Consider the following 56,212-nt stretch of genomic DNA (forward strand, 5'->3'; position numbering starts at 1 on the left):
GATGGAACACAAAATATTTGAATGGCAAAATAAAACAGCGAACTGAAACAAGGCCACCAGATTATTGTGGGAAAAGGAAGGTTTTGAGACCTTTCTTGAAACTTGGCAGAGAAACAGCAGTACGGAGTTCAGATGGAAGTGAGTTCCAGAGTGCAGGTGCGGTGAGAGAAAACTCTTGTCGAAAGCTGATTGCAGGCCTTTAGGGTTGAATTTTGGTACAGAGAGACGTGTAGTGTCTGTTGCAGAACGCAAGCCGAGACGAGTTTGGTTGTACAATGAAATTGATTCAATGAGATAATTTGGTCCATATCCATGCAGACATTTGAACACATAGAGCATGATCTTATATAAAAATTGTCTGCTTCACAGGGAGCCAATGAAGTGTTTTATACAATGTTTACTGTATAACATGACCAAATGGAATATGTATGCAAATTTTCAAGTAGCTACCTTTAACAAAACATAAGTTATGACCCAACAGGTAGAACTTTTTGAATGACCCTCGTATAATACTCCCTGTACCTGCATTTTTTCGCGCACAATAAAAAATTTGTATTGGAAGTACACGACTTGAAATGATAGCGATAAAATGATCTGCAAAGAGAGTAAAGTAATCTATTTACGAGCGTTCCAACCCCGAGGTTCAGACTTATGTCATTAAGTTATTATTTGACCTTACTGATCTCCAACTAGTTCATGTATTAATACATCTATTCTTTTTCCCCAATAAGTTACAAGTGCGTTTGTCCAAACATTATTTCACTCTGTACCAGCTCTTGCAACTTCTCTTTGAAGTGCTTTTTGTGATCAAACTCCAGTTCAGTCTGCACTAGCTCCCGCAACTTCTCAATGGTGACAAGTTTCTTCCTTGTGTTGCCTCCAGGTGCCTTTGCATACCTAAAAGAAAAGTATAAAATTTGCATCTTTAGTCTATTTTTCAATATTCAATTGTCCTCACACTTTTTGACGCTTTTAACAAGGTTGTTTTTTTCATCAGTCTGATCCACGACGCAAATACGTTCAACGGATACCATGGATACAGTCAAAATAAAATTTAGAGGGCGCCGTCAAAGGTCAATAGTAGTTCAAGCTCAGAGTTCAAGACGGAAACAGGACTCCGCAAGCGATGGACGCCATATCATTAATCAATGATGGCAACGCCACGCCCGTCGTTTGATAGCATGTAAAACTATATACGTCATTTTAAAGAAATAGTGAACACTGATGACGCTATTTTATCTTAAATCGTGCTTTCATCTTTACAAGGTGTAGACACTGGTATAGTGGCATTAAAACCAGAAAAAGAATAACAAATAGCAAGGAAATTTTCAAAAACAATTGTATCATGAAAAGTAAGGAATTGCTATATTTTTTCGTTAATTTTAAATAATGTAAATAGCGCCCTCAATTTGAATACAAAATATACAGTTTATAAAAATAACCACAAAAAAGCAGTAAAAGATGAATAAGTTGATAAAGAAACAAAGGTCTATGTTAAATGTAGCTAAAAATATTTGTATATATTAGTGTGATAGCTGTTGGTATTGTCCAGGTCTAGAATTGAACATTATTATAAAGTTTTGTTAGAAAATGTAATACATGATCACATCAAACAACCGTGTGCGAAGGCGCATAATTGGGCAGACAACTGACAAAAGATGAGCCAGTTACGTACCTGTTGGAGGTGCTTTTACGTAATTATTTTTGTTGTGGATCATACTGTTCATAGGGTAAATCCATAAAATTAAATGTTTTACACACCTCTTAGGAGTAAATGGTAACATATTGGCACGATCCCTGGGATCGATCTTTCCTGATTTGGATTTCGGCAATAATTTATTGATCCGCTGCAACTGTGTTTGTGATAATTCAGGATTTTGCATATGCCACAAAGCCTCGTGAGGCTGTAGATACCATATCAGATCCTCATCACCAACATCTTCCAGAAATTCATCGTCAGATGGGATTTTCATCATCTGCGTACAGAAAAAGGCTTTCAAATTATTAGTCAAATCAAATTTCAAACAAGCTCGGTATAAAAAGTGGCCAGTCCATATATTATTGTTACCATCCCTACTATTTAAAGAAGATAACTCGATTAAAAATATATTGGCACCAAATTTTACCAAATGTTGTTATTTTACATGGTCAGATGGTTGTATAATTATGTGGTAATTATATGATGTAAATAAAAAAAAAAAGTGTGATTTTCTGTCAAGTAAGAAGATGAACTGTATAATAGGTGCAAATTATTCCCAGATTGGCGTAAAGTAATGTAAGCCACTACTTCAGGTGCGTGCATTACAAATTGTCTAAGTTCACTTAGTTTGGTTTATGGTTTCCATAACAGTTTAATCTGGTGTTTATTTCGACTCAAAATATTTGAATACGAGGAATATCCTTCTGAATTCAAATAAATTTGATTTTTTGAAATTCGCGATTGAATATACATTTTTATTGCAAATTAACAAAAATGGGTATTTTATTTATTATAAAATTTTCAAACAAACTAGATTAGCATTTCTTTGCCATAAAATGTTAGCTTTTACTGTCAGATATATCCCCTTTTAATTTGGAGCCGAACAACTACGGCAAAGCAAAGAAAATTGGAATTTAATACCAGCGCACATGTCGCCAATACGTACCACTCCTTCGGTCATGTTGTGGTACGACCCTTTGTTGTGTATATCACCGTCCCGCACGCCGTACGTTCTGTGTGTTATGAACATCGTGTATGCGTTCGACTAATAATTCCATCGTAATAATAAAGTGCGGATTCCGGCGTTTTATTCAAAATCTCGGATTTTGACAAAACTACAACACCTTGAGTCTTGATTTTTGCAGGGTATATTGGTTTAATAAAGTACAATATAAAAATGAAAAAAAAGAAATTTTAAAAAAATTCAGTGAGGGCGTCTTCCTCAGCAAATGTTATAATATGGCTTTAAATGTCCGAAGTAATTTATATAAATCTAATGATAGGCCGGTGTACTAAAGTGTATGTAGCTGGAATGAAAGGCCGTCCATCATATGTAAAATATCAAAATACCAAAAATATAAAATTTTAATAATTTGCCATAAAATTTGTATTATATCTCAATTTTTCCACATGAACGTAATAGACACCACCAGGGTTCGAACCCGCAAATCATGGGCATATGCAGTAAAGATCTGTTTCTTCTATGTTAACGTACCTTCGCATGTTTCCAAGACAACTCATAAATATCAATAGCCCTCTTCAAATGTTCCTGTATGATGAAGGTTAAAAAGTGAGTAAATGATTTAAATTCATGATTATTTTATTTGAACCAGCGGGCGGTGGTTGCGACAAATAAAAATAGATGAATGAAGGAAACAAAGACGAAGAAGAACCGTGAAATTTGGTTCATTTGAATGTTATCATGAAACGTTTCAAACCATTCTATTCTATTCAATTTATATTCATTTCTGTTCTATTCTATTCTATTCTATTCTATTCTATTCTATTCTATTCTATTTAGAGAATAAAGGTATTGTTTTTAGCCCCTGGATGGAGTGCATCTATCGTCTCATATCTTCGCCTCGTTGTTTTACGCCAAAAATAATGATGTCGCCCGTGTTATATGAGACGATAGATGCACGACAGCGGCTACTAACAATGTCTTTATTCTCATTCTTAAACACTTCAATTCAAATTAAAAATATCATACAAATTTTAATCAAATTAAATCCTACATTTTGCAAGGAATTACCTAGGGCTTAAAATCGATCAGTCCCGTTGTTGCTGTGCGCCTCCGATTGGTCCAAATAGCGGGTACGCGTATCGCATCGACGCACACGCCCTGACCCGTGTGATATCGTGTCATATCACACGGGTAAAGCTGGGTAAGAACCAATAAGATTGCAGGAACGTTCTCAAGTGTTTAAGAATCTCTATTCTATTATATTCTATTCTATTTTATTCTATTCTATTCTATACTATTCTATATTCTATTCTATTCTATTCTATTCTATTCTATTCTATTCTATTCATTCTACTCTTTTCATGTGTCTTTATTTAAGCTTTCGTTTCACAATAATTACCACTAAAATGCTTAATACCCTTATAATTATAGCATTATACCATAATCTGCTTTTCGTGATAATTAAGAGTACAAAGACACAGAGGAAAGCTCCTGCCTCTTTTACGTTTTGTAGCGTTGTTTGAAGACTAGTCTTTTTAATTCGGTCTTCAATTATACCATGAAGCTTTTTATTCAATGCACATGGTTTGTTCATCTTATTACGTTACATGACCCTTAAAGTTTAAGATAATTCTTCTTGACAGCTAGTTTGCAAGGGACATTTTACCCTGTCCCTGAAAATACCAGTTTCAGTTTACCATGTCACATAGCCAAACACGGCAATCGTTATTATTACATGACCCAGGTGGGAATCAGTTACATCAGATGACACTGTTCAGTCCAGCTTTCCAGGAAGTGACCTATACCATAGGCAATAATATGTTGTCTAATCTCTTTGATTAATCGCTCACCTTCAGATCACTTGCTGTCCTTGGGATACTTTCCTCGGTGAAAGGGCGTTTAGGAGTAATAAATACGCCATTGAAAAAGTGACACTTGGAAATATTTTCCGATATTCCTGTCACCTTTCCAGGTATTTGTTCCTTCGCCGAGACGTGGATCCATTCTCCAGTTTGGGTATTAGTGTGGAACTAGAAAAAATAAGCAAAAACGATTAAAAAAATTAATTCTGGTGATCGTTATCATGGTTGTCGTCGTCCACTTCCTCCATTCTCTTATTCTTCGTCCCTTTTCCTTCTGCTTTACCTCACCACGTAGACTACTACTTTTTCACAATATCTGGGTAACTCAATGGTGTACCAGCTAAAATTCCCGATGGGAACAGAATTGCAAAATCATCCCGCTGACCCAACTCCAATGATTACTCAATTACGGAGATACAAACGGAGGGCGCAAGATGTGGGAATTATAATGGGCTAAAATGAAGCTCATTGTGAAATAATCTAAAGACCAAATTTGGCCTGATATTCCGAGACAGGAGGGGATGTACCCTCCTGGTTAGTATGCAACTGGGCTTTGTTTAATACTGATTATTTCCACTAAATATTGTTTTATAGTTGATATTTCGTAACTTGCTTTGCTACTAGAAATATAAAATATAAAGGATAATGTATTTTTATAGATTTGTTTCATCTGTTTTAAGGTTATTTGTCAATTGAATGTAGAAGTTCGGCAATACGTAAAATAGAGAGGATGCGATGCGACTTACGGTGGGACTCGCGGATGTATTATGAACGACATCTGCATTGGTCATAATCCCGCCGTAACTCGCATAGCATAAGGCAATTATAAACAAATTAGTTCGTTCTTTGGATCGACCATCGATGCTTTGTCGATCTTTATTATTTATGAAATCAATTAGGGGTACTACACCCCTGTGGTAAATTCGTGACTATTTTTTGCATTTTCTCAAAAATAATAACACACTGGTAACAAGAGTTATGTACATTATTGGGGCAAGGAATCCAATTACTACACTGAAATTTCAGTGACTCAAGACAAGCGGTTCAGTATATATGATAGGAAATGAGGTACATTCTAGCGGTACCTCTTTACTTATCATAAAAAATGAACCGCTTGTCCTGGGTCACTGAAATTCCAGTGTAGTAATTGGATTCCTTGCCCCTATAATATATATATAACTTTTGTTACCATTGTGTTATTATTTTTGGAAAAAATGCAAAAATAGGAACAAATTTATCGAGGGGTGTAGTACCCCCTTAATTGACTATTGTTAATTGTGATAACATATGAATCTTGGCTGTATTGATATTGACCAAAATTCTGATTAATTAGATGTTCATTAATAACAAGCATCGAAGCAGCAGCGACGGTCGATCCAAAGATCGAACAAATTTGTTTCTGGTGCCTAAGGAACATCGCAACCTGTATTATTATGCATTGAAGATCTAATTTAATTGACGAATATTGTTCTCTCATTATTGTGCTCGTCAGTGTGTAAATATCATTAAAGGAAGGAAAATATTATAAAAATTGAATTCTTTAAAACTTATAACATAAAATGTCGTCCCTTTCAAACATTCATGTAAAAAGAACACGTAAATATTCCTTGTAAATGTGATTAATTCCTTATGGAATTACTGATATTTATACAGCGTGATATTGGTAGTCTATAGTGTTTTTATTAATGATAATCATCATGATCATGTAATATATCGATATCAAATGAGAGATATCTCATTAACTCTCATGAGATGAAAGATATCTCATTAACCTATTGAAATTAAGAGTTCCAAATCGGCGTATTTCCGAAGATATCATCAAAAAACTGTTGTATTAGTCTCAAACGTGATTCGAGATTAATTCAACATTTTTTTGATGATTTGTCCGGAAATATACTGAGCTGGAACGGCTAATTTCAATATGTTAATGAGAAAAATATGAGCTTTCACCCAATACCAAAATCTGCATTTTGATGGGGGTAAAGTGAGGGGATGAGGCTGTCAATCAGGTTACACCCGGGGATTACCAACCTTGAAAAAAATTATAGGTTTATCGGCATCTGACTAACATTTAACTTATTTGGCATTACCTGTGGCAAAAGCTTCCATCCGTGTATAGCAATGTTATCAACAGCTTCTAATATGTAATCAATGACGTCATCACTAAAGAAGAATGGCAAATTCAGTCTACAAAATCCTGGTCTGGAATGGTAACATATCAACGCAAAAATACGTCAACAATCATTTGTGAATAAAAGTCTCCACTTAAGTATAGTTAAGTCATATTTTATGGCTTCTTAAAATTGTTTAATGTCGTTTCTGAGAAACATTTTACAAGAAAGAGGCAGAAGATCATAAACGTATTGTCTTACATCTGTACCACAATTAATTTAATCTTCATAGCCTACGTTTATTTTAACAACAATTTTTATAAATACCTACTTCAATATTTGAAGAGGAGATTCTCTCTTCGTCAAATGCTTCTCATCTAATGACGAGAATGGTGTCTTCGTCCCACATATGTTGCACCCATCAGGCTGGAGACAATGATGGCAATCTCTGTAAAAATATGTCAAATCAGGTTAAGGGTGTTTGAATAAAGACATCGGTACAGGGCAATAAGTGTCTTGACTCTTGGAAAAGCCAGGTGAGTAACCAGTAGACGGAACGAATAAATAAATAAATAAATAAATAAATAAATAAATAAATAAATAAATAAATAAATAAATAAATAAATAAATAAATAAATGAATAAATGTTGGTATTTATTCAGCGCCTTTCACATGTGCACATGTACCAAAGCTCTTTACATTTATTCTGCTGTCGTTAGAATATGTCAGCTGCCATACAATACCTAAGGCGTGCTCATACCTTTGGATGGCGCTCAATGGACAATATTCATACCAGCTCCCCATTTCACCCCTTGGTAGAGAGAGGCAAGTAATGTAAAGCGCCTTGCCCAAGAGCACAACACGATGGCACAGCCGGGGCTCGAACTCGCAATCCACCGATTACAAGGCAGAGCCCGTACCGCTGCGCCACCGTGCCCTACAAGAATATTGTTACTAAAGTCAACTTGCATTTAAAACTGAAGCTCTTTTTATTGATTTACAACACTCATGCCTTTCACATGAAGATCATACATCGTACATTTGAGATTTTCCCATGCTCACATTCATATCACATAATTTTAATAACAGGAAATTGTTACACCAGCCAAATTAAGAGATTTGTTTAGAAGCACAAGAGAATTACGTATTTTCTACATAACATTTTTATGGCATGCTTATACCTTGGAAAAGAAAAAGAATAAAAAGCACTCCTGTGTGTTTATTACCACGCGTCTAATATACTGTTATACCGACCCTCACGGTGCTTTCCATGTTGCACTGTCATAGATGTGCTAGCATAATCTGCTATTGGTTTCAGCTGAAAGCCGCGTATTAACGACAATAGAAGACATTTTACACAAATCTGTCATTTCTCTACAGAAGTAGAGAAATTAGAAACATGTATTTGAATGGGGCTTCAACCTTGTCAATACTGCTGTTTCTTTGTTTGCCTAATGTTTCATTTCAAAAATACCTAATGACAATTTTAATGACTTATTCTTCACTTTTTAATCACGTTGGGATCACTGAATGCGCCTTTAACCCGCCGATGTAACATTGCCTCTGATTGGTCGATTACATAATATCTTCACTTTCCAATGTTACCGATTGGTACAATTGATAATGAAAACTTCTTTTTGGCCAATCGGCAGGTAGTTCTCAACGCTAAAGAAAGTGGCCAAACGCTTCTATGTAATGTAAGACTATCCTTTGCGCTCATGTTAAGGTTGGTCTTAACCCTGGAATTATTGAAACTTTTAGGCCTCATAACTGCTAAATTGTTGGTCTAAAGTATATAAAAGTATACATATTCAGAATGACAAAGAGTTGATAAATTTATTTGTGAGGTCAAATTTGGGCCAAAATGAGCTGCCCAAAATCCCCCCAAAACAGGTTTTTTTGGCCCACTTCTTTTTCATTCAACGTAACAAAAAAATTATTGGGCCAAAATTTGTTTCTTATTAATTTTTAAAAACTAGATAAAAATATCTAGGAACATTTTTTTTTATAATTTTGACCAACTTTGAGAAATTTGCACCAAAAATGGTCCAAAAATTGTCAATTTTTGCCCAAATTTCAAATATGTTTGAAGTTGGTCAAAATTCAAAAAAATGAAAAAACGGTTCCAAGATATTTTTATCTAGTTTTAAAAATTAATAAGAAAAAATAAATACAACTCTACATTACCCTGGTGTATGTATGCTATCAAAGATGAGTGAAAGCTGTAAAAGCGATCGAGTATAAATTCTTTTCCCACTATTATGAATTAATTTTGCAGATAAAAATTGAAAATATAGGGAATACCTTTGCATGCGTCGGCTTAATTGAAAACATAGATATCTCCGTACACTAAAAACACTTTCAGGTCAAGTAAAACAAAATAAGTATACTAACAACTCTCGATTAAATTTCCCTCTCACGGCCAAGAAATGTGTAAATCTCTTCGCAAGAGTTTCATCAATTCCAAGTAAATCCTGAAGTGGAAAAGTAAAAACAATATCCCAGCTCTTTAAATGTATATTCTAAACGTTATTGAAAATTAATTTGGGCAAACATTTTTATGCAAAATATTATGTCAACAGTTTAATAACATTCTGTTAGAATATTTTGCACCACGTTTGCAAAAATGTTTAATGAATGTATGTTATTCAAACGTATTTGAAAATCAAGTGAGCAGGATGTTTCTGTTACCACACCTTGAGTGATTGTTTAATCTAGTGATCCATCAAACTTGCAATTTCAAACACAATGTTAATTTCCATTTAATACCATGATTATCATCAGCATACAGGGTTGCGGTCATTCTTAGTGGAATATGTGTGTGATGGTGCAGAGGAGGGGGACTTAGGGTTTGAGGAGCCAAGCAAGAGATTTAAGCTGGTACTACACGCCCTGATAAATTTTCTGACTAATTTTGCATTTTTCTCAAAAAATAACTACACACTGGTAACAAAAGTTATGTATTATTATAGTGGCAAGGAATCCAATTACTTCACTGAAATTTCAGTGATTCAAGACAAGTAGTTCATTATAATGTTAAGAAATGAGGTACATTATAGGGATACCTCTTTTCTTATCATAAATAACGTACCGCTTGTCTTTGTCTTAGTGCACTGAAATTCCAGTGTATTAACTGAATTCCTTGCCCCTATAATATACATAACCTTTGTTACCAGTGTGTTATTATTTTTTAAGAAAGTTGCAAAAATAGTCACAAATTTATCAAGGGGTGTAGTACCACCTTCAATACAATTTTCATCAGAGATCCTATCATTCTTTCACTATGTTCACTGCAAAATGTTCATCTCAAATAATTATTGGATAATTGGATAGGTGAGTCAAGATCACAAATAGTCAAGCAAAAAAGCGTCATGATATTACCTGAGAATATGGCCCAGCACAAGCACAACCACTTCTCGCTTGAATCCCATACAGGTCATTGAGAAGAACCGCTACCACATTATGATGTAACACTTTACCAGAATGTGGATGTACAATCATGAACGAAAATATTGGTAGACGTTGAACAGATGTACTTCCGAGGATGATCAAGTTAGGGTTTGACTTCCATCTTCGAAGCGCGCGTCTGTGGTGAGCAATATTGAGTACGTTAAGTTAGTCATATCGTGCTATTGATGCCCCCATAGCTACCGATCGATGAATCGTCGGTGCCAATCGAGGCACCGAGACACTTTGGTCCGCACAAAACATGTTAGACCAGCTCTAACATTAGACCTGGTCTAACTATGGAGATTAGAATTAGGGAGGGATCCCTTTATTCTCTTCCTTTCCTCCTTTATTCCTAGAAGGTCCAAGAATTATACTGCAAGCATATAATATTAAGCTACATGTATTTGTTCTTAACATGATCTACAGTAATAGAGATTAAGATAATGTAAATACCAATAAGTTCCTTCTCTGTAGGACTACATGGTTAGACCAGGTCTTAAGGTAGACCCGGTCTAACTTGTTTTGTGCATAATGGACCCATAGGACCAAACTAAATGTGGTGTCTAAGACATTGATTAATATAATTATTTGTGCTGAGATGTTTCTTCTCATGTTGCTTTGTTATTTTATAATTTTGTTTCCAAAATGACTGCAAATACAGCTCATGAAAGGAAGTCAAATTAGTAACATTTTGCTTTAAATAAGATTATAGCAACAAGTTGTGTCACTTTGTTGGACGTTTCACATCGACCTTCAACATAAAATAAATCTTTTTAAATGTGATTCTCGGTAAAAAAAAACTACTCACATTGCCAGTTGTTTTTCTCGTCGTTCAATTAAGTCTGTACCCACCAGCTATCGAATGGAATGAAATGAAATACAAATAAAGTTTAACATGATTCCTGCTTAAAGGGGTACTACACCCCTGTCCAATTTTGTGCCTATTTTTGCATTTTTCTCAAAAATCATAGTGCATTGGTGACAAGTAAGATATGAGAATTTCATCACATCAAGATCAGTGAAAACTTTCTGGACGTTTTTTCAACCGTCGGTTGACTTCATCAGCAATGTTGCTGTTTTGAAGTGCTGTGTGATTTTGATCCGGTAACCTGCAGAGTTTGAGTGTCAAAGTTCCTGTGTAACACAAGATCGTATAGATGTGAAAGTTGTTTTGGCCCCATCATCTCTGTTTAGAAGATTGACACATGAAAGACGTAGAGAAAGTAGAGCGACGCACCCACAAATATGCAAAAGTATACAAAAAGTCCCCCCAAAAAAAGTAAACGGACCTGGTTATCAGATCAATATCACACAGCATTTCAAAACAACAACACTGCTAATGAAGTCAACCGATGGTTGATGAAACGTCCAGAAACGTACGTTTTGACTGGTCTTGATATGAGGAAATTCTCAATGTTATGGAAAAACTAAAGACGTGATGAATTTGTTCAATAATTCATACTTGTTTTACTTCTATTAGCTTTTGAACCATACTCTCATGCGTGAAACAACATAACACCATTAAAATTATGGTTTGTATTCATACCTCTTTGACGTGAAATGTGATCCCTGCACGAATCGATTCCACGATAGCAGGGGTTCCACCCTCTTCTCGTTCTTGTATGTCCTGTACATACAGGTGACTTTCTCTCGTTACCTAAAACAGCGAGGGAAAAACATGCAAATGTGAAATTATGTTTGTAAACTGATCACTTATGTTCAAACGGTCTACTAAGATCACTAATTGATATGTTATTTATAAAATGTTTTAAAACCTAAAAGGTTCAACTCGGTTCTTATAAAAATGGATACTTTTCTCTATTGCACTTTTTTTGACTCACCCTGTATAATGAACCACTTGTCTTGCAATACTTACATATGTAACTGTTCCGCCACCAGGAAGATCTGGTACAAAGTTGATAAACAGTCGTTTTCTAGCTATTAGCACTCCTTTACACAAAGAAAAAGGGGAAAGCTCTTCTGTCGATATTCTTAGGATATGAGGCAGGGCATACTAATTATGTTTCAACGCAAAAAGTGAGGTGAATGTCACTTACCATAGTTGACTTTATAGTTAATACACAGATCAAAATGTAATTAGTCAAAAAGGATCTAGTTCGACTAATTAAAATTAGTCATACAAGACTAATTAAATGACTTATTATTAATCGAAAATAAGATTTTCTATTAATAATTAGTCATTTAATTAGTCATTCAATTAGTAATGCATGTAGATGACTAATAAGATAACGATAAATCACGAAGCCATCAATCTTATTCTTTACCAATTGAATATCATTTCATGTAAAGTCATGAAAATATGTTGAAATAATGCAAATTAATTCTTTTAGCATTACAGATACATCCTTTCAGCATTAATGTTTCTTGAATAACAAAATTAAATTTTGTATGAATAATTTTAATCAGTCGAATCAGACCCATTTTAACTAATTTCAGTTTAACAGTAGTATATACACCAGGCACAAAAAGAAACTCGTCAGTTATATTCATCAGTATTGGTCAATTCTTGTTCATTTTTCACGAACAGGATGTCAAATGAGAAAGCAAAGTCCAATTAACAAAATGTATATTTCAGAATAATCCAAAATTATAAAGTTATTGAACAGAAAGGATGAATAGAACTGACGAGTTTCTTTTTGTGCCTGGTGTAGTTTACCAACCCCGTAACACATATTTTCCCGGTTCACTGAAACGTTGAAAATAATCGCCCAAATGACTTGACCTAATTTGGTACTCTCCCTAGCGCTCATTTTGTAGCGGGAAACAATATTGACATTCCACCTTTACCGATAAAACTTCGCGGATAGTGGGGTTGGGTGAGGCACACGTATATTTATTTTTCCTTTTACACAATATTTTAAGTAACAAAAAGTGTCATATTTGTACGATTTTTAACCAAACATCACTTTTTCCACCCTACCCCGTTAGCAGAGTGTGTAAAAAAAATACATTAATAAGACAATACGTTCCAACGGAACTGTATTAAAGCTGTAGTTTACGATCTTTTAAAATGAGTTTGGTCAACTTATTTCAAACCTGGCATTTTGGCGTAATGTTTACACATTTCCCTACTTACACCTTAGTGGATTCAGCCAAATTCATTGTGTTATGACTTTAAATCCCCATAGTCAAGTGCCCAAGAGAATACGTGAGTTTTCTTTCATCATGTTCACTGTACCTCATTAGTTTGGCTTAAAATAGCCAGACAACGTTCCTGACCGTTGTTACTAATAAAAAATTATAATATTTGGTAAAGAATAACCAAGTTAAAAGTTGACCGAAAATGTATATTAAGTGTTTAGGGGAGAGAACTTAAGGAAGATGCTACCGCTCCAGAATTTTACTGGCGCCGTAAAACACTGAAGCAAACCGCCAAATGGCTCCATGTACTTGTAAAAAGACTAGTTTGCGTCTGACGTCAGGGCAAAGGCGCGGTGTGATTGGTTGCTGACCTGCGCAGTACGTCATTTTTGGTCTGGTTGACAGGACGTCATACACAAACTAGTCTTTTTAATTCGGTCTTCAATTATACCCCATACCTTAGACGTGGAAAACTACCCCATTTAGACGATGGTTGAATATGTGTCTAAAATGATTTAAAATCTAATAATTTATGTTGTTTTTCGATTATAGATATCCGTTCTTACCTGGAGTACCTACACCTCCTACAAACTTGTGTGGAGACAAGTAAATTGCGTCTTTACTTGGGTCAGTTCCTCGGCTAAACAAAATGAGATCACATTGATGGTTACAAATATTACATTTTCACCCAAATATTTTTGTTTTTGTTTATTGTTTTCATGTTTTCATACACATACTTATTACAAGATGTTCTAGATCAATTCCAATATCGATTTGTTTGTTTTGTATTTGTTGTTTGTTTGTTTGGATTTGTTTTGTTTTGTTGTTTTGTTTTGTTGTTTTGTTATGTTTTTCAAAACCTTCCTTTTTCGACATTCAAAAATCCGTCGAGAACTAAAATACAACAAACTAAAGTCGCTTAAAACTGGTTTATAAATCGGGGAATACCCTTAAAGCATTAAAATATAAAAAAACTGAAAGGTTGATCCTGTTCCCTATTAAACGCCTTGCCGTAAAGAACTAAGATCGGCCTCTATTGATAGAATAAATAGAATAAAAAATGTCATCCGTGGGGAATAGTGTAGTTTGAGATTGGCGAATCTTTAAATGTCCATTTCAGTAACAAAAAAGTAAGTTTTGAAATGAAGGTGGTGGAGTAAGCACCAAATTAATTTATTGCCATTCACATTGAATCAGTATTTCAGCAATATTGCAGAGCACTAGTATTAATGTGGATTTCTCTAATGGAGGAAAAGGGCTTGTTGATCACGCTACACTTTTAACTTCATATATGGCAACGATGAAAATATGCTCCAACAAAATCGGGTCATTTATCTCTTTTCTTTTATTGGTATTTACCTGTCAAATATTTACACAAAGCTAATTAAGCTTTTAATTATCGTCTTCTCTTTCTCTCACTCTTTATTATCTATGGCATGCAAACACGTAACAAATCATATTTTGCAGGATATTTAACGACTTACGTTTTGGAGCTTGGTGTGACGTTAATGTGCACATATGGTCCTGAAGCGAAGAATGAAAAAGATTATTATGAATTAGCCCCCTGGGCACTACTGGTCATCTAACAGCATTTCTGATTGGTTGATAACCTGAAATGCTCATTTCAATTACCAATGAGTAGGCTTTAAACTGTTTTTGGTCAAACCTGCAGATGATCTTATTAACACCATCCTTGATTGGTTTAAAATTGGACACAATATTCATTTTGGCCAATCGGCAGGTAGTTCTCATGGGGTTAACCCATTATTCCTCACATGTTTTCGTCTCTGTTCATTAAAAAAATCTGTACCTGCTGTTGCGTAATCCCAAAATGCCAATGCGCCATATTTATGCAGCATAACTGAAATAGCGTAGGTGTCTGACATGATCCCAGTAACATTAGACGCAGCAGAAAAACAGCCAATCAACAATCGATCAGTTCCCGCATATCGCTGAAATCAACATTAAACAAATAAGATTTTTATGTATTTTTAGCCCATATAAAATTATTGTTAACTGTTATTGTTCAGGTTAAATAAAGAATTATTAAGAAAATCAAAACATTATCCACGGCTAATATTAAAATGCATTGACCAAACAGTTTATTCAAGGTGTGTCAAATTTCAGGAATGTGTACAATTAATCTTTGTCAAGTAATTACCTTCAGAGAGCTTTCTAGGACCGCCATATCAACCAGTCCCAATTTGTCTTCAGTGATTCGGATAACCTTACGAAATAAGAAAACAGAAAAGTTTAAATCAAGTTTCACTACTAGTACTAGCAACAACAACATCACCATCACCACCACTACCACCACCGCCCCACCACCACACCACTCCCACCATCAACAACATTAACAACTGCAACAACAACAACAACAACAACAACAACAACAACAACAACAACAACAACATCTTTGTGTGATGCTTTGCTCTTACCTTCGCACCACATTCTTTCCAAGGCAAAATGTTTGAATGATGCTCATACGGTCCTATTAAAATAACCTATATATACAACACATACACGATTAAAGCAATAACTATCCTGCTCATATATCGATATAGTTCAAATTGTATTACTTCTATAGTCTTCTATTACGTGTACTACAACACTACTATTATCTATGCCCGTGCTAAAAATGCTAAAATTTTGTCCAAAGTGTATCGTCATTGATACCAAAATGTGGCAAATTTCATGAGCAACAGCTAATAGGTGATTTGTTTTTTTCACTGGACGCTTCTGTTTTGAGTTATATGCAAATTAGCTAATTAGCATAAAACTGCTCAAATGTTATCCAAAGTGTATCGACGTTGGGTTAAGGGTGTTATGCTGCGTTAGGGGATATCACGGCGGATTTGGGATGTCATGGTGGGTAAAGAGGTATCCGGGTAGGTTTAGGTGGTGAAGGGGTGCTAGGGTGGGCTATAGTGTGTCATGGTGAGTTAAGGTTGTTGGGGTGGAGACACGGGCATAGATATTCGTGTTTGCTCAAACACAGCTGTGCCATCTAGTACTCTACTACTTTTACTTTTAGAACCAATGCTTCTTCAAGTTCAACCAATAATATTTCTACATAGAGAAATAGAGAAATTCGGATAACTTGATATACATTAAGCCAAATAAGAAATTTTTCACAAGGTCATATCTTAAAATTCTGTGCATCAAAGTGAACCAAAATTACACACAGAATTACTTCAATACTGCGTATAAAATCCTTACACAGATGACAATTTCCAAAGAGTAACTGGAATAGTGTGGAACGGGCTGATTTCTGCTTTTCACGCACTTTCTTCAAGAAACAGGTCTTCTTCTACACTATTTTATTTAGTCACAGATTTATTGTGCTGTGTGCCATTTATTGGGCTGTGAGTGTGGTCCATGAAGGTGTTTCATGTCAGTGCATTTTGCTGTTATGTCAGTTGGGCAACTGCTTGGTTACTGACTTGTGTTTGGAGTATAGTATTGAGTTAATCCTGTGTGTTTTTGTTTTTTTCATTTAGATGCACAGGATTTTAAGACAAGACCTTGTCAAAAATTATAAGTTTCTTTTTTGACTTAGTAAACATGTCAAAAATATTTGATTAATAAAAATGTCAATTACACGTTTAAAGTTCAAAAATGATATGGAATTTTGTGTTGTGTAATCTTCAAGAGAATGTCGATAAACTAAACTTGTTTTAGGTTGTGGATATGAAATGATTAGAAAACGGAGCACTAGGACCCCCGAAACAAATATCACATTCTTATAACGAGTCCAAAAAGGGTCCCTGTTTTGGGGTTCTCGTTTTTGACGTCCCCTTGTTTACACACCCATTATATTACCGTGTTCGTAGCCTTTTTAAGCCGCATACAATGAACTAGTTTATTGACAGCAGATGTTGTGCCACTCCCAGTAAATATCAACACATATTCATCGCTGGCATTCACGGCCTTCTTGATTATTTGTCTATACAAATAATGACAATAATAATAATAATAATAATAATAATAATAATAATAATAATAATAATAATAATAATAATAATAATAATAATAATAACAACAACAACGAAACAATAATGTTTAATGTGTTTTGGTTTGGTAAAAGGTTTTAGTAATATTTAAATGCCGGGTTATATAAAGGTCATCAACACACGTTTTATATGAAAAAAATATAAAATAACATTTTAAGATATGTTATCAAAATGCCATTTTAAAATATTTGCGAGCAAACAATTTGCCAATATTTTGTTAAGACTTAAATAACATTATGTTAGAATGTTTTATATCAAGTTTTCAAAAATGTTTTATACCCTTCATATAACATGTATAACCGGTCAGTTAAATGTTTTCTGTCAAACGTTTTGTGTTTGCTGGGATCCTCCGTGTCTGTCTGTAACGGTTTGGGTTCTCTGTACAGTACACGGGATCGACGGCTTAAATACCCCTCCGAATTACCGGGTACTCACATGGTTTGTTAAGATACTAAATTAACCATGTGGAAGAGCGGAGGTGCGAGACTACAAGATGTTGTCAATTAACTTAAGATTTTGTGTATTAAATTAAATGTTGTGCTGCTATATCATTAATACACTATGCCCAAACGTCCTAACCTGCTTTCAATTATGTTAATGTTTGTAATTCCTTTCATCCATATCAGTGGCGTAACTAGGGTTGGTAGCGCCCGGGGCAAAAAACTAAATTGGCGCCCCTACACCCCCCCCCCCTCCACCCGAGAATATCTTAGACGCGGGCAGTGACGTAGCTAGGGGTTGTGGCGCCCAGGGCTAAGGATACATAATGCCCCAACCCCAAATTCTTGAAACAATTGTGCGCGGTGTTTTGGACAATAAGGTCTACCACTATTTAATTTTGGTTACTAGAAGTTGAATATATTTAGCATGTTTAATGGCTGAATCTCCTTACCTGGCTTCTTCACGTAGCATGGAGGTCTGGCGAGCCATGATGCCTGTGTCAGTATGGGTGTTAGCATATATAGGATATACATGCTTAGTGATGAAGTCTTCGATGAATTTAAGCGGCCTAAAATCACAGGGGAGAATATAATTCCATTTGTGACAGTGTCCTACAAAACTTCCTTTAACATGTTTAAGTTATACTTTTTATTATTTACTGTAAATTAGAGCAGCAAGTAATTGAAGAAAACAGAATTATAGTTTCATCAGTTATAGTTCATAGGCGGGAACTATTAGGCTCTTACCACTACGCCGAAAAATAGACCCAGGCTAAAGAGTGCTTTTAGTTGAGCTGTCTGGTCTATATTTCGTGTGTTAAAGAAAGTAGACAAAGTATAGGACTTGAATTACTAATTCGTGATGCTCTGGCGAGGTGTCACAAGACAATTCTCAAAATAAAGTATTTTGATATTAATCCGCGATGTTATAAGGCCCGCCGATTACGAGCTGATCAAAGTATAAGTCTGATCTTGGAGATGAACTATTCTATGTTTTGATTGCATAACTGATAACATAATTCTCTGTCATTACCTTTCAAGGTTATGATAAACAAATTAAAATAAACAAATTGAAGATTGTCATAGAAGCAGAAAAAATACATTGAGACATAACATTTGTTTGTTAATTCTGAATATCACTTTTTATCGCAATGACGACCAAACCAAACCACAGTGAAACCAAACTAGACAGAAACAGTGGCAAATTTAAAAGTTCATCTTACACACAAAGAATCTGTTATATCCTTACTTTCTTAATATAATTACAAATTATGTGTAGTGTGGTTTCTCTTTTTACGGCTGTTGCATAGCCGTGATGATATTTTGAGTAAAACAAAGACCTTTTATACAGCTATAACATGTATAATATCTAGAATGTGTCAAAGGCGTTTCCTAGAAGCAGAATGTCTGCTTAAGTTACAGGTGGACGAGTGTCTAAGACACCCCAACTTAAATCCGCATAATATGGATTTACATCTTGCCAAGTTAAGTTACATAGAGATGTATTTATAGGCAAGTAAAACTAAAACCTAGTGAATATGATATTTGATAATAATCTGGTATGCCAATCGCCGTCAAAGAATAAATGAAAACTACGTAGAATTAAGGCTTTAGTTTATTTGTTTGTTTCTTGTTGCTGCTGTTGTTTATTGTTTTACTTGTTTGTTTGCTGTTAACTTTTTTTAAATCATATGTCAATATTTACAAACCACTAAAGCCAATACAAAAAATAATACTTACCTCCCCGAAGCGGTATAGTCACAGTAAATAGCTGAAACAACAAACATTAAAATTTAAAGCAATATTATAACTTATATTGATCAAAATGGAACTATTATATGCCACTAATTGATGTTTTTCGGCATGTATCCTGTGAGGTTTGCTGTCCATTTGAAGGCGAAATATAATGTGGTAAAATAAACGAAAATCCACTTAATATTTTGGTCGCTTAACTGTGGAGCTGGGGGGGGGGGGTGTTGTATGACGTCAAAATTTAAAATCTCTATAGTTAAAGTTAAATCCTTCCCAAGCCTTTCGGCCCATTGGGCGGTGCCTATCTCCGTTTCATAACCCTAGGCCACATGTCTGCAAGCAGAAAAGCTACAGTAGGGGGTTAGTCCACTGGTAGCCATGTGTTTAACTTTCCTTACTCCATTCTTTCAATGCCGAACGCCTGGCAAGAAGGCAGTAGGTACCATTTTAAAGCCTTTGGTATGGCCCGGCCGGGGTTAGAACCCGCGACCTCCCGATCGTGAGGCAGACGCTCTAACCACTAGGCCACCACGCCGGTATCTCTATGTTGTCCACAAACAATTGGCTGGTTTCTATTAACATACATAGTGTAAGTAGGGACGTGTGGAAATATAACAGATATGTAAAAACGCGGGCTTAAAAAATCATTACAAAATCTGGTTACTCCTTCATGTAATTATACACGAAATTAGGGTTAGGATAGGGTTAGTTTAGGGTTAGGATTAGGGTTAGGGTTAGGATTAGGGTTAGGATTAGCTTAAACGAAATAATTACCCAAAATCTACATACAAGAGTGATTGCTTTACTTGTAAAATGACTGAAATATGATAGCACAGAAATAAAAATGACGTAAAGCACTCCTTTTAGCACAGGTGTTCAGTGAGAAAGTGTGAATGGCCTATACAGACTGACTTATTTTGATATCACCTGTATTAGGGCATACCATAATTACTTATTTTCAAAATGTGAAAAATATATTCTGCTTTAACAAAGGTGAACAAATACAGTTTTATAAAAGTCACAAATTCTATTTAATATTAGGCCGAAAATGTGTCAGTCAGTGTCACTGCGGAACAAAATGTACCATGCGGCTTGCTCCCTTATATAAAATTGGTTTGTGTTATTTCTCCGTTTTTAGGTAAGATAGAAAATAAATTTCTGCATCAGTAATTATCAATTTTATTTCAAGCAAGTGTTTGGATTGAATTCTGAAATATCCTTGGATGCCGGAACGTAGCAAGCGGGAGGGCAGGGTGGACGACGTCCATGGGCAGCCCATGATGGGCCCCGAGGAATCAGGGGGCCCCCGAGCAAAAGCAAAAATGAAATAAGAGCTGCTAAAGGAGATGTTTAAAGGGCCCCAAACTGCTCCTTGTCCATGGACCCGATGCTTTTGCTACGCCCCTGCTTGGATGCAACATGTTATTGAAAAATGATCACTTTCTAATTGCTCTGAAACTTTGTGGTGTTTTCACCAAAACAGATAGATTTCAACTGATATTAAGGTGAAATAAGACGACTGTTTAGTGTTTAACAAATAGCAATATCGCACACAATATCGCGTATCTTCTCTATTGGATACAAACATCGCTATATTGTGTTTTATTTGCATCTGATGGGAGTGAAAATTAATAGATATTCACTTAATAAACAACGACTAATTAAAATTGGACAGACATGTCTATTTACATAAGTTTCAGTTTAAGAGCTAATGGAAATTGAAATTTCAATATAGTATTGGCTTCTAGAAAATTCCTTCACTTGTTTGCAGGTCATGAAAGTTTAACTTCAAATATTCAATATAAGTACTTTGTAATAATGCACTGTATTATCTTTGAATATTTTAATTTCCAAAATCAGGAGAAAAGAAAGAAGACTATAAAGAAGGTGATGAAGTTGAAGACGAAAAAAAAAAAGAAGATGATGATGATGATGAAGAAGAAGTAGAAGAAGTAGAAGCAGAAGAAGAAGAAGAAGAAGAAGAAGAAGCAGAAGAAGAAGAAGAAGAAGAAGAAGAAGAAGAAGAAGAAGAAGAAGAAGAAGAAGAAGAAGAAGAAGAAGAAGAAGAAGAAGAAGAAGAAGAAGAAGAAGAAGAAGAAGAAGAAGAAGAAAAGAAGAAGCAGAAGAAGAAGAAGAAAAGAAAAGAACAAAAGAAGATGGAAAAAAGATGGAAAGCCTAAGAATAAGAAGAGACGGAGGAAGAAGGAGAAAAAGAAGAAGAAGAAGAAGTAAGAAATGGAAATTTGACAAAATGTCCATTCTCAAATTTCCATTTTGCACAATATGTATTTGATCTAAAATGCACACACATATTTGACTTATTTAATATACAACGATTGATTCATTTCAAAAAGAGTTAAGACAAAAATAATCCCGGCTGTTCTACTTTCATACCGCTAAAAAAATCACATACACGTAAAAATCTGGTTCGGTTGGGCCTGTAGAACCCAGTGTAGAAAATGTTTTGTTTTTCGTTTGCAATATGATTTTGATTTAGCATGTAAACTGCATGTGAACTTTTTTCTTTTAACATAGAAACTTACCTCTGTTTTTCCCGAATGGTCCAGTGAAAGTCAGGCTGTATCCCAAAACATTTTTTTCAATAGTTTGAAGAAGCTGGTGTTCAGCGTTTTCAGTGTTTTTAGAATTCATACTTTTTAATGGTAAATAACATTTTGTGTTGTTCCAAATCATGCATATTTTTGTACCTCAAACCTTAGATGCAATATATCTGTAAATGATCGTTTGAAGTGTTGTCTAGTAGTAAAATCACGTGATTAAGTGACTAAAATAATGAGTATCGCGTAATGGTGACGTCAGACTAATATACAAAATACAGAGTAGCCAGATCATGCAATTGGGTAAAAAAGTTTTAATTAAAAGTAATTAAAAATATATTTATCATTATGGAAGGGTGTGGCTATGAAGGACTTGGATCAATAGATATTTGTTACTGTAGGTTGCAATCACCTGCAGGATTTCAATTGGCTAAATCTGGACCAATTGGACCAGTATGCAAAGGACGGAGTTGTACCAGGGGTTTCTTATTAGAAAGGTTGGTATAGTGACGTGTGGATGACTAGGTTTCGATAGCGGTCTAATATACCTATGCGACATGTATTGAACTAAAATCATTTTCATAGTCGCAGACTGGTATGTTTTGTAAATCTGATATTTTGATGTTTTCAGATTCCGAATTGCGCATCTCCACCTCAAAGAGCCCCCGGGATTCCAATGTGAAAAGTAAATACAATATTGGTCCAATGGCTATTCTGACACGTAGTCCACAGACCAACATAGCATACAAGTGATACAGCACTATATGGATATCAATAGGAATCGAGACCCACCCGAAAGTATAAATTACTTCCAACTGTTACATTTTTGCGCAGATTTACTTGAACATCGTTGGATATAAGAAAGAAGAAGAGAAAGCTGTGGTAAGTGAACAACTATTTATACTTACATGACTTACTTACAGCGCGATTCGTTTATTATTACTATAATGCTGTGCGCATTTATTTATTTTTGTTTTGCATTTTTTTTAGTCCTTTTCAACTTTATTTTTATGTTTATCAGTACTAAATTTAAACTGATTTTCGGCATGCAAACTGAATTCTACTATTATATTGTGCACATTTGGCGTATCTTCGTCTACGAGGATCGTTCGATGGTTTTTCTTTAAGGCTAGTAATACTATGTTACTGCTGTAAACGATAAACACTTGCAAGTTTTCACAGTTATGGCATCGGGGTCGAATCTTAAACTAACTTTTGATACCTTTAAAAATGAGGCAGAACGAAGACAGAACTTCGTAAATCGTAACTGGTAGAAAATTTCTCCTTTATTTGAAAGCCTTAATGTACGATGTTTTTTCTGAATATATATGCCTTTATTTTTTTTTCAAAACCAATTTTTTGGCATATTTGTAGTACATGTTCCAATTTAAATCTATGAGCAAATTGTCAAATTCGCCCTATATGTAGTAAAACGGGATGATTTTCTGTTGGTCCGACATATTATCATAATTTTTCAGATTATGATAATATGTCGTAACGATGCAAATCTTAATCTCCTACGAAGCCAGTTTGGTTACGCTCCCTCCACACATGGAGGAAGCGTAATCAAACTGGCTGCGTAGGAGACTAACTCTGAGGCCTAACTCGTCGTCCTTATCCAAAAAGTGCGAGATATTTCGAGTGATAGAGGTGAAGTTTATGATATTGTTTCTTTGCAAATTTCCAATGTTTTTCGCGTCGAAATGTTTTGGGAACTTTTATAATGATTGCATATTAACTATTTTCTCATTTTGGAAGAAGAAAAGAAAAATCTAAAATGTTAAAACGATCGTACAATAAGGCTAAATGTGTATGAGTGTGGGTTTATGGTGGAGTATAATGTGGAGTTGTTGCTGTTAATATTGTTTTGTTTTCCAGGTAGTAAAAACTAGAAACGAGAGGAATGATGAATTTAGGGGTATTTTTGAGCTACATTTATCAAAGCGTTTGAGCTACATTTATCAAAGTCAAGGTCTTTCACCGTATTTTAATACCTCATTCGGCACGATACGACTTTATTCCCTACAAGCTATACGCATTTGAATGACAAAGGATGGAGTTTAGAAGTACAACATAATGGAGAGCCCAAAAAAATGTGTTAATTTAGGTTTGAAATCGGTTTTGTTTTAAGCGAACTCTTTACATTTTAAATGATAATATGAAATATTCATTTATGACCTTGTGTGAAAAATGGACGGAATCAGTAGTTACCGTTTTGTTTTTATTACACATGTGAGAGCGATATCCAAATTTAATATTTGTCCACGAGGCAAAGATGTGAGGTAGATTTGGAATAACTGCAACTTTCCTAACGTCGTTTGTACTGAAGAAAAACTGAGTTCCCAAAGTGTTATTGCCCCTGGTCTTGATTACGTAGGAGAAACATTATTTGCTGCTCTTTTCTCATTGACCAGTATGTTTCGACTATATTAATAAATACGTATTTATAAACACGCACGTGACTACATCCGCGCTGCCATAACAGCTTGTAGAAAAGGTGGTCAACAACGTGAGACTGTGTAACAAAATTGTCTAATTTTGTTCAACTTTGTGATTATATTGTAAACGTTTCCGTCGATAAATATTTTTTTCCGAAGGCAAATAGTTTAAAAATGTTGTTTTTGATAACATATTATACATATTTGAATTCCACCTATGTGTAATAACTTAACTATTCAAGTAATACTAAAATTTCAAGTGATGATATTTAATCAAACGCCAAAAAAGAAGATTTTTGGGGATGTATAATTTATCTTCAATATGAAAAGTCACAATTTTCAATTAATGGTCTGCTTTTAATCCCAGCTACACACACTTTAAGTAACTACATTTATAAAGTTAACAATTTAACAGGTATCTCACGGAAAATAACATCTTATTTAAATTTCAGTCAGGTTTTAGAGGTAAATATTCCACAGACACATGTCTTATCTATCTTCAAGATCATATCAGAAACCAAATCAGTGCTGGTCTGTTTACTGGAATGGTGCTTCTTGACATCCAGAAAGCATTCGACAGTGTTAATCACTCTATTTTATGTCAAAAGCTTACTGCTCTGGGAATGAACTCCACTAAATGGTTTGAGTCATATCTGAATTGCAGATCTCAGATTGTTAATGTTAATGGCTCAGACTCCAACTCTATGGCTTTAACATGCGGAGTTCCACAGGGGAGTATCTTGGGTCCCATTTTGTTCCTTTGTTACGTGAACGACATGCCCAACTGTGTTGATTGTATGCTCCTTCAGTATGCAGACGATAGCGCTCTTTTGGTTTCTGATAAAGATCCGTTGAAAATTGGGCAGCAGCTTAGCAAAAATCTTGAAAGCTGTAACAAATGGCTCATAGATAACAAACTTTCTCTCCACATGGGTAAAACAGAACTCATTCTTTTTGGAACAAAACGTAAATTGAAGAATTGGCAAAATTATACCATTGAGTGTGAAGGGCAAACAATTCATGCTACTCCCTCAGTCAAATACTTAGGCCTTACTATTGACCAGTGCTTGAATGGTGACGAAATGGGTCTTGCAGACAGGCAAAGTTTCTTGATCAAAATATCAAGAAAATTTTATGCTTTGCTCTTGTACTTTGTTTGTTTGATTACTCTATTTCTTCTTGGCATGCTGGCACACATAAGCAGATGAGTAAAAGCCTACAAATTGCTCAAAACAAAGTTATCAGATTTATTTTAAATAAGAATTGCATGTATCATATTACAGAAGATGATTTTAAAGATCTTAATTTCCTTAACATACAAAATAGGGCTAAACAACTCAGGTTGAACCATGTTTTTGATATTTTTAATGAAGTTGGCCCAGACTATCTTAGTTCAAATTTTACCAGAGTTTCAAACGTGCACCAATACAGTACTAGAAACAGTGCTCAAAATTTTCGTGTTCCAAAATCCACTACCATCACTTCTTTTTATTATAATGCCATTCAGGATTGGGCCAACTTACCAAGTGCAATCAAATCAATTTCTAATAAACCAAGTTTCAAAAAGTCTGTAAAAACTCATCTTTTTAACCAAATGTCGTTTCTAATGATTTTAATCATGTTTAAAGATTTTATTTTACTTTTAATATTCACTTGTATATATATTTCTTTGTATGTTTTATATGTATGTATGCCTTTTGCCCTTCTATGTATAAAGGACCCTTCGGAAATAAGCCTTTGGGCTTAAAGGGCTATCCTGTGATATCTCCTTGCCTTGTTTTTGTGTATTATATGTTATTTATCTTTATGCATTTTATATCTATTTACCTTGTATTGTTGTATGTGCAATATGGAGATACCGAATAAAATCAAATCAATCAAATCAAATCAACTTCAAGGACTGCTGAATATAAAATATCTAAAATATCAAATTTAATAAATTTGTCATAAAGTTTGTATTATATCATCAATTTCAAAAACTTAAAATTATTTGATATCAGAATCACATTCCTCGTATTCAGAATGCAATTTGATATGTCTAATGTGCTCTCAGGTCCCACAAAAATACTGCGCAAACGTTGCTATCCGATTCCTTAATCGCATGATTGGACTACCAGAAGATGAATACCTTGACCACAGTATTCACCCGCTAAACCACAGTAGGACAGTTGGAGCAGCAACACCTTTTCATCTCATATTCTTGAAGGAATCTCTGCAACTGCTGTGTCACGTCAGCTAACTCTAATAAATGCCAAACACACAAACCCCAGATGTTTAGATTTCACACCGCCAAATAGTGTTGTTGTGCGCCCTTGATGTATTTCTCAACAAAAAAACTCATAGTACGCATTAAAATAAGCAGAAATTTGCATAATGTTGACTAAATTTAGATTGATCTGATTAGTAATATCAAATCCTGCAAACCACAGATGGGAGAAATCGAGTATTTTTTAATGATTTTAAGCAACCTTTGCTATGCAGATCACTGGCATGATTTTGCATGCAAATTAGGTAATTCCCAGACATCATAGACTTTGAGGACCAGTCGTAAAAAATAATGACGGTCAACCTATTTTTCCCAGTCAGAGGGATCAGGCTAGGGCTAATTTCAACCATCATAGCTGTCGCTAAGAACTGAGTCGGTCCTGCGAAGAAAAAATGACGTTTTCTTGAGGCAAATTTAGTACATTTTTCTATGGGGATTTATTTGGTAGAGACTAATTTCATAGTTCTAATCCAATAAACTAGCACTTACTGTCAGGAGATCGTCAAACACGTGAGTTATAAGTTATAAGTATTGCCCCTCGTCTCTGTTCATGGTGGTGCCCTGTTGTCTGAAGAAACCAACTGGCAACCGCGTTGCTAAGCAACAACGAGTTGTACACAGAGGGTCGTCACAACAACATCGGTGTTGATAGAGAAATCTGACAGATTTCGAAACATCCACAGTCCTGACAGTATTAGTGCTGTTTTATTGGACTTTAACTATGCAATTCGTCTCTATTTTCAATAAAAGTCTGGTGAACATGTTCAGTAAGGATTTATTTGATGGTGTGAGATCTGCAGTTTCAACGGCCCGTAAGATACTTCCAGTTGAAATACCACCATCAAACATCAAAAAACCTCTCATCTACAGAACATAATGTGACATGCTCTCTCGGCGCATATCCCTGCTATCACATCTCCGGCCAGCTGCATAATGGAGATTAATAGCTATTATTATTTGTTTCAGGCTTTTGAGCGATACAGTAAAAAATGTATTGTATGGTTTGTGCAAAATACCCGGATGCAAGACAAAGTTCTTTTTAATATTGTACGCGTATCGCGTACGCCTCCGCGAGTTACCATGGATACATCACCTGACAGCACCAACACGCGTCACAATACAACAACACAACAATACAACCACCGTCATGACCGTACCGGCTCAAGGGAGATTTTATAAACAACTAAATACACAAACTTAATTTGCGACAATTCTAGATGATGAATAACCTTAGGAAATATAATCCACATTTACAAATAAACCTGTATATATTCCGTATTTGTCTTTGGCAAAAGAAATGGCAGAAAACAAGAAAGTCAAAGGTACGCTTACATTACAATACACATTGTTTGGGCTGGTGGCTAGGTAAGCTTAATTTTTATTTTGCCGCATAGAGAAAGCCTGATATAAATAATAATAATAATATTGAATGGCTTATTTTCGTGTGATACAAGAATATATTGCACTCGATAGAAAAATATTCTTGTATCACACTCAAAGCTTCATTCAATATTATATAAATAGTTAAATCTGGGCGCAAACCTGTCAGTAGTCTCTATAAGATGGTGCTTTGGGACAGTTATTGCCTAGATAATTCTTGTCATAAAAAAAATGTTTTTTTTTAATGGGAAGAATGGAAATGAATGTTACATTATCTTTTTTTCTAAGAGGAACAAATTCTCTCTGTCCTGAATACTATACGTAGCGAATTAATTCTATGTGTAAGGGGTAAAAGTACATAATCATGGAGGGCTCATTCTCCGATAAAGCGTTCAAGTTTGGGCTTGGTAATTGCAAAATTCCAACCACGAAAAATTCATGAAAATCATTCAGAATCGTAAATTTTAATAGTTTCAGAGCACAAAACAATGCATGGGTGATTTTTCAACAATACTTTATTTTTGAGCAATATTACTTGTACGCATTGGTGGTAACGTATCAGTGGTAACGTATCTATGAAGCCCTTTCACACTTTTGTCTTAATCGTGCAAGTGTAAAAATTTACCGACTTAATACTCATACTTGAGCAGTCATCACCCAATGTACTAAAGTCTGGTATGGTATTTGGCTTCATTTATCACATCGTTTTTTCGAGGGGAGTAGAATTTAGGTAACGTATCTGTGACGACATGAACGTAACGTCAGGATTTTTTGCCATTAATAGACCTGATTTGTTTTACTTTGAAACCATTGTGTTATGTACCACATATATAATATAACTATGGAGCCTGCTTGATCCATCACATATGAGAACATTCATATAGCTAGTTATTTTGACAGATTGCTATCCATTAGAAATATGGTAACGTATCTGTGAACAATTTTGGCGACAGAGTCTCAAATACCTGTTGGAAAAATTTAATAACCTGCGTTGTGATGTTTTATAATTTATAAATAGGGCATGATACCAGCTAATGAAAAGTACTTATAATCCATTATAATGCGCGCATGTATAGCGAACAGGGACACATTATACGGAACGCACCTTGGCTGGCGACATGGAGGAAAACAATGGATATGCATAATCAGCTTTATTGTTTTATACTTTCTAGGCATGTTACAACCTCTAGCCCCACATACTTTATAAAGCAAAGTATTAGTTATATTAATAAAAGTCATTTCTTTCTAACGAAACAAGTCTGAATACGACTTGAAACTATGGGCGACACAGATTTGGCTTTTTGAACACTTTATCGGAGAATGTGCCTGAGGATCATTAGGATATGGCAGCTTATTGTAAGTTTTTCATTGAATAACAATTTGCTGCCATGTCATATGATGAATTAACCAAACAAGGGATCACAGACCTTCAGGCCTCTTCTTGGCCTTTCCTGTGATTCCTTCACTCTCACATATGTGACCGGACACGACGAATTTTGTTTTATTTCGTGTTTAGAAATAGTATATCATTTCACGATATCCAGAAGCGGAGTTATGGTTTGTTGAACTTTGCTCCTTCAACAAAATGGTAGCCTTTTTCGTTTCTACATGTGTCTATTTTTCCACATTGCTGTTAATAACTTCAAACAGTCATAATTGGCGGTCATTTCAAATCATCCCCTAGCCAACGAGGTTCAATTGTTAATTATACATACCTAGACAAAATACAATGCTTTGTAATCAACCACTTGAACAGGATTTAGCCAAAGCACAGAAAGACCAGAGCTATTAAGAATTCTATAGACATCTAAGGTAGAAGCTTATTATCCTCTTCAACAATACGATTATTGATTGTTTTAAAAGCTGTTTGACTATTGAAATGAGATACATGTCACGCCAACTTGAGGTACCGATGAATACGACATACATGCACATTTTACACTGTAATCACACTGTGTTCCAATATCGGTGCTGTAACTCAGAATACAATTCAGGATATTTACGGCTCATTCGTGCTGTACGGTCACATATTGTATTATGATTTTTGTATAATATTCTATTATTGTTATTTGATGAATGAATGAATGAATGAATGAATGAATGAATGAATGAATGAATGAATGAATGAATGAATTAATTAATTAATTAACTAATAAATTAATTCATTCATTCATTCATTCATTCATTCATTCATTCATTGATATCCTTCGCATCTTTTCTCTCAAGTTTCAGAACACAACTTCCGAAAATTGCTCAGACTTAAACATGACAACTTTTCAACGCATCATAGTCGCTGTCGTGCTTGCAGCTATTGTTCGTGGATCATTCGCTGATGACGTCAAAAACAGTGCAAAGATGTCTGCAAAGGCTGCGTTCACGGCAACGGCAGACCATTTGAAAAGGACGATGTGAAGAATTGTGTAAAAAAATAGTATCAGCAGGTGACACCTTTACCTGCGATGATTTAGAAGGTACGCGAACAACATTCCTATTGACCAATCCTATAGACGATTCCAATTTCACGCATTCCTATACCTCAATGGCTGCCAAAGTTGGGTCCCCGTCGGCTCAATCTCACCTAAAATATGAAATAATGCGGCCTTGAAGGGTATTTTAAACTGCATTCTATCACCCGCGTTACACGTAGACAAAAGAATGATGACAGTTTACAACACAAAAGAATCTAACATCGATTTTTAAGCGGCTTTTTGGTGTTGCGGGGACCCAAAGATGGCCGACCAAATCCTGACCATGACTTGGCTCGTTGGATTCGTCTATACGCTGGCGAAGATATATAATAATCGGATTAACTACCATAGCACAAGGTTCAGTTACAAGACCTTTGGGTTTTGTTTACTATACCCATGTTGTTGGTAGAATATTACGTTATAATGATGTAAAATATCACATTTATGCTGAAGATATTCAGATATATCTTACCCCTGATCCCAGCATTCCTGGTGATGTCCAATGTGCCCTTTTGTAAACTTGCTAAGTGTGTGGCTTACATTCAGCATTGGATGATTGAGAACAAACTCAGGTTGAACCAAGTGTTACGAGTCGTACTTGACTCAAGGCCAATATAATCACTCTTAAACTATTTAGTACTTAGCCAGCATTCTTCTTCTTGGTGATCATAAAGTTCTTGCAATGTTCTGGACGACTGATGTAATATATCCCAATTTACTTGTCCTGTGAAAATCAGCGGAATCCAGTGTACACTTGAGTTTATAAATATCCTTGCGTATGAAATCCTCACACAAAAATGGCGTTGCTTTCTCCTTACGTTGCTTTCTCCTCCAAACTTAACTCCTTGCGCTGCTTGCTCCAAACTCAACTCCTTGCGCTGCTTTCTCCAAACTTGGTGCTATTTCCACCTTTCACACAATATTTTCATGAAGCAGGACTGCGATGCAGTTGTCCCCACTTATTTTGACAGTTGCGTTGAATCAAAACACCAGACTTCAGCAAGTCGACAGAAGAATATATTTCCTTTCTTGGAAGAAGTACGTTCTTTGACGTATTCTAGATCTTCTCCGACAACACTGGCAAATAGTAGTACTTTGACTACATAAAATATTTCTGGTTTGCAATTTCCTTTCTTTGAAGGAATTGGACTGTAAGCATATTAGCTAGCTAGCCCAGATCAACACTATAAACTGTGAATCATTGTTTACATTTTCTTATTATATACCAAGCAGTGGGAAAAAAACCCATTCTATTAATAGGCAATTACTTCCTTCACACTATTCTGCAGTCTGGGAAATTCCCAAGTCTTAATTATAACATTCACCTTTCACATGACATCATTTCCTGAGGGGAATCCCCTGACATCACTTCCTGAGGGGAATCCTGTGACATCATCTTAACTTTACAATCTCTAGAGGTATTCCCATATGATCCAAAATTAGAAATGATTCAATTTGTTTTGATCAAGTTGATGCAAGAAAGGGGAATCCCTAACATGTCTCATGACATAGATTTTAATTGTAAACAAAGATAAATCATCAAATTAAATTACTCAGGGCACATCACATAAGACAAGACGGAGTTTTTATCGCTTCTTCTCTGCATCATCAGAAGAGATTGGAAAACATCAGTATTCTTCTGGATGGTGTTGAGATATTTCCGTCTATGTCTGTTCGGAACCTTGGGGTTGTTTTCGATCATCATATGTGTATGTCTGATCATGTAACTCAATTATGTAAGTCTATCAACTGGCTGATAAGAAACATCTACAGAATTCGCCCATACATTGATTATGATACTTGCTATAATACTGTTAGAGCTGTTATTATATCACGTCTTGATTATTGTAATGTGTTACTTAATGGTATGTCTAAGAAAGATCTAAATCGTTTGCAGAAGTTGCAAAATAAGTGTGCACGATTATATTTCAAACCAAAATTTGAGCATGTTACCCCTCTCTTGCGCCAACTTCATTGGCTCCCTGTTAGTGAGAGGATTGTATATAAGACGCTGCTTTATGTTTTTATTTCTGAATGGACTCTCATAACTAACTGCCTCACTGTAAAAAGATCATCCCAGAGGGCAATGAAGATCCGCTCGGCAGATAGTATTTCCTTCTGTGTGCCTCGTTCTAAGAAGGGTGCTGGTGATAAAGCCTTTTCAGTGGCAGCTCCACGTTTGTGGAATACCTTACCGGTTCATATCAGAAATGCTGCTACTCTTGAATCATTCAAAACTATGCTCAAGACATATCTTTTTCCATAATATTGTTTTCTGTATTTTGATCATGTTTGCTGTTCTTTTTATTATGCTTGTTGCGCTTTGTAGCCACAGGAAAAGGCGCATTATAAATTATGTTAGTTAAGCTAATAGGTGAAAACAATTTTTGAATATACCGTGCTGCACTGGTACATTCACGCGGTACCTCTACATTGAACCATATCATACTGATCACTCGCACCTGTAAGATTAGTATCTTTGAAAAGACCGGTATTGTATTCAATCTATGATTGCAGACATACACAGGTGATGAGTGCAACCTGCTTGTAGTGCAGTGCGATACATTCAAAATTGTATTCATCTATTGCTATGGTAGTTAATCCGATTATTACGTCAATTCACCAGCGTATATTGTTATCATTAGGCAGAGTAAAAATAAAACATGTTTCTCGCCCCTCCTGCTTCCTTTTTTGAGGCCGCTTCAAATTTATTATTTATTATATTATTATTATTCAGTTATAACTTTTGAAAAAAGATGTCTAGGAAGTTGAGATATTATCTATAGCCTTGCTAATATTCTGTGATTATTAGAGGAGGCCTATCTACCAGAACAATAAAAAAGACCTAATCCTTTTTATTATTATTATTATTGGTAGTAGTAGTAGTAGTAGTAGTAGTAGTAGTAGTAGTGGTAGTAGTATTGTTATTACACAGCCGTTGACGTTAGTCACGGCTGTGTCTTTTTTCTTACAGGATCTTCTTCTTTACACAGCCGTGACATTAGTCACGGCTGTGTCTTTTTTCTTACAGGATCTTCTTTCTTCTTTCTTTCTTTCTTTCTTTCTTCTTCTTCTGCCGACCATTACATTTGCTCTAGCATTTACATGCATTCATCGATTTTGACCTAACTTGGTCACTATCATCACTGACCAGGCCCCTACATGTCATATGAATTTCGTGGGGTCAAAGGTCACGTGGGGGTCACAGGGGTCAAAAACGTGATTTCAACTCAAAATGCTACTTCTCCCACAAATTTCGTAGGACAGTAACGCCACTTGCACACATGCATTGTTATTACCCAGTGTCTATAAATCATACATAGATTTGAGGTCAAAGGTCATTAAGGGGTCACTTCCGGTATAAAACCAAATTCCTTCCAAAATTTTTATTAGCTAAGAAAAACATAGGAGAGTGACGGTATGTGCACACATGAATTATGTTAACCTAAAGTATATGTGATATTTTTTTATTTGGAGTCAAAGGTCATTAAGGGGTCACTTCCGGTTTAAAACGAAATACTTTCAAAATGCTACTTCTCCCACAAATTACATAGGACGGTGACGCAAATTGCACACATGCATTGCTATTACCAAGTGTCTATGAATCATACACAGATTTGAGGTCAAAGGTCATTAAGGGGTCACTTCCGGTATAAAACGAAATAGCTTCAAAATGCTACTTCTCCCACAAATTACGTAGGACGTTGATGCAACTTGTGCACATGCATTGCTATTACACAGTGTCTATGAATCATACACAGATTTGAGGTCAAAGGTCATTAAGGGGCACTTCCGGTATAAAAACAAATTCCTTCAAACAATTTTATAAGCAAAGAAAAACATAGGAGAGTGACGGTATGTGCACACATGAATTATGTTTACCTAATGTATGTAGTATTTTTTTATTTGGGGTAAAAGGTCATTAAGGGGTCACTTCCGGTTTAAAACGAAATACTTTCAAAATGCTACTTCTCCCACAAATTACATAGGACGGTGACGCAAATTGCACACATGCATTGCTATTACCAAGTGTCTATGAATCATACACAGATTTGAGGTCAAAGGTCATTAAGGGGTCACTTCCGGTATAAAACGAAATAGCTTCAAAATGCTACTTCTCCCACAAATTACGTAGGACGTTGATGCAACTTGCGCACATGCATTGCTATTACACAGTGTCTATGAATCATACACAGATTTGAGGTCAAAGGTCATTAAGGGGCACTTCCGGTATAAAAACAAATTTCTTCAAACAATTTTATAAGCAAAGAAAAACATAGGAGAGTGACGGTATGTGCACACATGCATTATGTTTACCTAATGTATGTGGTATTTTTTTATTTGGGGTAAAAGGTCATTAAGGGGTCACTTCCGGTCCAAAACGAAAAACATTCAAAATGTCCCTTCTGTCACAAATAACATGGCAGAGTGATACTATGTGCACACATGCATTAACATAAACCAAAACCTTCCAAACGTTTTATTTGATAAGAAAAACAGGACAGTAACGGTATGTTTACACATGAATTGTGGTTACCCAATTCATACGTGGTATTTTTTTATTTAAGGTCAAATGTCATTAAGGGGCCACTTCCGGTCTGAGACGAAAAACCTTCTGCCACAAGTAACATAGCAAAGTGGTGCCACGTGCACCCATGCATTGACATTAGCCAATGTCTATGGGCGTTTTCATATATTTTGGGGTCAAAGGTCATTAGGGGTCACAACACGGCTGTGTTCTTGGGTTAGACCACAGCTAAGTCTAGTGTTTTGTTTTGTTTGTTAGTCTCTTATACATGATCCTGTGTCATATACTGGGGTACCCAAAAGGTGGTTTTGTTACATTTTAATGTGCAGCTTGGATTTCAAAACACTGTCCTCTTGAGTATTCCTTCACTTAGAAGATTCAAATAGGTCTTAAATTAAAGCTAATTTATTCTATATTACCCATGTTTTTATCCTGTTTTAAAGTAAATTTTAATTATTTTCTGATGAAATGTGCCAAGGGAGGTTGAGGATTAGGGGGAGGTAGATTAGGGGGAGGGATTCATGTCGTAAATTTTATCTAAAACCCCCATTAAAAATTTGAATCTCATCCACTGTCGGAGTTGATGCGCCCGGGCGCAGTCTTTTATATGTAACGGTGGATCATTGCTGCGCTCGGGCGCAGAACATCCACTGTTGGAGTAACTGCGCTCGGAGGCAATTTAATACATTTTCTTATCATAATACTGGTGGATCATTTCTGCGCTCGGAGGGGGGGGGGCGCAGAACATCCACTGTCAGAGTTGATGCGCTCGGAAGCAAAATAATACATTTTCTTATTAGGCCTATATTAATAAATATAGATGCGTATAATAACTAGTATGCGCTCGAGCGCAGCAATGATCCACCGTTATTTTAATAAGAAAATCCATTATTTTGCTTCCGAGCGCATCAACTCCGACAGTGGATGTTCTGCGCCCGAGCGCAGAAATGATCCACTGTTATTTTAATATGAAAATCCATTATTTTGCTTCCGAGCGCACCTACTCCGACAGTGGATGTTCTGCGCCCGAGCGCAGAAATGATCCACTGTTATTATAATAAGAAAATCTATTATTTTGCTTCCGAGCGCAGCAACTCCGACAGTGGATGTTCTGCGCTCGAGCGCAGAAATGATCCACCGTTATTATAATAAGAAAATCTATTATTTTGCTTCCGAGCGCAGCAACTCCGACAGTGCATGTTCTGCGCCCGAGCGCCCAAATGATCCACCGTTATTATAATAAGAAAATCTATTATTTTGCTTCCGAGCGCAGCAACTCCGACAGTGGATGCTCTGCGCTCGAGCGCAGAAATGATCCACCGTTATTATAATAAGAAAATCTATTATTTTGCTTCAGAGCGCATCAACTCCGACAGTGGATATTCTGCGCCCGAGCGCAGCAATGATCCACCGTTACATATAAGGGACTGCGCCCGGGCGCAGCAACTCCGGTAGTGGATTCTCTGCCTCCCCGAGCGCAGAACATCCACTACCGGAAGTTCTGCGGAGGGGCGCAGGAGCTCCACTGGTGGATGACGTACATACATGCACAGGGGCACATATGTTTGCTTGTTTTTGTTCCGTTTTTTGCAAAAGAAATAAAGTGTAAGTAAAGTTTCCTATTTATCTCTTCATGTATATATTTTATTTTGTTTCAAGTCATTTACAACGAAATGTGTGACACTAAAGTACCGCCATTCCTTACAAACTGGGGAACCTTGTTAACAAAATGCTTGGATGACTTCGACGTTTGTAAGAAGAAGATCATGAAAACGTATCATAAAGATTGTGCTTATTATATACGTGACCCGCCAGAAGCTGCATATGGAGATAAAGGTGAGTGTAACTATCATTCTTCTGGACCGTAACGAAAACATTTGCACCAGGCAAAAGGTCCATTGTTCAATGTCCAGCCATCGACAGCATAATCATTGGCCACTAACATGCCATTCATTCATGTTAAGGAATTTCCCAAAATTGGCCCGGACGCCTCCTCCACGGTCGAGAGATGGTTGCGCCGCTCTCACCCAGATAGCCTCTTTCACACCCCGCTCAAACCAACGCTGCTCGCGGTCTAGAATACGGACATCCTTGGTGTCAAAATGGTGTCCGCTGGCTTTCAGATGTAGAAAAACCGCTGAGTCGTTACCACCTCTGCGGTGTTGTAGCATGCGGTTGTGAAGAGGTTGGGCGGTTTCTCCTATGTAGGAGTCCTGACAGGCTTGTTCCTCCGAACAGCGTACCCCGTAGACCACTCCACTGATCCTACCCTAAGGCTGTTTGTCCTTGGGATGCACTAAAGACTGGCGGATCGTGTTTGTAGGTTTAAAATGAGTGGTGATCCCGTGGTCGCGATAAATTCTTTTGAGTTTCTCAGACAAGTCACCGTGGTATGGGATAGTGATGCTTGTAGTTCTCCCCGTCTGATTCGAGCTCGTGGCAGCTGTTTTGGTGTTGTCCTTGTTCAGGGCCTTATTTATAGTCCAGTCCTGGTAACCACAGTTACCCAGAGCTTTGCGCAGGTGCTGATATTCCGTGATCTTGTCGGAGTCCTTAGTAATGATGGAATCAGCTCTGTGGAACAAAGTGTTTACCACGCCGAGTTTCTGAATTAGCGGGTAATTGGAACCGAATTGTAGGTACTGGTCCGTGTGTGTCTGTTTTCGATAAACAGACACAGTAAGGGAGCGATCAACTTCTACGGACACTAGTTTGCTCGACAAAAAGGTCAAATGTCATAATCTTTCATTCGGTTACATATGTAACGAGAAATTCTTCCAGCTTATAGTCCAGTCCTGGTAACCACAGTTACCCAGAGCTTTGCGCAGGTGCTGATATTCCGTGATCTTGTCGGAGTCCTTAGTAATGATGGAATCAGCTCTGTGGAACAAAGTGTTTACCACGCCGAGTTTCTGAATTAGCGGGTAATTGGAACCGAATTGTAGGTACTGGTCCGTGTGTGTCTGTTTTCGATAAACAGACACAGTAAGGGAGCGATCAACTTCTACGGACACTAGTTTGCTCGACAAAAAGGTCAAATGTCATAATCTTTCATTCGGTTACATATGTAACGAGAAATTCTAGATGGTGCACACTATTCTCAAGTTGGTAATATGAAAACATTAACGTTTGTTATGTTTTGACCCCTGTGGAACCCAAATTTTCGACCTTGTTGTAATTTGGACTCCATACATCTCAGATATGTCAAAGCATACTTATTCTTAATCGTATGATCATGATCAGAACAATATGTTAGCGTGGTTTATAACAAGATTTGAGCATGCTTAAAGAGTTTAATTTCAGCACTACATTATTTTTCCCACACCTGGAACGTTTTTGCACTTGTTGCTTAACGTCTTCAGTAGGTGGTGATGCTGTGATGATATCTCGTCTACACCGGGATAGTCCTTACTGATGATGTCATAGGATGTTACAATGTTGTTGTGTCCCCCACCCCGGCATCAGCAAGTTATCCCAGATAGGATATATAATATTTCTAGTCCTTTATCACGGTTCAGTTAAATTATTGTATAGCTTTTATTCTCGATCGATCAAGATGCCAGTTTTAAAATTAATTGAAATTCCATGTTCATCCAGACATTCACATCAAATATTCAAAATGTGAATGATATCTTTGATCGGCCTGATAAATTTGTTAAATGATTTGTTAAATGAAATGATCTAATAAATAATAACCCATTGCAACTTATTGACTGCAGCTTATGGGTGGCACAAATATTTTGGGCACCGTTTCTATATTACGCCCTAAAAGGTGTAGGAAAACATTAGGAACACCTTCAAATATGCAAATTATATGCTCGCATTATATGATATTAGACAATTTGTGAGTTTACACTACGAATGAGCCGTAAACTCGGCAAATTGCATTCTGAGTTTCAGTGTAAAATAGGCGTGAAGGTCGTATTTATAGCTATCTGAATTCCGTGCGACAAGTATCTCATCAAACACTGTTTAAACCAATCAATAATGCTATTGCTGAAGAGGATAATAAGCTTCTACCTATTTCTATAGAATAGTTCTTGTCTTTGTTTGCTTTGGCTAAATCCTGTTCAAGTGGTGGATAAGACAGCCTTGTATTTTGTCCAGGTATGTATAACCAACAATTAACAATGAGAGGACATTCCTGAACCTTGTTGATAGGGGATGATTTGAAATGACCGCCAATTATGACTGTTTGATATTTATTACCAGAAATGTGGAAAAACAGTCACATGTAGAACCCAAAAAGGTACAATTTAGTTGAAGGATCAGAGTTCAACAAACCATAACCCCGCTTCTGGATATCGTTTGAAGTCAAATGATATACCATTTTAAAGCTTATGATATATATTTTCTAAACACGAAATAAAACAAAATTGACCGGGCCGACTTTACGGCTGATTCGTCGTGTCCAGTCACATTCAAAGTTTTAAATTCGGGTTCCCCAAAATCTTAGTGTGTATAGGGGGGGCAAAGATTTTTTGGCACGTCGAAAGGGGGGGGCAAAGGTTTTTGGCACAGCAAAATGGGGAAAAGATTTTTGGCACGGCCAAGGGGGGGGGCAAATTAACCTGTGCTAAAGTGACAATTGCCCAGCCGGTGTATTTCATAGAATCCTATGAATAGAATAAGCTGAAGCCCAGATGAAGAGGCCAAAGGTCTTTATTAGATAACCCTATTGTCTTCTAATAAACTTTGAGCTGCACTCAAAGCGTGTTTTCCGGTTTGAAGTTGGTGGATACCCCCGCAGTCCTGAACGCTCTGCGTAATTTCTCAGAAAGGCCTATATGTAAGGCAAGATGACAAAACCTTTAGATGTCTTGGTTTTGAGACGAACTGGGTTTTTTTCCTTGGGTTGGCCGCAGAAGAAAGTCTAGTCTTTATAGCCGCAATTCCTTGGAGCTTTTTTCGCATAAGCGACATCCTCTTCCGTAACATCCTATGATGCCATTGTGTCCATCATATATCGTCACTGGGCGGAGAAAACTTCATATGTACTTTTTGCCCTTGAACATGGATGAAGCAAACCATTCGATATATTAGTCTACACCTACAAGGCTTTATCCATTTTCAAGGGCTAAAAGTAAATATGAGGTGTTTCCTGCATGTACTTTTGGCCCTTGAACATGAATGAAGCAACCTCTTCAATATAAAGTCTACACCTACAAGGCTTTATCCATGTACATGGGTCAAAAGTAAACACGAGGTTTTTCCCGCCCAGTGACGATATATGACGTCATCAGTAAGGATTATCTTGATTGTAGACAAGATATCATCACAGCATCATCATCTGTTGAAGACGCTAGTTGACCTAGTGAAAATGTTCTAGGTGTGTGAAAAATAGTACAGTGTACAAATTAACCTCTATATCATTTGATCTAACGTATGAATATTCACTCTTATCAGATCTGAGCAATTTTAAAATTCGACCCCTGTATGACCTTAACCTTTTCTGACAAAGGTGTATTTTCTGCCACCAAAATGTTTCTTATTCTTTGAGATCGGTTAATGATAATTAAAGCCAATTCTGAAACAAAAAGATCACGCTATTTTCTTTTGCTTCTTGACTATAGTTTTTTGGTTTTTTTCAGCAATGGAAGCCAAATATAAAACTTGGACTGACGCTAACAAAGGTGTCATCATTGAGTTAGAGTTCATAAAAGATCATTGTGAAGGAGGCATGGATGGCAATTTGCATGTTCGCGGGCAGTTTAAGGGATTCTCTTCTGACGGAACGCCCAACGGAAAAAAGGAGGAATTTAATATCCCGTAAGTACAAGCAGTGCCGCAACCGGGGGACAGCCCTGATATTTAAGATTTTGATGCCTTATGACGTAGTTCATCAACCTCATAGATCGTGTGCATCCGATGGCCTGTGCAATTATTTTGTCTTAATATGGGCATACTGATTCCATATATTATGCGGATTATCGTAAAGGCCATCGATGTTACTAATTTATTATGCAATTATTGAATACACGAGTGATGCAGTTACGGAGTGACGCAGAACATCTGTGTAAGAGATTTTGTTTACATCTTATTTTCATCTCCGAAAAAAAGTGAAACGGGCGCCGACAAAATATCACTGCGTGTCCCGTCATTAGTTTTTCATCATTAGGTCTATAAAATGTATACAAAGTTAGGTTTCAATAACAGGAAACTTTTTTTTTTTTGGCGACGACACCATGTCAATAAGGCATAGAAATTTTGTTTTTTGCCCCCGAAATGTATATTAGTGATCGTGCGCCATTATCATGATTATCGGGGATTACTTTATTGTGATGAAGGCACCAGTCGAAATGTCCGTATTCCAGAATGTAATGAACATAACTCCAGGGAGATGATGTATTTTGCGACACTCAAACCCCCTGGAATAGTGCATGATGGGAAAGAGGGAAAAAGGTCTATTGTGTACAAAGAAAGTCGCGCGATATTTTTTTCATGAGTCGGATACGATTCGAACGGTAAGTTATTCAGTTGTAGAACAATATACGTGCAGTGTAGACGCTGAAGGATTAAGTCTAGGCATCGCGTAATCTGAAAACAAGAAATGCCAGCCGGGTTAAACAGATAAAGGAGACTCTGACGATTGTCCAAAACAGTGGCGTAGAGTGGCTCATCACATGGGGGGGCACCGACCAAGCCGTTTTTCGGCGATTTTCATATGGGATTTTTTAATTTCTGATCGATTGGTGGACACGTGCCCCCCCCACCCCGTGTCTCTAGGCTATGACGCTACGCCACTGTCCAAAAATGATGCACGGGACCGTAGACAGAAAGTATTATCTTGCCCGGTCTTACTGCCAGTATTAAAAATCGTGGTATAGCTAAAAGCTTCATTATTATATAATTATATGATTTATATCGATTACAGGTCGATAATGTGAAGGTTTATTAATCCGAAAACTGAATAGTTATAAACTCTAATCTTTATTCGAACCCTAAACTTCACCTTAACACTAACCTATAACCTAAGCCCTAATCCTGAGCCAAACCCTAAACCCTAAACCTAATCATCACTCTAATCCTCGGACCCGGACCCTAGCTTAACCCTATCCCTAACACTATCCCTAATGCTAACCCTAACCCAAACCTTATCCCTAACCCTAATCCGTACCAAAAATGCCTTAAACCCTAACTTTAACCAGTTTCGGACTAACGGGCTGTACCCCTATTATCATGACAATTTCAGCGATGAAAAATCGGAAACATGCAAGTTGATAACAACGTCACACGTATCTCCTAAAAATGCCTATAATAGACCTATCTGGGAATACAATGATGTCAAATTAATATTCTAAATCTACAAACAATGCATATTAATGGGTACTGAGAGACGTCTTTCACCACCCTTACATTAGCTTACATTGGAGTAATGTCAGTGACAGTACTCCAATGTAAGCTAATGTAAGGGTGGTGAAAAAAATTATAGCTGAGACAGTATCGATCACAGGGGAAGCATTTTTGTAATGGCCATTCAAAATGATTTAAGCGTCAGAAATAGTATTTAAGCGTAAATATAATATGTCATTATTCCTCATCTTTATGTTCCTCAATTTTTTGTGACGTTCTCTTTTCTCTTTCTCTCTCTCCCTCTCTCTCTCTTTAAATCAACAGGTTTCAAAAGGTGTTCAAAGTAGATAAGGATGACGAAATCTTTGGATTCCTCGATATCATTTATTAATTCCAATGATGAAAATTCATCACATGGCAAATAAATATATAAAGAAAAAGTAGATAATAAGTATCATAAGTAAGTAGCAAATAAATACGTTAATTAAGAACGAACGAATGAACAAACCAACCGAGGCAAAGAAACAAAGAAAGAAAGAAAGAAAGAAAGAAAGAAAGAAAGAAAGAAAGAAAGAAAGAAAGAAAGAAAGAAAGAACGAAAGAAGGACGAGGAGAACATTATAATTAATACACCATGACAACAACTAACTACACATCAAGACAGAATCGAACGTTTTTGATCATACCACGCCACGTGGTCATTCAAAATATTCTGTATCAATACATTGTAATATCACCAGCCTGCAAAAGAGACGCAGTTATGTTGATATTTAACCAAATATTTTGTAGATTAACCTGAAAATCAAGATAAATATATGTACCAGATTACCGAATTAAATTCATACACCGGAACCCGTAACCATTTAGTCGCTAGCTCTTCGTATCTTGCATCATGCAGTTATTGTTAACTACATGTATGCACACAACACAGGGGCGCTCACAATAGACAATTGAACCCTACTGATAGCGCTGTGTTGTAGCTATAGGAGATGAACTAATTAGCGTCATATATCAAAAAGTATAAAAGCTATGATTTTAGTACTTGCTCTATGTTTCAATTACTTATTCTTTTCAAAATATCTGAATTTTCAACCCGGTACAAGCTTTAATAACGGGGGACCATACATTTTGTATGAAAAAGAAATCCTACATTTTGCTTCACCGGGCAGCCCTGGCTTGGTCGTATTTGGAAGATTGGTGTCACGAAACCGCTATAGGTACAAATTTAGTACTTTCTGTCAATCAAGTATGGTTTATTTTCTACATGTCAATCTTCAAATAATTAGCATAGTCCTTAAAAATAACGGTGGACCGCCTTGATGAGTAAATGACAGCAAACCAGTGAAAAATACCCCAAAACTCGGTCAGTGGAGCTCCGTTCGTACATGTCAATAGCGTCATTATCGATTGGATTAGTCGTCCGTAGCGGACAATTCGGTCGCTCATTGGATATATATTATCACGTGGTAATAAATTTGCATTGGACAATAGCTTACTATAATGGTTTAGTACTTCATATATCGGTTTAATCTTCACTAAGCGGGTTTATGGCTGGTCACGGTGAATTTGCCGTGGACGTAACTGCACTATGGTAGGAAAAACTTTTTAAGACACTGAGGTGAATAGAACATCCGGGCCACTTTTTACCTTGTTTGGACTGAACACGGCTTTTGTGCATATAAATTAGTCATTATGTATAGCTGGTGTTAGGTAGAATTTTCGTTATTCGCAACAGTTACCCAAAGTAAGTATAGATGAATCACAGAGGTCTGTATACACAAGAGTCGCATTGGTGTACATGTTCACATAACCGCCTCAACTCATTTGCATAATTTTGGAGGTGGGCTGATCGTATTCTGATTCGTCGAACACCTAATTTGCATAGTTTTGGAGGTTTCCATATTTGGGTTTACCTAATTAATTATTAATGACCCGGGCGTTGTTTACATCATGACGTCCGATAGAGCTTGTTACTCGTCCGATTCGAAACACGAAAAGCATTTGCACTTTTCTTTCCATTAATGTTATATCATGAAATACCATATAGCGGAGGTGTTAGTTTTTTATATAAGGAAAATTCCTGGCGATGACCTCATGTTGACAATGGCTAAATATGCTGTATTTGTTTTTGGAAAGGGTCCGGCGACGATCCGCCATTTTTTTTTCTTCAGATTTTGAGATCATTTAGTAGACTTGCTTACCAGTCGTTTTCATTATCCTAACTACAGTTTGCACATTGAAAAGTGAACTTCGACGTACGTGGTGCGAAAAAATCTTGCCGTAGCTTTTTTGATTCATTTACATGCATGTTTCAGCCGAGACGGTTACGTTTGCGGCCACGCAGTGGTATACAGATAAGCTCATCTAGGTTTTACTAAAGTAAAACATCCCCGGGAAAACATCTTTGAGATGAATTGACTTCTGACGTCAATGCCTGGCAGTATGCGCACGCATCATCACAATTTCCATTGTATTTTGCCTGGCAGTATGCGCGCGTATCATATTCTGTTCAGGGCTCGTATTTTTAAAACTCCCGCCACATCACAATAAGACTATTGAACTGTGTAGTGGTTGCATGGGGTTCATTCAAGCATAAAGATATACCTGTTCCTTGCCTTTGTTGATCAACATTGAGGTCAACTTATATATATAATTCAGCTTTTTATTATTAGCGACCTGGCATACATTTGTATTGGTTCGTTCAAGCATTGAAGCGCTTTCAACATTTGTACTGAATCGTAACCATTTCCTACACTTTTTCCAACGTAAAAGGCCAATGGATTCCATATTACATTAGAGCATTGCGAAAGGGTTAAAGACCTCGACTATTGTTCGAAATCTGTAACGAAATGAAGCCTTTATTGATATCCTCCTAACCAGAGGATGATTTAAGGAAGCCCCATCATGCACTGCAAACGTGTTATCACCAGAGTTTCAACTGCCACTTAACTTCTCAAATCCCATTGAAGTCTGTGCAAAAGATGTTGTTTTAGAATATTGCCCGTGTGTCATTATTACTTAGTCGATTTCAGATCTAAAGTGATGTATGCATGAAGGATAATACACACCTGCTGTAGGTAACATAAAATGTGAAATCGACCAGCATTGTGAATGCGTTTTTATTGTAAATATATCAGTCCAAATTCAAATTTAACCATGTCCGTCAATGCAATGTGCGCGCAGTGGTGTCATGTTCACTCACACAGCTGTGCTAACCGCAAGTCAACACAGTGGCGTGGTGGGAAGTGCTTAAATCATCCTCTGCCTCCTAACAGCATACAGGGTGATTTAAAATGACCTGTACCCAACTTCAAAAATAAAAATAAAATACTTACTGACATTAAAACCATTTCTTATTACAGGCTGTAATAAGAAAATATGTTTCCTTTTAGTTTTACTGGTGAAAAAGTCATGTGCTTACATCTAATAGTTTTGAAGAAAGGTACGTTAATAGAAAACACACCACAAACGGTGTTGCACACGGATGAGTATTTTATTCACACTATCTGTTCTATAGCATTTTCTGCTCACTCAACTCCAAAATGCGATATTTTCTGATTAAAACCACTTTTTATCAAAATTCAAATTTTCTTTTGCAGGACATGTATCATTGCTTTCTATGATAGTTTATATTTTTATGCACAAGCTCCACAAATACATACAAAATTGGTAAAGTTGGATACAGTTCTCTTTATATCACCCTGTACATAGTGAGCCCGTCAAATTATAATAATATGTGACCAGCTCCAACAAAACCCCGAACAAGTCGCCAGTAATGTTTTTGAGTTATAGGCCTTTGAAGTTTGGAAAATGGAAGTTAATTTCATGGTATTTGACCTTGGGACTGAGTGGACTTTCAAATCCTGGAAAGTACTTATTAAAAAGAGGTTTATTTAATCAATAATTGACAGTTGAAATATGATAATCCCTATTCAATCCTATGTAAAGCATGAAACTAATTATCCCATTTCTCAGAATAGCAGTTGGACAAAAACATCACAGTATCATTCACAAACCATATCTTGAAAAGTATTGATGCTATGTATAAACATTTGGTATCATTTTGAAGCTTATTGACTGTCCGTGCTTACATTTTTATTCAAATCATGAAATGTCAAAAATGGTTCTGGTTTTATCAGAACGGGTTACATATCTGTACAAAATAAATGTTACTCCAAGCAAATGTATAACGCATTATAGTAAAAGTAAAAACGGTTACTATGACTAGTGTTCCATTTTATTGAAATTTTTCTGAAAATGCTTAAATATTCATAACAGTACAGTAGCCTGCTTTTGATAGAACCATAATTGTATTAATTGTGAAGTTTCTTATTCAAGATTAATGGTATTAAATACTTTCAATGCATGAGAACATTCATGTGTGTTAACGTTATTTTTTTAACTACTCTCCATTCCAGATAAATACAGCACTATATTTTTGGGATTAAAAAATATAATCAAGTTCCATCAAATGAAACATAGCACAATCCTAATCATTAATTTATTCCTAACTGGAGACAAAAGAAAAAGTTCACTATTTTACTAATTTCTTGGAAAAAGAGCCAATTGAGTCACAAAAATCACAGACTTGGAGTAAGTCTAAGCATTCAAAATCTTGAGTATGCAGACATTTTGCTCTAATTTTCACCTTTTTTTTGTGTTACTTTATTTAAATGGTTAATAAGAATGAAACATGTCTTTTTGAAAAATTAGAATTTATGAACTGAAATTAGTCTTAGTACAAGTCTTTGGGCTTGATTGTCACAACAAACGAAAAACACCCTAAAAATGCATGTTTTTGGCCCTTATTTCAAAAAATTGACCAAATATTAATATTTTACTTTTATTACTAGTTAGGACTAACTAAAGGATTAGGATTTAGCTATGTTACATTTAGCAAAACAGGATAATATTTTTTTAATTCCAAAAAATTAGTTCTGTATTTTTCTGGAATGGGGAGTAGGCTCAAGTGTGTTTGTGGAAGTGAATGCGTGTGTGGTACAAGACTTGTCATCGAGAATATTCTGAAAAAAAAAAAACCCGTATAATTAGCATGTGTCTAATTATTGTTATTCAAATCGCGTTTTGTTATTAGGCAAAAAAAAGTTTGTCTCAAAGCTTGCGCGGGCAATTGTAAAATCGCGAGATTTGAAAAAAAAAACATAAAGAAATTCGGAATTTTTTTTTTATTTCAAATAATTTTTGGCGAAAAAAGTCGGGAATAAAAAAAAATCGCATTTCGCATTTGTTTTCAAACCACTCGTGAGCTTTGAGACAAACCTTTTTTTTTGGCCCTATAAACATGATTCCTTGACCATTCTAAAGGACACTATACGAAAGTATGATGACATCTCGTAAAAGAAACAATTGAAAACATACAAAACTTGGGTGATAAGGGGTCGAAAATGGGCTAGGAAGGGTTTGGAAAAACACTTTTTAGAAGTCCCACTTTCTCAACACCCCCCATGCAGCAAACAGACCTGTGTGTGACTGGTTTCGTCACGTTCTTCGGCTCACTGCTTCCTAATTCGGGGGACTAAATATCAGTGATAGTTTATATATATTCAATAGAAATCTATGGGGGATTTAATGATGTAAATGCAACATTAATTCAAATTTGCAACATATCTTACAATTGAGATTCCAATTGAGTGAGTGATATGTGTAATCAATACAAATAAACTAAACCAACAAACCTAACAAATTGAAAAACAACAAGGACAAAATTTGCGACTGTATAAACGGTCATATATAATGCACATACACGCATATTTGGACATAAACACACCCCTTTCCGGCCCCATACACCAATATGACACACCACCACGGAGTCCAATCTTTACAAAGTACCTTATAACCCGTCACTAAAAAACTCTATAAATGTCCCCATTTCATTGTTAATATCATAGAGCTTAATGGTCGCATGCAGGAATTCTATGCCTTATTATTTGCGGACAATGAAGAATATTTTGTTATGATTCCTTAATTGCTGAACGATTATACGCGAATTTAAAGACCCATTCAGTGATCCCAGCGCAAGTGTAAAAAAAATAAAATTGTTTATAAATTGCTTTAAAAAAACGAAGAAAACAGCAGTATGACGAAGCAGAAGCCTCATTCAAATACATGTAGCTAATTTATATACTGACAGTATATAAATTACGGCGCTTTCGGCTGAACCACTAGCTGAACCATCTATGACAATGACAAAGGTGCCAAAATCTGAACTTTGATGATTTTTACGATCGTCCGGTTCAACAAATCACTGAATGGGCCTTTAACGTGGGTCTGTTGATCAGTTTTTGCAATAATTACGTCTATTAAATCTTATAGAGTGAAATTGTGGCTAACTTCTACAATCGACCATCTTGGGCATCCTGAATATGAAGTAAACCCATATATCTCGCTGAGTTCAAACTGGAATAATAATAACTAGGCGGTTACCCATATTGGACAGTTCTCGGCTGTCGTGATTACCTGGCTGATGGTGACTTTACCCACCAAGTTTTATGCCCATACGACAGTTTTAGTAATTTGACCTCAGATGGCACCTGGGTGACCTTGGATGATTCCAAATTGACCTTCCTAAAATTTGGCTCTAAATGTTGACTGTACCCACTAAGTTTCATGCCCAAACGACAGTTTTAGTAATGTGACCTCAGATGGCCCCTGGGTGACACCGGATGACCCCAAAATGACCCCAAAATGTTGCTGCCCCCCCCCCCAAGTTTCATGCCCATATGACAGTTTTTGACCTCAGATAACCCCTGGATGACCTCGGGTGACCTTGACCCACTATCCAATACAAATTTGTTCTGCCTGGGGTCAAGATGCACCAACCCACCAAGTTTGAGGAACGTGCGACCCCTAGTCTCTGATAAAAGAGGCAGCAAAAAAAACCCAAAACAAACAAAGGCCCCTGTATGACTACATGCAACAAAGTATAAAGAGGTCCCCCGTAGGACTACTTTCTTCTAACACCACCCACCCCACCCCATACACGTAGGACTACAGTAAATAAGGAAAATGGTCCCCTTGCAACAAAGTCTTTTAAAAGGTCCCAGTAGTGGCGGCGCGAGGAATTTATTTTCGGGGGAACATGGGGGGGGGGGAGCATAGTGAATTTCAGGGGGGGCAAAATCATCAAATTGTGCGCAAAATTGCAGCAAAAAGTGGACATTTGCGCAATTTTGGGTTTTTACTAGGGGTCAATAGGGGAAATTCTGATGGAGGAATTCCCCCCCCCCATGTCCCCCCGTGACGCCGCCACTGCCCGTAGGGCTACTTTCATCTAACACCCACCCACCTGCCCTGCCCCATACACGTACGACTGCTCAAGAAAACAGCAACAATTGTTGTACACTGATTTAAAGCATACACACTGTGAATAAGAGAAACTGACAACAGAAAGGTCGGATGACTTAAGGGATCTGGAATGAGCGTTTCGAGCGTTTCGACAGTATTTTGTGAGGGACATGAGAGCACACCAGACATATCGAATTCCATTCTGAATACGAAGAATGTCTTTCTGATATAAAATAATTTTAATTTTTTGAAATTCACAATATAATACAAATTTTATGACAAATTATTAAAATTTGATATTTTTCACATTTTTGATATATAACAGTTTTGACCTTTCATATTTAAGATATGGATTTTTTTCCCAAAAAGACCCACCGATTTGAGCCCCGTACACCTACGACGGCCTCACATAGCAGTCACAGACAAACAGACAAACAGACAAATCTGCAGAGAATAGCGTATTATAATATAAATGTAATAAACAATCCTGCACCAAAGAATGGTTAAAATGCTATTAAATAAATGTTCGTAGCATTGCCCATATGGTTCCAGATGATAACGATTTTTAAACGGCCTTGGATTTTATGTTTTCTTTACTTTCTGTTTATATATACGTACCAGTATTTAAAACAATTTAGCAATATTCACTTCAAATTACTATGTTTGATTTAAAAATTATTCAAAATATTAACAATTATTAAATTTGTTTTATACACGATAGTAACAACTGAAAGTGGTGGTATTTTAAACAGTATTCACATCACTTCATTGCTATAATTGATAATTCAAGTAAGAAAAAGAATATAATAACAATTAAATAAAATGGATGGTGTGAGTGTTAACAGGTATACACCAGGCACAAAAAGAAACTCGCCAGTTATATTCATCCTTGCTGTTCAATAACTTGATAATTGTGGATTATTTTGAAATATACATTTTGTTAATTGGACTTTGCTTTCTCATATGACACCCTGTTCGTGAAAAACAAACAAGAATTGACCAAGATATGCGCCTCCAAAGCCTCAAACCCCAAAATCAAAAGTTGCATTTTCAACGATTTTCAATGGGAACGCATCGTTGTATTACACACAAGCACCACGGGCCAATCAATAAAGCACACAGTGTAACAGGCACAATTGAATCGTTAAAATTGCAACTTTTCATCTTGGGGTTTGAGAGTTTGGAAGTGCATATCTTGGTCAATTCTTGCTCAATGTTCACGAACAGGGTGTCAAATGAGAAAGAAAAGTCCAATTAACAAAATGTTTATTTCAGAATAATCCAAAATTAATAAGTTATTGAACAGCAAGGATGAATATAACTGACGAGTTACTTTTTGTGCCTGGTGTACTTTGGTTGAGTGGGATTTTACTAAAGCCACGTAAGCTAAGACTCCGTCGTACCTCAAATTGCATTTTGTAACAGGCCGAATCAATTCTTGTAAAAAGATGCGTTCGATTTTTGCACTTAACACAAAATTTCCTCTTAAGTCAACTAAGTTAATTTCATAAATTTACAGATTAGATAACCATAGCAACGAAACAATGATCTTTAGTGGGATCTTATGGAATTTTTACAGGATATTTTACCATTCTTTTCTTTCAGTCTTCATTTTCACTAAATTCAAAGTAATATATCGTATATAAAAGTAAAATAAGTATTCTACCTTTTAAACCATATCAATTGTAATGCGATGAGGTATCACGAATCGTTATATGTGGCCGTAAACCGCGAATGAGCCGTTAAGTCGGCCCGGTCAATTTTGTTTTATTTCGTGTTTAGAAAATATATATATATATATATATCATAAGCTTTAAAATGGTATATCATTTGATTTCAAACGATATCCAGAAGCGGGGTTTTGGTTTGTTGAACTTTTCTCCTTCAAGAAAATTTTACCTTTTTCGGTTCTACATGTGTCTCTTTTTCCACATTGCTGGTAATAAACAGCCATAACTGTCGGTCATTTCAAATCATCCCCAAGTCAACGAGGTTCAAGAATGTCCTCTCATTGCTAATTGTTGGTTACATACCTAGACAAAATACAATGCTTTGTAACCCACCACTTGAACGGGATTAAACGAAGCAAAAAAAGACTAGAACTATTCAAGAATTCTATAGACATAGGCATGATAGGTAGAAACTTATTATCCTCTTCAACAATAGGATTATTGATTGGTTTAAAAAGGTGTTTGACTGACGCTATAAAAATGAGATACATGTAGCACAAAATTGAGGTACCTATGAATACGACCTTTATGCCGACTTTATGGCTCATTCGTGGTGTACGGTCACATATATTCATGTACATAAACACGGTGAAGATGGCTCGAGATAAGAGATTAGACATTCGTTATTACGTTGAATATTACATTGAATTACGACCTTCTTGCACATTTAACACTGACAATCAAATACAATTTGCCGACTTTATGGCTCATTCGTGGTGTACGGTCACATATATTCATGTACATAAACACGGTGAAGTTGGCTCGAGATAAGAGATTAGACATTCGTTATTACGTTGAATATTACACTTATAAGCGTTTTTTACATCGTTCCAGTGTACTGGAGTCATTTGAGACCGTTTTTGGCCTTTTAAAAATGTTGGCTCAAAAATTTCAAAAATTTTGAAATTCGTTATTAATAATCACTTTTATGTATCGGTCAAGTGCTCTAGAGTATTTTGAAACCATTTTTGGACATTCAATATTGCTCTAGAGCCCAAAATGTCAAAAAAATTTAACTCCGTTATGGGCAAATTTCGAATTTCAAGTGTTCTAGAGTATTTTACACCATTTTTTGGACATTCAAAAATTTTAGCCAAAAAATTTCAAAATTTTTGAACTTCTTTAATATTGGGCGGATTTCGACCTAAAACAACATTTTTATGTTTCGGTCAAGTGTTCTAGAGTATTTTGAATCCATTTTTGCGCATTCAAAAATTTCATTCCAAACAGTTTATTTGTTCGTTATTTGGACGAATTTCGACCTAAAAACCACTTTTATGTATCAATCAAGTGTGTTCTGGAGTATTTTGACACCATTTTTGGACTTTCAAAAATTTTAGCCAAAAAATTCATAATTTTGAATCTTCGCTATTTGGGCAAATTTCGACCTAAAAACTACTTTTATGTATCAATTTTTTGGATATTCAAAAATTTTAGCAAAAAATTTTTTTGAACATCGTTATTTGGGCGAATTTCACTCTAAAAACCACTTTTCTACACCGATCACGTGTCCTGGAATCATTTGACAACATTTTTAGACATTCGACACCGATTTTAGATATTTGAAAATTTTTGAATCGTGTCCTGGAGTCATTTGACACCATTGTTTAGCAGTCGACACCGATTTTAGACAATCAATTTTGAACAAAAAAATCTAAATTTTTAGACATTCGTTATTTCGCATAATTTCTAATTAAAAACCGCTTTTCAAAACAGATCATGTATCCCAGAGTCTTATAACACCATTTTTTGACCCTCGAAAATTTAAGACCAAAAAACATGCAGTTTTAGCCATTCGAGATGTGAAATTAGGCATTCGTTATTTCGCAGAATTTCGATCTAAAAACCACTTTTCTACACCGATGACGAGTCCTGGAGTCATATGGCACCATTTTTAGCAGTCGACACCGATTTTAGACATTCGAAAATGTTTGACCAAAATATCTCAATTTTTAGATGTTCTTTATTTCGCAGAATTTCGAACTAAAAACAACTTTTCTACAAAGATCACGTGTCCTGGAGTCATATTACTGCATTTTGTTGAATTTCAAAAATTTAAGTTTTTGAATGTCCAAATATAATGGTGTCAAAATACTGTACAGGGTGTCCCAAAAAAAAAAGCCCCTCATTGCGCCCTCTTTTTCTCCTATTTCTGAAAAGGTGATTACATATATTTTGGTATGTAAAGAAACCTTTAATCGTTAGCTTTAATAAACCAAAACAATTATTTCAATCGGCTAACAACTTTTGAAGATATGCCCTTTTAAATAAAAGTACCCGTTTTGCACTCTGTCCACGGATAGCAAACAGAGTGGTTGGGATGGCTCGGTGGTGGTGGAGTGGCCTGTACGATCACTAGACCTCACACCACTTTTTCCTTTTAGTCCAGTCAATCTAAACAAAATAGTGGTGTCACCCATCACTAATTGCAACAGAATTTTTTTCACTTTTATACATTTTAGTGATGTCCCCTGAACATCACACAAAAAATATACTAAAATATACTTGGTGGAAAGGTAGTTTTTGGCGGGAAAAGGTCATACAGGAGTCAAATTTCACAATTGCTTTAATCTTTTTAAAAACTATACCAAAGCATTCCTCTAGTCTCATGGATTCAGAAAAAGTATAGTTTGTCATATCTGTGATGTACCATTCTCAAGTTATAAGCAAAAAGGTCAAAGGTCAAATTTTGGGCTCCACGTGGGTCAACTTCGAAAAAATGCTCCGATCTCCTTGAAAATGGTCTCAATGTGTTCGTCCTTTAAAAACACTCCAAAAAAAAGAATAGTTTGCCATATCTTGGATGTTTCGTTACCTAGGTAGCAGGGTAAAAGAGGTCATTGACCATTGAACTCTATTGACCCCGACCTAGTTTTCGATGTTACGCATGTAATTAAACAACCTAAACAGTGCAAATATTATTTAAATGAATTATGTTTGCAAGCCGAATAATTTGAGACCATTTTGGTTAAAATCAGACAATTTTTAGTTTTTTGACCTCTGTTGAACCCAACATTTGACCTTTGACCTTTTCGGTTATAACTCAAGAACCGTACATCACAGATATGGCAAACTATATTTTTTCTGAATCCTTAAGACTAGAGGAATAATTTGGTATAGTTTTAAAATGATTGGAGCGATTTTGAAATTTGACCCCTGTATGACCTTTTCCCGCCAAAAACTACCTTTCCACCAAGTATATTTTAGTATACTTTTTGTATGCTGTTCAGGGGACATCTCTGACATTCATAGGAGTGAAAAACATAATTCTGTTGCAATTAGTGGTGAGTCAAAATCCACTTTGACTGAACTATTTGTGGCAAAATCCAAGATATTCGCAAACGTATTACTGAATGCATTCGCAAGTATCCGGCGCACAAGGATGGTACACAACGCAATTGATGCAATGAGGACCAGGGCTGAAACCTGTATTCGCCAAGGAGGCAACCAGGTAGAGGGCAGAGCAGCACAGTAAACTCACTTCAGAAGAACTAAAGACAAAAACCAATCAACCTTTTAGGGCTACCTTTTATCCTAAAAAGAGAAAGGACTTATGTTGTAAAAAGAAAGAAAAAGAAAGCAAGAAAATAAGAAACATAATAAAACAAAAAGGCATAAATAACCAAGAAAAAAATAAGTAATTGCAAGTAAAGCATTCGGCATCAATTTTACCCACAAATTAATGACACTATTAACAAAATCCATTGCCCATAAACCCACCGGTAAGGCTCATTCCATAAATAAAGTTATTTTATAAAGTTATCATTGAGGAATGTTTGATATTCATGCATGATATGTGTACTCCTTTTCAATCTTTGAAGTAGCGAAACCTTCTCCGTGGACAGAGTGAAAAATGGGTACATTTCTTTAAAAGAGCATATCTTCAAAAGTTGTGAGCCGATTGGTATAATTGTGTTGGTTTATTAAAGCTAACGACTCAATGGTTTCTTACATACCAAAATATATTTGATCAACTTTTAAAAATAGGAGAAAAAGAGGGCGCAATGAGGGGCCTCTTTTTTTTGGACACCCTGTAGAACACTTGATTGATACAATAAAATTAGACGAGTTAATTTACGTATGAGCTAGACAAAATATTTATTGGCTCTAAAAATTCATCCAAATAACGTAGATTCAACATTTTGAAATCTCAATTCTTAGACATTCGTTATTTCGCAGAATTTTGAACTAAAAACCACCTGCAGTCATATCCCAGCAAACACAAAAACGTTTTCAAAACGTTATAAATAAGTTATATTTTGGCTTTTGGTTTAGGTAAAAACGTTTTAATAACATTAAAGTGTCGGGTTATATAAAGGCCTTGTAAACGTTTTAAAACGTTTTATATGAAAACACACTACAACAATATTTTTTAATGTTTTAAAAAATGTTATTGTAAACTATTTTCGCAAACGTTTTTTGCCAAATATTTTGTCAACACTTAAATAACATTATGTTAAAATATTTGCACTCAGCAAACACAGAAATGTTCTTTAAATGTTTTTTTCAAAACGTTTTAATAACATTTAAATGTCGGGTTATATAAAGGTCATGAAAACGTTTTTAAAACGTTACTGCAAATATTTTGGGCAAACATGTTTCGCAAAATATTTTTTCAACTCCCCAAAATAACATTCTGTTTAGAATGTTTTGTATTAAGTTTTCAAAAATGTTTTTGGAATGTTATTAAAACGTTTTTATACCCTTTATATAACCCGACATTTAAACGTTTTCCGTAAAACATTTTGTGTTTGTTGGGCAGTAGATTATTAAAAAATGTTTTCAAATGTTATGAAAACGTTTTATACCCTTAATATACCCTTTATATAACCCGACATTTAAACATTTTCTGA

The 56,212-nt window shown here is 35.9% G+C and overlaps 2 protein-coding genes across 2 annotated transcripts; one reads left to right on the top strand and one right to left on the bottom strand.

Moving 5' to 3' along the window:
• Window positions 1–4,623: 4,623 nt before the first annotated feature.
• Window positions 4,624–22,045, bottom strand: LOC140166860 (cysteine desulfurase SufS-like). Its single transcript, XM_072190348.1, has 16 exons — window positions 21,937–22,045; window positions 19,382–19,412; window positions 18,094–18,210; window positions 17,011–17,134; window positions 15,627–15,692; window positions 15,350–15,415; window positions 14,999–15,140; window positions 14,673–14,712; window positions 13,755–13,828; window positions 11,963–12,036; window positions 11,633–11,743; window positions 10,895–10,941; window positions 10,018–10,222; window positions 9,031–9,110; window positions 6,968–7,084; window positions 4,624–4,693 (listed from the first exon to the last, which is right to left on the bottom strand). The coding sequence occupies exons 1-16, from the start codon at window positions 22,043–22,045 to the stop codon at window positions 4,624–4,626; spliced, it is 1,473 nt and encodes a 490-aa protein (XP_072046449.1).
• Window positions 22,046–22,630: 585 nt separating this feature from the next.
• LOC140166306 (uncharacterized) lies at window positions 22,631–42,885 on the top strand. Its single transcript, XM_072189725.1, has 5 exons — window positions 22,631–22,833; window positions 30,262–30,506; window positions 36,691–36,867; window positions 40,623–40,800; window positions 42,649–42,885. The coding sequence occupies exons 3-5, from the start codon at window positions 36,705–36,707 to the stop codon at window positions 42,713–42,715; spliced, it is 408 nt and encodes a 135-aa protein (XP_072045826.1). The 5' UTR covers window positions 22,631–22,833; window positions 30,262–30,506; window positions 36,691–36,704; the 3' UTR covers window positions 42,716–42,885.
• Window positions 42,886–56,212: the final 13,327 nt, after the last annotated feature.

Source organism: Amphiura filiformis, chromosome 12 (genome assembly GCF_039555335.1).
Source record: "Amphiura filiformis chromosome 12, Afil_fr2py, whole genome shotgun sequence".
Classification (NCBI taxonomy): Eukaryota; Metazoa; Echinodermata; class Ophiuroidea; order Amphilepidida; family Amphiuridae; genus Amphiura; species Amphiura filiformis.

What these genes read in the sequence shown, in the direction of transcription:
- LOC140166860 (XM_072190348.1), bottom strand. Translation starts at nt 22,045, where the DNA reads ATGAATTCTAAAAACACTGAAAACGCTGAACACCAGCTTCTTCAAACT. An exon ending in GACTATACCGCTTCGGGGAG is followed by an intron (nt 18,211 to 19,381) that starts GTAAGTATTATT and finishes CTGTGATTTTAG; the next exon opens with GCCGCTTAAATTCATCGAAG. An exon ending in CGAGAAAAACAACTGGCAAT is followed by an intron (nt 10,223 to 10,894) that starts GTGAGTAGTTTT and finishes TGCTCACCACAG; the next exon opens with ACGCGCGCTTCGAAGATGGA.
- LOC140166306 (XM_072189725.1), top strand. Translation starts at nt 36,705, where the DNA reads ATGTGTGACACTAAAGTACCGCCATTCCTTACAAACTGGGGAACCTTG. An exon ending in AGCTGCATATGGAGATAAAG is followed by an intron (nt 36,868 to 40,622) that starts GTGAGTGTAACT and finishes GGTTTTTTTCAG; the next exon opens with CAATGGAAGCCAAATATAAA. An exon ending in AAGGAGGAATTTAATATCCC is followed by an intron (nt 40,801 to 42,648) that starts GTAAGTACAAGC and finishes TTAAATCAACAG; the next exon opens with GTTTCAAAAGGTGTTCAAAG.